This window comes from Bufo gargarizans, chromosome 3 (assembly GCF_014858855.1).
Source record: "Bufo gargarizans isolate SCDJY-AF-19 chromosome 3, ASM1485885v1, whole genome shotgun sequence".
Taxonomy (NCBI): domain Eukaryota; kingdom Metazoa; phylum Chordata; class Amphibia; order Anura; family Bufonidae; genus Bufo; species Bufo gargarizans.
The window spans coordinates 551,944,479-552,016,567 of record NC_058082.1 but is presented as its reverse complement, the minus strand read 5'-3'; the positions used below and the strand labels follow the sequence as shown (position 1 = coordinate 552,016,567).

At 49.3% G+C, this 72,089-nt stretch overlaps 2 protein-coding genes across 2 annotated transcripts; one reads left to right on the top strand and one right to left on the bottom strand.

Annotated features, from left to right (window-relative positions):
• Window positions 1–25,084: 25,084 nt before the first annotated feature.
• LOC122930630 (cystatin-B-like) lies at window positions 25,085–28,887 on the top strand. Its single transcript, XM_044284140.1, has 3 exons — window positions 25,085–25,239; window positions 28,408–28,509; window positions 28,677–28,887. Exons 1-3 carry the CDS (start codon window positions 25,123–25,125, stop codon window positions 28,803–28,805), a joined length of 348 nt encoding a protein of 115 aa, XP_044140075.1. The 5' UTR covers window positions 25,085–25,122; the 3' UTR covers window positions 28,806–28,887.
• Window positions 28,888–47,522: 18,635 nt separating this feature from the next.
• Window positions 47,523–53,834, bottom strand: RPL31 (ribosomal protein L31). The gene is made up of 5 exons (XM_044284138.1): window positions 53,799–53,834; window positions 53,512–53,620; window positions 49,052–49,177; window positions 48,243–48,355; window positions 47,523–47,597 (listed from the first exon to the last, which is right to left on the bottom strand). The coding sequence occupies exons 2-5, from the start codon at window positions 53,616–53,618 to the stop codon at window positions 47,566–47,568; spliced, it is 378 nt and encodes a 125-aa protein (XP_044140073.1). The 5' UTR covers window positions 53,619–53,620; window positions 53,799–53,834; the 3' UTR covers window positions 47,523–47,565.
• Window positions 53,835–72,089: the final 18,255 nt, after the last annotated feature.

Genomic DNA, 72,089 nt, shown 5'->3' with positions numbered 1-72,089 from the left:
TGGATGTTCGGTCGGAAGGAAAGAGCAGAATCTAAGGTCACTCCAAGGCAGCGGGCTTTGTTGACTGGGGAAAATGTGCAGCCATTGATCGTGATAGATAGGTCTGTTGGGGGGGTTGAACAAGATGGGGGAAAGATTATGAATTCTGTCTTATCCATGTTAAGTTTAAGAAAGCGAGAGGCGAAGAAGGATAATATAGAAGATAGACATTGTGGGATTCTTGAGAGTAAGGTGGTGATGTCTGGACCAGAGAGGTAGATTTGTGTGTCATCAGCATAGGAGTGATACTGAAAGCCATGGGACTCTATGAGCTGTCCCAGGCCAAAAGTGTAGATTGAGAAGAGCAGGGGTCCTAGGACAGAGCCTTGCGGGACACCAACAGAGAGAGCATGAGACGAGGAGGTGGTGCGGGAGTGGGAGACACTAAACATCTGGTCTGTGAGGTATGATGTGATCCAGGAGAGGGCCAGGTCAGTGATGCCAAGAGATGAGAGAGTTTGCAACAGAAGGGAGTGGTCAACAGTGTCGAAGGCAGAGGACAGGTCAAGGAGAAAGAGGACAGAGTATTGTTTCTTGGTTTTGGCTGTCAGTAGGTCATTGGTGACTTTGGTAAGGGCAGTCTCGGTCGAGTGGTGGGTTCGGAAGCCGGATTGTAGGCGGTCAAAGAGGGAGGAGAGGTGGGAGGACAGTTCTGAATGGACATGTTGTTCAAGTAGCTTTGAGGCATACGGAAGAAGTGATATGGGGCGATAACTGGACAAGGAAGATGGGTCAAGTGAAGGCTTTTTGAGGATGGGTGTAATGGTAGCATGTTTAAAAGCAGAGGGGAAGACACCAGAGTTTAGTGATAGATTGAAGAGATGAGTTAGGGCTGGGATAAACACTGCGGTGAGGTTAGGGATGAGGTGGGATGGGATCGGGTCAAGTGCACAGGTGGTGAGATGTGATCTGGAGAGTAGAGTGGAGAGTTTTTCTTCTGTAATGGTTGAGAAGCGGGTTTTGGGGGGAGAGGACCGAGCAGTTGTGTAGAGGGTCTGTGGGGACTGTGTAGTAAAGCTTTCTCTGATGTGGACTATCTTTTGTTTGAAATATTTGGCAAAGTCATCAGCTGAGAAGAGAGGAGATGGTGGGGGCGATGGGGGGCGGAGAAGGGAGTTAAAAGTGCTAAAAAGTTGTTTAGGGCAGTGTGACAGGGAAGATATGAGAGATGAGAAGTAGGCCTGTTTTGCATCAGCGAGTGAGGATTTGAATATGAGAAGGGATTGCTTGTATGCAGTGAGATGATCTATAGAAGGGGATTTTTTCCATCGTCGCTCAGCAGCCCTGGAAGCTTGTCTGAGTTTCTTGGTCAGGTTGGTGTGCCAGGGTTGTCTGTTGATTTTCCGGATTTTGTTATGTGTGAGGGGGGCAACAGTGTCGAGAGCTGTACTTATTGTGGTGTTATATAGGGTGGTAGCAGCTTCTGGGTCTTGGAGGCAACAGATGGTAGAGAGTGGGAGAAGAGAGTCAGAAAGCAAGCGAAGGTCGAGATGTTTAAGGTTCCTGCGGGGGTGTGCTGGTGTGTGGACCGGGGGGGCTACAGAAGAGACCAGTGAAGAGAAGGTGAGTAGGTTGTGGTCGAATAGGGGGAGAGGCGAATCAGAAAGGTTATATAGGGAGCGAAGGCGGGTAAAGATCAGATCCAGACTGTGACCATCTCTGTGGGTGGGAGCTGAAGACCACTGTGAGAGGCCGAAGGAGGAAGAGAGCGACAGGAGTTTAGAGGAGGCCGAGTGGCAGCTGTCAATAGGGATGTTGAAGTCACCCATGATGATAGTGGGGATGTCGGCAGAAAGTGTAGTAGCCAGGTGTTGAAGTGGTCAAGAAAGATGGTGGCTGGGCCTGGAGGGCGGTAAATGACAGCTACTTGAAGGTTGGAGGGAGAGTAGATGCGAACAGAGTGTACTTCAAATGAGGTGAGCGTAATGGAGGGTGGCAGTGGAGTTGGGCTGTAGGAGCAGGTGTCTGATAGGAGAAGACCAACTCCTCCACCATGTTTGCAGCCAGGGCGGGGGGTGTGAGTGAATTGAAGTCCACTATAAGAGAGTGCAGCAGGGGAGGAGGTGTCTGAGGGTGTCAGCCATGTTTCTGTGAGACCCAGAAAGTAAAGGTTTTGAGAGATAAACAGTTCATGAATGTAGGACAGTTTGTTACAGACAGAGCGCGCCTTCCATAATGCTCCTGCAAGAGGAACCAAAGGAGCAGGGGTCAGAAGAATGGTAATTAGGTTTAAGGGGTCGCAGAAATTTGTAGAAGGAGATTTGTAGTGGGACATGGAGGTGATAGTGGGGATTTGCTGAGGGGAGCCTGGATTTGGAGAGATATCACCAGCAGTAAGGAGAAGCAGAGAAAGTGTTAGCAGATGGGAATAAGAGAGGTCATGAGGTGTCTGTGTGTTTGGGAAGGAAGTGTTTTATGTAGGCAAACAGGTTTGTGCAAGCTGTCAGATGAGAAGGTAAGATGGAGGAAGAGATGGATAGTTCCTTGCTGGGTGAATGAAACCTGACTTGAAGCAGGGGGCAGCGGCTGAATAAAACATTGGTTTCTCCAGGAAGCTAGATGCGGCTAAACGAAGAAAGAGTGCATTAGGAAACTACTCTGCAGCACTAGAAGGGACTATTAACAGCTTAGTAAGCGAATTTTTGGTGACAGGTTCCCTTTAAAACACATGGTGGCGGCTATGGGAGAGAGTGATGTTACTTACATGAGACTGAATGTTGGAGGACGCTGGGGCACGGTGATGTTATTTACATGGGACTGTATGCTGAAGGCTGCTGTGGGAGAGTATTATGTTATTTACATGGGACTGTAAGTTGGAGGCGGCTGTGGGAGGGAGTGATGTTATTTACATTTATGGGACTATATGACTATATGGCGGAGGGAGGGAAATAGTGTTATTTACATGGGACTATATATTGGAGGGGGCTGGAAAGATGGTGGGATGTTATTTACATGGGACTATATGGCGGAGGGAGGAAAATAGTGTTATTTACATGGGACTATATATTGGAGGGTCTGAAGGGAGGGGAGTGATGCTATTTACATAGGACTGTATTCTAGAGGGGGCAGGATAGATGATGTGATGTTATTTACATGGGACTTTATGGTGGAGGGAGAAATATAACTACAGGGGGCACTGCAAATCCAGGGGACATTATAGACGTTCCTATTACTACTGGGGGCTCTATAGGAGGGACTTATAGATCTGCATTATTACTACTGAGAGCACTATGGGGGCCTTATTACTACTGAGGGGTCGTAGAGAGCTTTATTACCACGGGGGGAATAATAGGGGGGCCTTATTACTACTGAGGGGTCGGTAGAGAGCTTTATTACCACTGGGGGAATAATAGGGGGGCCTTATTACTACTGAGGGGTCGGTAGAGAGCTTTATTACCACGGGGGGAATAATAGGGGGGCCTTATTACTACTGAGGGGTCGTAGAGAGCTTTATTACCACTGGGGGAATAATAGGGGGGCCTTATTACTACTGAGGGGTCGTAGAGAGCTTTATTACCACTGGGGGAATAATGGGGGGGGGTCTTATTACTACTGAGGGCTCTGTGAGGATATTATTAATTCTAAAGGGCTCTTCTAATAATGGGGGCATTACAAATGGCGAACAAAGGAGGAGGCGAAGGACGTGGGAATTTGAGTAATGAAGAACACTTAGCCCTGAAACAATTCGAGCAGGATGCAGAAATTGTGATCAAGCCGTCCGTTAATGGAGGCAATATTGTTCTTCTGGGACATAGCCAATACGAGGAGATGTGCAGTAGGATTCTGACTGACCATCGGACATACAACAAACTTACACATGACCCCACGTTGAGGTTCAAGAAGGAATTGAATGACATTTTGCTTAAAGCTCAGAACCTCATAAGTAAGAACGAATTCACATTTTTGAACCCGGAAGATCCAGTATTGGCAAGAACATTTTACAGCCTGCCCAAACTACCTAAGGGGCCCGACACCGCTAAACGGGAGACCTATTGTGTCTGGGATAGGGAGCCTAACATCTAATATTAGCACACATGTCGACCCGATTCTACGACCATTTGTGGAAGGGCCCCCATCCTATGTGAGAGACACAATGGACGTTTTGAAACAACTAGATGGGATTGAGTGTGAGGAGGGAACTTGGTTGGCTAGCCTTGATGGAGAGGCTTTACACAGTTCCATCCCACACAATAAAGGATGCCAAGCCGTACAGTTTTTTCTTCAGCAAAGAGGTGAACATTGCCGACGTCACAATATCTTCCTCATGGAGTTAATCAACTGGATTTTGACTCACAATATCTTCTCATTTGTAGGCCAGATCTTCCACCAGCTCCGAGCTGTGGCAATGGGTGGTCCCTGTGCCCCGACTTATGCCAACCTGTTCCTGGGCTGGTGGGAGAGTGAGGTGGTCTTTTCGGATTGCATGGAATGATTCACGACATCGATAGTACTTTGGCTGCGATTTATTGATGACGTGCTGATTTTATGGAGAGGACAAGAGTCTGAATTCCATCAGTTTGTGTCACGACCCATGGTCATGGTCGTGACTCTGGATCCGCATGCGGTTGCCTGAGGTTCGGTTCTGTTGTCAACCACATGGTGAGGGCTGCTTGTAGGTTGTCTCACGTGTGGTTGCCGCTGGCAACTTGATTGGGTACTTGGCAGTATAGCAGCCTGAGCTGTTGCTAGGCAGCTTACTGTCAAGTGCATGCGGTTTCACCTGTTGTGTGTGTGTATGTATGCACTTGGGAGCCGCATGCAGTTGCCTGCGGTCTGGGTGTTGTGTCAACCCCAGCTGGGGGCACTTAGTTGTATGCCTCAAGTGCGGTTGCCGCGGACAACAGATGTGCATGCGGTTGTCTTTGGCAACGTGTAGTTTTATGTATGCACTTTGTCTGTTTGTTGTGCACGAGGTTATGTTTCTATGCACTTAGACACCCCCCTTCACTTGCGGTTGTCCGCGGCAACATCTGGTGTTGTGTGCATGTGGTGGAAGTGTCTCGGCCTGCTGGCTGTTCTTCAGGACATGGTTGCCACGCATGCCGTTGCCGGCGGTAACAGGCGAGTGTGTTGGTGTGCTTTTCCCTTTGTGTGGCTTCACTACCCTGCCTGGTGTAGAAAGGGTTAACTCCCTTCTTTCTGTGTGAACACTGGGTGTGTCTGACTGTGGGTGTGGCTACTCGGCCCTATATAGCCTCAGTGTAAGGCAGTAGTCAGAGAGGGTGCTTCAGCCATGCTTGCTGGAGACATCCTCCTGGTTACTTTACCATCTGCCAGTGGGGGCCACCCTTCTGGTCATAAAATTATGTTACACGGTGTTATGAAGGTGTGTGTGGGGTTTCCTTATTATTGCAGCTTATGGTCCTGGGTTCCTGTGTGATGTCTGGTGTGTGCTGTGTTCGTGGTGTTCTGAACAGCAGCACTTGCACATGGGTTCCAGGCTTTGTTGTCTGTGGCAGGTGAGTGTTGTGTTGGTTGCATTTGCCTGTCACTGCCATAAGTTGTTTCTGTTCCCCTTGTAGCTTGGCCACTTTTGACTCCTGTTTCTCCGTGTCCAGGAGGAACGGGCTGCCTACCCAGCTCCTAGTTCAGGGAACGACGGAGGGTCAGTAGGGATCCGAGGTTCCTGAGCATGGGCCCTCCTACCTTTAAGGGCGGCTCATGCAGCTAGGAGTCAGGGTCAGATTAGGGAAGCGCTAGGAGGTGACCTGCTCTCTAATTCTGTGGTTGTGGCCAAGTAGCAACCTTACCATCACCTGGCACCGCACGGCTGAGGGTGTTCCCCATCCTCAGCCGTGACAGTTTGTCTCAGAACTGAATAGGAACCAATTGGGGTTGTTTTTTACATCCAAAATAAAGAACATAAGCAAATATCGTTCTTGGATCTCTCCATAGCATTTGACACATCAGGAAGAATAGTAACAAATCTGTTTAGGAAATCAACTGCAACCAACAACCTCCTCGAATGGGACAGTGGCCATCCAATAGCCTTTAAGAAGGGTATTCCAAAAGAGCAGTACCTGAGAGCCCGGAGAAACTGCTCTGAGCTGGTGGCAGCCTGAGATCTTCAGATTCGGTTCAAGAACCGAGGCTACGCACAGGAAACTGTGAAAAATGCGTATCAGAATGCGTTGAGTAGCAATCGGCAAGAACTTTTATGAGAAATGAGGAAGATGTGACGTGTAGAATTATTGGCACCTATGATAAATCCCATTGGGAAATTAGGGAAATCATCTCGTCCTACTGGGGGATTTTAAAACTTGACCCTGACATTGGGCATTTGCTGACCAAACATCCCTTAATCACCTACCGGTGTAATCACCGAAAACGTGGCTAAGAAATAATGCCAAGGGTACATTCCCATGTGGCACATGTTACTTCTGTAAATATATTCAGAAGGGTAAATGCAGCCAGCCAGTAGCGCAGGGGCAACACGTGAGGTGCACGGTGGACCGATGAGGGGTCAAGTAATAACACGCAGTTCATCGGTTCACTCACGGTTAGCAGAAAGCCTCCCTGGGCCCGCAGCACAGTGTTGAGGTGGACAGCACGAAATCCTCCGGGGCACGCTCTGTGGTAGGGAAGCATCAGCCAAGATGGAGGTTGAGGTGCCCTTGATGTTAGGGGTGCTTAGGGGGCTTGTTGCGGCTGAGTCCCTTGATGGTTTTTGTCGTGACACCAGTACCGTTAATGGTGGTACAACCAATAGTAGTAATAATGAGGTAGACAGTGGTAAGATGCTACTCACAACTTTTACTGGTGTTGACTTTGGTTGCAGCAGTACAGAATACAGTCTCTGGATGGTATTAGAGTTAATCTGCAAGTCCACTGTTTCCGGGCTGGATTTGAGCTGTGGTTGGGGAGTACCTTATTCCTGTTGATGTGCTCAGCCCTATACCTTGTCCTTTCCCTCCAAGCTGAATATTGGGACAGGTAGCTACTGTGTTTCCCAGAGTTATGGTGGGTCGGCCAGAAGCTATAAGTCCTCCACCATGCGCAAAGGTGGCCCTCAATAATGGCTCTTATCACCGATGAATCGCTAGGAAGCTTGTTTCTATTCCAGGGAGGCAAACTCTCTCCTACTGGTCAGGGATGCAAGGGTGTAGTCCGGCCACAGAAGGAAAACGCTCTTCTGCGCCTCACACCTTGGTACTACCTCATAGCGAAGTTGGCTCCACTCACTAATCTGTGTTATGGAGTCTTCACTCTGCATTCTCTCCCACTAATCTCATCTGATCTACTCTACCTCACTAGGCCTGACCTAGGTATATATAGAACCTAAGTGTTATCCCCATCTAGTGGAGGGATGTATAAATTACACCTAATCTGCCTGGTAACAGGGATTTTGCAGATAAATTAGTACAAAGTTGCATGATACAATTTTTAGGGTAAAAAGTGTTTTTAAGCAGAGCCCACACACATGTAGTGGGACACTGCATAAATATGTCAACAGTACAACCACGGGGACGACTTATGGACTGAGGTCTTTGTGAATTGCAAAACGGTTGGAGTGATTAGGACTGGATCCACTGGTATGTATGTGAACCTCCCCTATAATATCTGTAATCCCATCCATATAACCGATGGACCATTGTGGGTGGTTTCCAATGTCTGTCCTCGGCACCTTACTATTCCATCTACATCCCGTTATGACATCACATGAAACTGATCGTTTCATGCTAAATAAAATCGCTTGTCCGGCTATACCTTTGTGTAAGATTCTCTTCGCTTAGTTGAACCCCATGCAGTGACGTCAGCAAGAGTGACAGATTTGGCCACCAATAGGTTCCCCCGTTTACATAGGCATTCCCGAGCATCGCTACATGAGCCGTGAGCGCCGAGCGGTGACTGTGGTTACACCCCCTCGCTCCTATTGGCTACTCCCCGAGACCGCGCCTGCTGGGGGGGTGGAGTCATGATTATATAAAGCCAGGCGTCTGAGCAGCCGGTGTTCCGGAATTTTCTGCTACCCGGAATTTTTTGCTACCTAATACATAATACTGTCCCTCACCTCGGCTCCTCATTGGCTCTGCCGCGGGTTTGTCGGCGCAGGCGCGGAGGATTCACCTGTAGCGTGAACGCGCCGAAGGTAGCAGAAAATTCCGGGCCGCTGCGCATGCGCGAAGAAGACGGCCAAAGGTAGCAGAAAATTCCGGGCCACTGCGCATGCGCGAAGAAGACGGCCAAAGGTAGCAGAAAATTCCGGCCCACTGCGCATGCGCGAACAAGACAACTGCAGGAAGCAGGCGCAGTGGGCCGGAATTTTCTGCTACCTTCGGCTCCTACTGCACCTGCGCTGAGCCGTCTTGTTTAGCGAGCAGAAGGTAGCAGAAAATTCCGTCCCACTGTGCATGCGCGAAAAAGACGACTTGGCGCAGGCGCAGTAGCGCCGAGTCGGTTAACAATAAAGGTTAACAAAATGCAAATATCTAGACCTCTTCAGCACCTCTGTGACGATGTGGGCCGGAATTTACGGGTGAATCCTCCGCGCCTGTGCCGACAAACCCCCGGCAGAGCCAATGAGGAGCCGAGGTGAGAGACACACCTCCCACGTCACTACTGGAAGTGACGTGGGTAGCAAAAAATTCCGGGTAGCAGAAAATTCTGGAACACTGGTATGCTGCCAAACTGCACGCCAGGATCCTGCACCTGCTGCTGATGAAATGCGGGTTCCCCACCGGATGGAAACGCGTTGAGCAGGAGAAATTAGACTGAGGGCTAGCTGGCAGGGACACTGCAACTGCCATGTGTGTATAGGGAGACAATACCTGCAGCTAGATAGAGTAGGCAGGTTTCTAGTAATTGCTCCGCACACTAGTGGGCAACTGCTGCTCATTAATGCCCTCGGGGACAACATAGCAATTGCCTCCGTACTGCAGCCACGCTGTCACTTTACTAATGCTTAATAGAGCGCTAGACAGCATCAACGGGTGTTGAGAGGTGCGCCCCTCTGTGTCAACGTATCCATTTTGAGATAGGAGGATACAATATAGACGATACAGAGTAGCCCTCCCCGCAGATGGGGTCACACCCCAGCCGGATTCACTTCTAGTAAAGGGTGAGTTTGTGATTCCAAGTTTTAGATAAATTTACCAATAAAGGGTTTATTATTTTGTTCTTAACGTTCTATCGGGGGCAAGGTTTGAGTTTCAAAAAAAGAAATCAACCTGAAGAATGACACCAGATGTGGAGAAAGACTGAATGTCCATCTGATCGGGGTCAAAACCAAGAAAGGGAACATCTTCCAAGTGCAAACATTTCTGAGCTGGAACGTTTCTTCTTCAGAGTTTCAGCTTGCACTTGAGTCACTTAAACACAGAAAGGACACACCCTCTGGGCTGTGATAGGGAGAGAGCTGCAGTAGGAAGGTCACACCCCTCTGAGTTATGATGGGGAGAGAGCTGCAGTAGGAAGGTCACACCCCCCTGAGCTGTGATGGGAGCTGTGATGGGGAGAGAGCTGCAGTAGGAAGGTCACGCCCCTATGGGCTGTGATAGGGAGAGAGCTGCAGTTAGGAAGGTCACGCCCCCCTGAGCTGTGATGGGGAGAGAGCTGCAGTAGGAAGGTCACGCCCCCTTGAACTGTGATGGGGAGAGAGCTGCAGTTAGGAAGGCCACGCCCCCCTGAGCTGTGATGGGGAGAGAGCTGCAGTAGGAAGGCCACGCCCCCCTGAGCTGTGATGGGGAGAGAGCTGCAGTAGGAAGGTCACGCCCCCCTGAGCTGTAATGGGGAGAGAGCTGCAGTAGGAAGGTCAAGCCCCACTGAGCTGTGATGGGGAGAGAGCTGCAGTAGGAAGGTCACGCCCCCCTGAGCTGTAATGGGGAGAGAGCTGCAGTAGGAAGGTCAAGCCCCCCTGAGCTGTGATGGGGAGAGAGCTGCAGTAGGAAGGTCACGCCCCCCTGAGCTGTAATGGGGAGAGAGCTGCAGTAGGAAGGTCAAGCCCCCCTGAGCTGTGATGGGGAGAGAGCTGCAGTAGGAAGGTCACGCCCCTATGGGCTGTGATAGGGAGAGAGCTGCAGTTAGGAAGGTCACGCCCCCCTGAGCTGTGATAGGGAGAGAGCTGCAGTTAGGAAGGTCACGCCCCCCTGAGCTGTGATGGGGAGAGAGCTGCAGCAGAATGGACATGTCTCTTGAGCTGTGACTGGAGGAGAGCTGTATCTTGAAGGATGTTCCCCTTAACATACTTTCACACTAGCAGCACAGACCTTCGGCAGACTGTTCCGTCGTGTGAACAGACTGTCGGATCCGTCCTGCCGCTAGTGACCGTGTGCCCCCGGACTGCCGCTCCGCCCCTATTGACTATAATGGGGGCGGGGGCGGAGGCACGGCGAGGCACAGCAGCGCACGGCGAGAGGCTGCCAGAATAAAACTACAACATGTCCGACATTTATTCCAGCAGCCTCTCACCGTGCGCTGCCGTAACTCGGCCCCCGCCCACATTATAGTCGATGGGGACAGAGCGGCAGTCCGGGGGCACACGGTCACTAGCGGCAGGACGGATCCGACCGGCTGTTCACCCGACGGGAGAGAGCTGCAGTAGAAAAGACGCGTCAGTCCAAATATTTTTATGTCCCCACACCGGAAACTTTTCTTCAGCTGCAGAACTTCACCACAATCTCAGCTACATCGTCCAAAGGAATCGCAGAGCGGCCGCACAACAACTGCAATAATCCATCGTGAGACATGAAGACTGAACACGGAGAAGGCGGCGCTCACCGATGTCTGTGAGCTGTGAATTATCTCTTATAATGGATTATTGCCGCTGGTGTATGGCTGCAATATGTTTGGACATTGCAGAAAAGAAATAACCCTGAGCTGTGATAGGTAGAGAGCTGCAGCAGAAAGGAAACACCCCTTTAGTTGTGATAGGGAGAGAGCTGCAGCAGAAAGGAAACACCCCTGAGCTGTGATAGGTAGAGAGCTGCAGCAGAAAGGAAACACCCCTTGAGTTGTGATAGGGAGAGAGCTGCAGCAGAAAGGAAACACCCCTGAGCTGTGATAGGTAGAGAGCTGAAGTAGAAAGGGGGGCACTACGGGTGGCACTAATGGGGGCATTAATGTTATTGGGGGCACTACGGGTAGCACTAATGAGGGCATTAATATTATTGGGGGGCACTAACGGAGTATTAATATTATTGGGGGTATAATGGGGGCATTACTAATACTGGTGGCACTAATGGGGGAAATATTAATTATTGGGGCATTAATGGGGGCATTATTAATTCTGGGAGCCATATTATGACATAGCAACTTAATACCCCGTGTTAAACCACGCCCCCCACAGCCACAGACGCTTTGGGGTGTGGCTTAACTTGGCCGGTATTGTTCATTGGTAAAGGTGGTAACCTAACCACAGATGGGGCGAAGAGCAGAACGCAGGAATTTACATAGGGGAGGGGGAGCATACAGTCAGGTCCATAAATATTGGGACATGGACACAATCCTAACATGTTTGGCTCTATACACCACCACAATGGATGTGACATGAAACAGACAAGATGTGCTTTAACTGCAGACTGTCGGCTTTACCTGCAGACTGTCAGCTGTACCTGCAGACTGTCAGCTTTCTCTGCAGACTGTCGGCTTTACCTGCAGACTGTCGGCTTTCCCTGCAGACTGTCGGCTTTACCCGCAGACTGTCGGCTTTACCCGCAGACTGTCTGCTTTACCCGCAGACTGTCGGCTTTCCCCGCAGACTGTCGGCTTTACCCGCAGACTGTCGGCTTTACCCGCAGACTGTCAGCTTTTCCTGCAGACTGTCAGCTTTTCCTGCAGACTGTCAGCTCTACCCGCAGACTGTCAGCTTTACCCGCAGACTGTCGGCTTTACCCGCAGACTGTCGGCTTTACCTGCAGACTGTCAGCTTTCCCTGCAGACTGTCGGCTTTACCCGCAGACTGTCGGCTTTACCTGCAGACTGTCGGCTTTACCCGCAGACTGTCGGCTTTACCCGCAGACTGTCAGCTTTACCCGCAGACTGTCATCTTTACCCGCAGACTGTCATCTTTACCCGCAGACTGTCGGCTGTACCTGCAGACTGTCAGCTTTACCTGCAGACTGTCAGCTGTAATCTGAGGGATTTACATCCAGATCAGGTGAACGGTGCAGGAATTACAGCAGTTGCATCTGTGCCTCCCACTTGTTAGGGAACCAAAAGTAATGGGACAGAATAATAATCATAAATCAAACTTTCCCTTTTTAATACTTGGTTGCGAATCCTTTGCCGTCAGTTACAGCCTGAAGTCTGGAACGCATAGACATCACCAGACGCTGGTCTCATCCCTGGTGATGCTCTGCCCGGCCTCTACTGCCACTGTCTTCAGTTCCTGCTTGTTCTTGGGGCATTTTCCCTTCAGTTTTGTCTTCAGCGAGTGAAATGCTCAATCGGATTCAGCTCCGGGGATTGACTCGGCCATTGCAGAACATTCCACTTCTTTCCCTTAAACTCTTTGGTTGCTTTTGCAGTATGCTTTGGGTCATTGTCCATCTGCTCTGTGAAGCGCCGTCCAATGAGTTCTGAAGCATTTGGCTGAATATGAGCAGATAATATTGCCCGAAACCCTTCAGAATTCATCCTGCTGCTTTTGTCAGCAGTCACATCATCAATAAATACAAGAGGAGCAGTTCCATTGGCCGCCATACATGCCCAGGCCATGACACTACCACCACCATGCTTCACTGATGAGGTGGTATGCTTAGGACCATGAGCAGCTCCTTTCCTTCTCCATACTCTTCTCTTCCCATCACTCTGGTACAAGTTGATCTTGGTCTCATCTGTCCATAGGATGTTGTCCCAGAACTGTGAAGGCTTTTTTAGATGTCGTTTGGCCAACTCTAATCTGGCCTTCCTGTTTGAGGCTGACCAATGGTTTCCATCTTGTGGTGAACCCTCTGTATTCACTCTGGTGAAGTCTTCTCCTGATGGTTGACTTTGACACACATACACCTACCTCCTGGACACACATACACCTACCTCCTGGAGAGTGTTCCTGATCTGGCCAACTGTTGTGAAGGGTGTTTTCTTCACCAGGGGAAGAATTCTTTGCTCATCCACCACAGTTGTTTTCCGTGGTCTTCCGGGTCTTTGGTGTTGCTGAGCTCACCGGTGCATTCCTTCTTTTTAAGAATGTTCCAAACAGTTGTTTTGGCCGCGCCTGATGTTTTTGCTATCTCTCTGATGGGTTTGTGGTGTTTTTCAGCCTAATGATGGCTTCACTGATAGTGACCGCTCTTTGGATCTCATCTTGAGAGTTGACCGCAACAGATTCCAAATGCAGATATCAGACTGGAAATGACCTCTGGACCTTGTATCTGCTCATTGTAATTGGGATAATGAGGGAATAACACACACCGCCCATGGGACAGCCGAGAAGACAATTGTCCCATTACTTCTGGTTCCCTAACAAGTGGGAGGCACAGATGCAAACTGCTGTAATTCCTGCACCGTTCACCTGATCTGGATGTAAATGCCCTCAGATTACAGCTGACAGTCTGCAGGTAAAGCTGACAGTCTGCGGGTAAAGCTGACAGTCTGCGGGTAAAGCTGACAGTCTGTAGGTACAGCTGACAGTCTGCGGGTAAAGCTGACAGTCTGCGGGTAAAGCTGACAGTCTGCGGGTACAGCTGACAGTCTGCGGGTACAGCTGACAGTCTGCGGGTACAGCTGACAGTCTGCAGGTAAAGCTGACAGTCTGCGGGTAAAGCTGACAGTCTGCGGGTAAAGCTGACAGTCTGCGGGTAAAGCTGACAGTCTGCGGGTAAAGCTGACAGTCTGCGGGTAAAGCTGACAGTCTGCGGGTAAAGCTGACAGTCTGCGGGTAAAGCTGACAGTCTGCGGGTACAGCTGACAGTCTGCGGGTACAGCTGACAGTCTGCGGGTAAAGCCGACAGTCTGCGGGTAAAGCCGACAGTCTGCGGGTAAAGCCGACAGTCTGCGGGTAAAGCTGACAGTCTGCAGGTAAAGCTGACAGTCTGCGGGTACAGCTGACAGTCTGCGGGTACAGCTGACAGTCTGCGGGTAAAGCTGACAGTCTGCGGGTAAAGCCGACAGTCTGCGGGTAAAGCCGACAGTCTGCGGGTAAAGCTGACAGTCTGCGGGTAAAGCTGACAGTCTGCGGGTAAAGCTGACAGTCTGCGGGTAAAGCTGACAGTCTGCGGGTAAAGCTGACAGTCTGCGGGTAAAGCTGACAGTCTGCGGGTAAAGCTGACAGTCTGCGGGTAAAGCTGACAGTCTGCGGGTAAAGCTGACAGTCTGCGGGTAAAGCTGACAGTCTGCGGGTAAAGCTGACAGTCTGCGGGTAAAGCTGACAGTCTGCGGGTACAGCTGACAGTCTGCGGGTACAGCAGACAGTCTGCGGGTAAAGCCGACAGTCTGCGGGTAAAGCCGACAGTCTGCGGGTAAAGCTGACAGTCTGCGGGTAAAGCTGACAGTCTGCAGGTAAAGCTGACAGTCTGCGGGTAAAGCCGACAGTCTGCGGGTAAAGCTGACAGTCTGCGGGTAAAGCTGACAGTCTGCAGGTAAAGCTGACAGTCTGCAGGTACAGCTGACAGTCTGCGGGTAAAGCACATCTTGTTTGTTTCATTTCAAATCCATTGTGGTGGTGTATAGAGCCAAAAATGTCAGAATTGTGTCCATGTCCCAATATTTATGGACCTGACTGTATATACACCACAGGGGTAGGGATGAGCGAACTCGAACTGTATAGTTCGCGTTCGTACCGAATTTTGGGGTGTCCGTGACACGGACCCGAACCCGGACATTTTCGTAAAAGTCCGGGTTCGGGTTCGGTGTTCGTCGCTTTCTTCGCGCTTTTGTGACGCTTTCTTGGCGCTTTTTGAAAGGCTGCAAAGCAGCCAATCAACAAGCGTCATACTACTTGCCCCAAGAGGCCATCACAGCCATGCCTACTATTGGCATGGCTGTGATTGGCCAGAGCACCATGTGACCCAGCCTCTATTTAAGCTGGAGTCACATAGCGCCGCCCGTCACTCTGCTCTGATTAGCGTAGGGAGAGGTTGCGGCTGCGACAGTAGGGCGAGATTAGGCAGATTAACTCCTCCAAAGGACTTCATTCAGAGATCGATCTGCAGCTGTGGATCATTGAGCTGCTGATCCTCAATTGCTCACTGTTTTTAGGCTGCCCAGACCGTTTGTCAGTCACATTTTTCTGGGGTGATCGGCGGCCATTTTGTGTCTTGTGGTGCGCCAGCACAAGCTGCGACCAAGTGCATTTAACCCTCAATGGTGTGGTTGTTTTTTGGCTAAAGCCTACATCAGGGTGAAGCTGTCACACCAAGTGCATTTAACCAGCAATAGTCTGTTTATTTTTTGGCCATATACTACATCAGGGGCAAGCTGCGCCTGTCACCAAGTGCATTTAACCCTCAATGGTGCGTTTGTTTTTTGGCTAAAGCCTACATCAGGGTGAAGCTGTCACACCAAGTGCATTTAACCAGCAATAGTCTGTTCATTTTTTGGCCATATACTAAATCAGGGGCAAGCTGCGCCCGTCACCAAGTGCATTTAACCAGCAATAGTCTGTTCATTTTTTGGCCATATACTACATCAGGGGCAAGCTGCGCCCGTCACCAAGTGCATTTAACCCTCAGTAGTGTGGTTGGTCAAGCTGTGACACCAAGTGCATTTAACCAGCAATAGTCTGTTCATTTTTTGGCCATATACTACATCAGGGGCAAGCTGCGCCCATCACCAAGTGCATTTAACCAGCAATAGTGTGGTTATTTTTTGGCCATATCCCAGTCTAATTCTGTCACTAAATCCATACCGGTCACCCAGCGCCTAAATACTAGGCCTCAAATTTATATCCCGCTAAATCTCTCGTTACCGCTGTCCTGTTGTGGCTGGGAAAGTTATTTAGTGTCCGTCAAAGCACATTTTTTGTTCTGGGTTGAAATACAATTCCCAATTTAGCAATTTAAAAATTTAGTGGTTCCTGCAATATCAGAGCTATTTGAAATCTATCCCTAAAAGGGTAGATCATATTGAAGGTGCACATAGGGACATTCAGAATAACTTCACACACCCGCTACTGTGCATTTCCAAGTCTAATTCTGTCACTAAACCCATACCTGTCACCCAGCGCCTAAATACTAGGCCTCAAATTTATATCCAGCTAAATCTGTCCTTAGTGCTGTAGCTGGGCGAGTTATTTAGTGTCCGTTCAAGCACATTTCTTGTTCTGGGTTGAAATACAATTCCCAATTTAGCAATTTCATAATTTAGTGGTTTCTGCTATATCAGAGCTATTTGAAATCTATCCCTAAAAGGGTATATAATATTCAAGGTGCACATTGGGACATTCAGAATAACTTCACACACACCCGCTACTGTGTATTTCTAAGTCTAATTCTGTCACTAAACCCATACCTGTCACCCAGCGCCTAAATACTAGGCCTCAAATTTATATCCAGCTAAATCTGTCCTTAGTGCTGTAGCTGGGCGAGTTATTTAGTGTCCGTTCAAGCACATTTCTTGTTCTGGGTTGAAATACAATTCCCAATTTAGCAATTTCATAATTTAGTGGTTTCTGCTATATCAGAGCTATTTGAAATCTATCCCTAAAAGGGTATATAATATTCAAGGTGCACATTGGGTCATTCAGAATAACTTCACACACACCCGCTACTGTGTATTTCCAAGTCTAATTCTGTCACTAAACCCATACCTGTCACCCAGCGCCTAAATACTAGGCCTCAAATTTATATCCCGCTGAATTTGAATACAATACATTGGGCCAAATAATATATTTGTTGTTGTGGTGAACCATAACAATGAGAAAAACATCTAGTAAGGGACGCGGACGTGGACATGGTCGTGGTGGTGTTAGTGGACCCTCTGGTGCTGGGAGAGGACGTGGCCGTTCTGCCACATCCACACGTCCTAGTGTACCAACTACCTCAGGTCCCAGTAGCCGCCAGAATTTACAGCGATATATGGTGGGGCCCAATGCCGTTCTAAGGATGGTAAGGCCTGAGCAGGTACAGGCATTAGTCAATTGGGTGGCCGACAGTGGATCCAGCACGTTCACATTATCTCCCACCCAGTCTTCTGCAGAAAGCGCACAGATGGCGCCTGAAAACCAACCCCATCAGTCTGTCACATCACCCCCATGCATACCAGGGAAACTGTCTCAGCCTCAAGTTATGCAGCAGTCTCTTATGCTGTTTGAAGTCTCCGCTGGCAGGGTTTCCCAAGGGCATCCACCTAGCCCTTCCCCAGCGGTGAAAGACATAGAATGCACTGACGCACAACCACTTATGTTTCCTGATGATGAGGACATGGGAATACCACCTCAGCATGTCTCTGATGATGACGAAACACAGGTGCCAACTGCTGCGTCTTTCTGCAGTGTGCAGACTGAACAGGAGGTCAGGGATCAAGACTGGGTGGAAGACGATGCAGGGGATGATGAGGTCCTAGACCCCACATGGAATGAAGGTCGTGCCACTGACTTTCACAGTTCGGAGGAAGAGGCAGTGGTGAGACCGAGCCAACAGCGTAGCAAAAGAGGGAGCAGTGGGCAAAAGCAGAACACCCGCCGCCAAGAGACTCCGCCTGCTACTGACCGCCGCCATCTGGGACCGAGCACCCCAAAGGCAGCTTCAAGGAGTTCCCTGGCATGGCACTTCTTCAAACAATGTGCTGACGACAAGACCCGAGTGGTTTGCACGCTGTGCCATCAGAGCCTGAAGCGAGGCATTAACGTTCTGAACCTGAGCACAACCTGCATGACCAGGCACCTGCATGCAAAGCATGAACTGCAGTGGAGTAAACACCTTAAAACCAAGGAAGTCACTCAGGCTCCCCCTGCTACCTCTTCTGCTGCTGCCGCCTCGGCCTATTCTGCTGCTGCCGCCTCGGCCTCTTCCTCCGCCTCTGGAGGAACGTTGGCACCTGCCGCCCAGCAAACAGGGGATGTACCACCAACACCACCACCACCACCTCCGTCACCAAGCGTCTCAACCATGTCACACGCCAGCGTTCAGCTCTCCATCTCACAAACATTTGATAGAAAGCGTAAATTCCCACCTAGCCACCCTCGATCCCTGGCCCTGAATGCCAGCATTTCTAAACTACTGGCCTATGAAATGCTGTCATTCAGGCTGGTGGACACAGACAGCTTCAAACAGCTCATGTCGCTTGCTGTCCCACAGTATGTTGTTCCCAGCCGGCACTACTTCTCCAAGAGAGCCGTGCCTTCCCTGCACAACCAAGTATCCGATAAAATCAAGTGTGCACTGCGCAACGCCATCTGTAGCAAGGTCCACCTAACCACAGATACGTGGACCAGTAAGCACGGCCAGGGACGCTATATCTCCCTAACTGCACACTGGGTAAATGTAGTGGCAGCTGGGCCCCAGGCGGAGAGCTGTTTGGCGCACGTCCTTCCGCCGCCAAGGATCGCAGGGCAACATTCTTTGCCTCCTGTTGCCACCTCCTCCTTCTCGGCTTCCTCCTCCTCTTCTTCCACCTGCTCATCCAGTCAGCCACACACCTTCACCACCAACTTCAGCACAGCCCGGGGTAAACGTCAGCAGGCCATTCTGAAACTCATATGTTTGGGGGACAGGCCCCACACCGCACAGGAGTTGTGGCGGGGTATTGAACAACAGACCGACGAGTGGTTGCTGCCGGTGAGCCTCAAGCCCGGCCTGGTGGTGTGTGATAATGGGCGAAATCTCGTTGCAGCTCTGGGACTAGCCAATTTGACGCACATCCCTTGCTTGGCGCATGTGCTGAATTTGGTGGTGCAGAAGTTCATTCACAACTACCCCGACATGTCAGAGCTGCTGCATAAAGTGCGGGCCGTCTGTTCGCGCTTCCGGCGTTCACATCCTGCTGCTGCTCGCCTGTCTGCGCTACAGCGTAACTTCGGCCTTCCCGCTCACCGCCTCATATGCGACGTGCCCACCAGGTGGAACTCCACCTTGCACATGCTGGACAGACTGTGCGAGCAGCAGCAGGCCATAGTGGAGTTTCAGCTGCAGCACGCACGGGTCAGTCGCACTACAGAACAGCACCACTTCACCACCAATGACTGGGCCTCCATGCGAGACCTGTGTGCCCTGTTGCGCTGTTTCGAGTACTCCACCAACATGGCCAGTGGCGATGACGCCGTTATCAGCGTTACAATACCACTTCTATGTCTCCTTGAGAAAACACTTAGGGCGATGATGCAAGAGGAGATGGCCCAGGAGGAGGAGGAGGAGGAAGAGGGGTCATTTTTAGCACTTTCAGGCCAGTCTCTTCGAAGTGACTCAGAGGGAGGTTTTTGGCAACAGCAGAGGCCAGGTACAAATGTGGCCAACCAGGGCCCACTACTGGAGGACGAGGATGAGGAGGAGGTGGAGGAGGATGAGGATGATGCATGGTCACAGCGGGGTGGCACCCAACGCAGCTCGGGTCCAACACTGGTGCGTGGCTGGGGGGAAAGGCAGGACGATGACGATACGCCTCCCACAGAGGACAGCTTGTCCTTACCCCTGGGCAGCCTGGCACACATGAGCGACTACATGCTGCAGTGCCTGCGCAACGACAGCAGAGTTGCCCACATTTTAACCTGTGCGGACTACTGGGTTGCCACCCTGCTGGATCCACGCTACAAAGACAATGTGCCCACCTTACTTCCTGCACTGGAGCGTGATAGGAAGATGCGCGAGTACAAGCGCACGTTGGTAGACGCGCTACTGAGAGCATTCCCAAATGTCACAGGGGAACAAGTGGAAGCCCAAGGCCAAGGCAGAGGAGGAGCAAGAGGTCGCCAAGGCAGCTGTGTCACGGCCAGCTCCTCTGAGGGCAGGGTTAGCATGGCAGAGATGTGGAAAAGTTTTGTCAACACGCCACAGCTAACTGCACCACCACCTGATACGCAACGTGTTAGCAGGAGGCAACATTTCACTAACATGGTGGAACAGTACGTGTGCACACCCCTCCACGTACTGACTGATGGTTCGGCCCCATTCAACTTCTGGGTCTCTAAATTGTCCACGTGGCCAGAGCTAGCCTTTTATGCCTTGGAGGTGCTGGCCTGCCCGGCAGCCAGCGTTTTGTCTGAACGTGTATTCAGCACGGCAGGGGGCGTCATTACAGACAAACGCAGCCGCCTGTCTACAGCCAATGTGGACAAGCTGACGTTCATAAAAATGAACCAGGCATGGATCCCACAGGACCTGTCCATCCCTTGTGCAGATTAGACATTAACTACCTCCCCTTAACCATATATTATTGGACTCCAGGGCACTTCCTCATTCAATCCTATTTTTATTTTCATTTTACCATTATATTGCGAGGCTACCCAAAGTTGAATGAACCTCTCCTCTGTCTGGGTGCCGGGGCCTAAATATATGACAATGGACTGTTCCAATGTTGGGTGACGTGAAGCCTGATTCTCTGCTATGACATGCAGACTGATTCTCTGCTGACATGAAGACAGATCCTCTGTTACGGGACCTCTCTCCTCTGCCTGTGTGCTAGGCCTAAATATATGCCAATGGACTGTTGCAGTGGTGGCTGACATGAAGCCTGATTCTCTGCTATGACATGCAGACTAATTCTCTGCTGACATGAAGCCAGATTGTCTGTTACGGGACCTCTCTCCTCTGCCTGGGTGCTGGGCCTAAATTTATGACAATGGACTGTTGCAGTGGTGGCTGACGTGAAGCCTCATTCTCTGCTATGACATGCAGACTGATTCTCTGCTGACATGAAGCCAGATCCTCTGTTACGGGACCTCTCTCTTCTGCCTGGGTGCTGGGCCTAAATTTATGACAATGGACTGTTGCAGTGGTGGCTGACGTGAAGCCTCATTCTCTGCTATGACATGCAGACTGATTCTCTGCTGACATGAAGCCAGATTGTCTGTTACGGGACCTCTCTCCTCTGCCTGGGTGCTGGGCCTAAATATATGCCAATGGACTGTTGCAGTGGTGGCTGACGTGAAGCCTCATTCTCTGCTATGACATGCAGACTGATTCTCTGCTGACATGAAGCCAGATTGTCTGTTACGGGACCTCCCTCCTCTGCCTGGGTGCTGGGCCTAAATTTATGACAATGGACTGTTGCAGTGGTGGCTGACGTGAAGCCTGATTCTCTGCTATGACATGCAGACTAATTCTCTGCTGACATGAAGACAGATTCTCTGTTACGGGACCTCTCTCCTCTGCCTGGGTGCTGGGCCTAAATTTATGACAATGGACTGTTGCAGTGGTGGCTGACGTGAAGCCTGATTCTCTGCTATGACATGCAGACTAATTCTCTGCTGACATGAAGACAGATTCTCTGTTACGGGACCTCCCTCCTCTGCCTGGGTGCTGGGCCTAAATATATGACAATGGACTGTTGCAGTGGTGGCTGACGTGAAGCCTCATTCTCTGCTATGACATGCAGACTAATTCTCTGCTGACATGAAGACAGATTCTCTGTTACGGGACCTCTCTCCTCTGCCTGGGTGCCGGGGCCTAAATATCTGAGAATGGACTGTTCCAGTGGTGGGTGACGGGAAGCCAGATTCTCTGCTATGGGACCTCTCTCCAATTGATTTTGGTTAATTTTTATTTATTTAATTTTTATTTTAATTCATTTCCCTATCCACATTTGTTTGCAGGGGATTTACCTACATGTTGCTGCCTTTTGCAGCCCTCTAGCTCTTTCCTGGGCTGTTTTACAGCCTTTTTAGTGCCGAAAAGTTCGGGTCCCCATTGACTTCAATGGGGTTCGGGTTCGGGACGAAGTTCGGATCGGGTTCGGATCCCGAACCCGAACATTTCCGGGATGTTCGGCCGAACTTCTCGAACCCGAACATCCAGGTGTTCGCTCAACTCTACACAGGGGCCCATTATTTATACTACAAAAAGGTCCATTATGTATACTACAGGGGGACAACTATATATACTACCAATACAGAGGGGGAAGGATGATGGAAATGTGAAGAATCTAAGATGTCTGTTTGTCAAACTCTGCAGAGACGAGAAGCAGTGAAAGAAGTCATCATGGTGGTCTGCTCTCAGAAAGGAGAAGATGAGGAAAGAGAACATCTACATCAGAGGAGACATCACTGGATGTGAGAGGTTTGTGGGGCTGTATTCTCCTGTATGTGGGGTAGAGCTGAATGTAATGTCCATCCACATGTGTCTGTAACAGTAGGGCTGGGGGGAGAGCTTGGATTGAAAATTTGTCAGGGGAGATTCGCCATTTCAATTTTAGCAGAAAGGTTACAACTGGCTCTGGACAGGACGATACCTGCAGCAGAAAGGACACCTCCCCAGACATGCAGTTGCAAGAAAAAATATATGAACCCTTTGGAATTATATGGATTTCTGCACAAATTTGTCATAAAATGTGATCTGATCTTCATCTAAGTCACAACAATAGACAATCACAGTCGGCTTAAACTAATAACACACAAAGAGTTAAATGTTACCATGTTTTTATTGAACACACCATGTAAACATGCACAGTGCAGGTGGAAAAGGTATGTGAACCCCTAGACTAATGACATCTCCAAGAGCTAATTGGAGTGAGGTGTCAGACAACTGGAGTCCAATCAATGAGATGAGATTGGAGGTGTTGGTTACAGCTGCCCTATAAAAAACACACCAGTTCTGGGTTTGCTTTTCACTAGAAGCATTGCCTGATGTGAATGATGCCTCGCACAAAAGAGCTCTCAGAAGACCTACGATTAAGAATTGTTGACTTGCATAAAGCTGGAAAGGGTTATAAAAGTATCTCCAAAAGCCTTGCTGTTCATCAGTCCACGGTAAGACAAATTGTCTATAAATGGAGGACGTTCAGCACTGCTGCTACTCTCCCTAGGAGTGGCCGTCCTGTAAAGATGACTGCAAGAGCACAGCGCAGACTGCTCAATGAGGGGAAGAAGAATCCTAGAGTGTCAGCTAAAGACTTACAAAAGTCTCTGGCATATGCTAACATCCCTGTTAGCGAATCTACGATACGTAAAACACTAAACAAGAATGGATTTCATGGGAGGATACCACAGAGGAAGCCACTGCTGTCCAAAAAAACATTGCTGCACGTTTACAGTCTGCACAAGAGCACCTGGATGTTCCACAGCAGCACTGGCAAAATATTCTGTGGACAGGTGAAACCAAAGTGGAGTTGTTTGGAAGAAACACACAACACTATGTGTGGAGAAAAAGAGGCACAGCACACCAACATCAAAACCTCATCCCAACTGTGAAGTATGGTGGTGGGGCATCATGGTTTGGGGCTGCTCTGCTGCGTCAGGGCCTGGACGGATTGCTATCATCGAAGGAAAAATGAATTCCCAAGTTTATCAAGACATTTTGCAGGAGAACTTGAGGCCATCTGTCCACCAGCTGAGGCTCGACAGAAGATGGATGTTGCAACAGGACAACAACCCAAAGCATATAAGTAAATCAACAACAATGGCTTAAACAGAAGAAAATACGCCTTCTGGAGCGGCCCAGTCAGAGTCCTGACCTCAACCCGATGGAGATGCTGTGACATGACCTCAAGAAAGCGATTCACACCAGACATCCCAAGAATATTGCTGAACTGAAACAGTTCTGTAAAGAGGAATGGTCAAGAATTACTCCTGACCGTTGTGCGCGTCTGATCTGCAACTACAGGAAACGTTTGGTGGAAGTTATTGCTGCCAAAGGAGGTTCAACCAGTTATTAAATCCAAGGGTTCACATACTTTTCCACCTGCACTGTGGATGTTTACATGGTGTGTTCAATACAAACATGGTAACATTTAACTCTTTGTGTGTTATTAGGTTAAGCAAACTGTGATTGTCTATTGTTGTGACTTAGATGAAGATCAGATCACATTTTATGACCAATTTGTGCAGAAATCCAGATCATTCCAAAGGGTTCACATACTTTGTCTTGCAACAGTGCCCAGGAGGCAATCCATCTGATCACAAGATTATAACCTATATATCCTGCGGAGCAATAAATCAGAAGATGTGCTAAAAAATATTGCAAGCAGAAGCAATAATGGAGGGAGCGGCAGGGGCGGCAGGACGAGACTATTATGGGGCGGCAGGGTTATTGCATCCAGAGCTCTGTTAAATTGTTTCAGTGAATTCACCGTCCAAACTTTATAAAACAAAAATTTCCATAGATTGCTAGGGGACTGGTCAGTGAACCCTGCAGAGATGAGCAATGGTTTATATGAATTGTCATGGTGATCTGGGTCAGATGGAGAAGAAAAGGGAAAGTGAACACCAACAGTCAGAGAAGACGTCACCTGTGAGTCACTGTGTGACACTTCTGGTCTGCAGAATGCCTGTAAAACTGGTATCCAACACTATATGGTCACTATAAGTTGGCAATATTGGTCTATGTATAGCAGTTTATATACAGTAATAGTACGGAGGTATTATTCAGTCACTATGTGGTGGTTATATGTAGTGACATTGTGGCAGTATTATCCAGTACTAGTATGGTGGTATTATATAGTCATTATGCATTGGTAATTTATGGCCATGTTGTGAAGGTTTGGATACATTATGGTGGTATCGTGTGGTCACTAGGCAGTGGTAATATGTGGGCATGGTGTGGAGGTGATATTTAGTCACTATATGGTGGTATGTATGTATGGTGTGACGGTATAATTTAGCCCTTCTATCGCATGGTAACTGTATGACTGCATTAAAGTAAAGTTAGGTTTCCAAGTTATATTTTCTCAATATTTTCAGTTTTGGAGATGGGTGTGAAGCGTCTCTCATATCTCTTTGCATCAACTGAATGTAAAAGGTCTCATCGTCATTAGTTTTCCAGATACATCACGGATAATGAGGTGCTAATATTCATTATAATTATAGTGTACCATTAATAAGCAGCATGTACATTTTTAGATATCATTTCCAAGAAATTCACGAGCCCCAAACATGTCGGCCGCACCCTGAGAGGCACAGGTATACATGGATCAAACCAATGTTCTTGGGGGTGCGGTGGGGGTTGTTCTTGGGCTGAATAATATATTAGGCAATGACAGAAGAACATAAAGAAATCTGTGTTCTCAGAGTCTAAAACCCCTCCCCTCGGTAAGTGGTGTGTGCCATGGATATATAACCTGATGTGCCAGTTTCTGCCTGCAGAGCTAACACTTATAATGGATAATAAAGGACAACGTGTTGGCGGAGTGGGTAAAGAAAAGCCCGCTACCCCAGAAATACAGGAGCTGTGTGACTCGGTGAGTAACATCATGGGGTATATTACTGTGTCTACACATCTACAATGTTACATTGTATCTAATATAGACGTCTAGAATGTTACATTGTATCTTACATAGACATCTAGAATGTTACATCGTATCTAATAGAGACGTCTAGAATGTTACATTGTATCTTACATAGACATCTAGAATGTTACATGATATGTTATATAAACATCTAGAATGGTACATTGTATATTGTATCAACATCTGGAATGTTACATTGTGTTCCATGTGTTTACAGTGTAGTGCCAGGTATGTATGTACCTATAGGGGCATATCATTGACAAATAGTCTTGGTTCTTCCGTCTCATATGGCCGTATTCACCCACTGGGAGACCGAGCGTCCTCCTTATCCCGTCCCCCTCCCTCCAGGCATTGGTCCCTGTAATATCTGGTGCCTTCAGATGTGTAATATCACTTTATACCTGTGAGGACGGACTTCTCTTTTGGACGTTCATTAACTATTGTGAAGCTTTTTCTCCTTATTTTTTCATCTTTTAGGCTATTTGCTTGTATTTCATTCATCTCTCCCATGATTTTATTTTAAGAGGCTCTGTATCCAGGAACAACCCTATTGAACCAGGCATACTGACTGGTAGGGCTCATCATGCTGATTAAAATGATGCCTTTCTTTGTCTGTATGCTAAACAGCAGCAGAGAAATCAGTGTTTGTATTCAGTCATATGCACGTTGGAGCACCAGGGGACGGGCTGAATGCTTGGAGCACTGCTTTTGTAACACTCCCTGTGCTTGTCACGGTAGGTAAGATAAGGGAAGGAAACAGTACACCGCAAAGCAAACAAAACAACTGACTAGGCCCCAAATGCTAGGGACATCACCTCCTAGCAATCCCTAAAACACTTTCCCTAAGCTGCTATGCCCATGTGCATATCTCGATGGTAGATATGCACATGCCCACGTACCTAAGACTATAACACACTGAACCAAACCCTCAGCTGTAGGGAAGAGGGAAAGAGACACCCAGCTCCTTCAACAACCAAAGGAGCTAGCGTCACCCTAGAGGCTTAGACAAAACAGACACGGAAGAAAAAAGGGAAAAGGACTTATCTAGAGATGTGTTGATGCTGACGATCCACCAAACTTCCAAAGCTCACACAAGGCAGAACTATAACCCGCAAAGGCTATAGCGAGAGGGAGTAATAAATAGCCTCACCAATTACCTAAAGAACAACACCTGGGAGGAGGTGGGATTCTGCTCAAACCCACAACAAAACAAACTGTCAGAACGAGTCACGTGCAGCAACTCTGACAGATCTCCTCAGAACACCCACAGGGCAGGGCGTGACAGTGCTCTGCTCACTCCCTTCACTTGACTGACAGGGCTAGCCATCAGCATGCTGAGGGCAGAGCTGTGAGTCGTGTCCAAGCATGTATGTACATATATATACTACTTACCGTAGCCTTACCACATTGAGAACAGTGGATTTCTGTATTTAGAAAGCTAATTTACATACTACTGCTTGATTCACAGTCACAATGCATGATTATAGACACCAGTAATATGTATTAGCTTTCTAAGTATAGAAAAACCATCCTTCTCTATGTGGTAATGCTATAGCTTGGAGGTAAGGGGTCTGCTTTGCATGCAGAGATCCTAAGTTCATGCCTCAGGAGAGACTTATATATGTTTTTTCTGTTATTTTTTTTCTCTCTCATTTAACCCATAATAGATGGTTATAGCTATAACTATACTGAGAATAGTGTTTTTTATGCTTAGTAACAGAACACATAATATTGGAACAGTATATGATTATAAAATCAGTAATATGTATTAGCTGTCTAAGCATAAAAAACATTATTCTCAATATGATAAGTCTATAGAGTTTTATTATGTGTTAAATGAGAGAGAGAGAAAAAAAATCTGAAAGTCTCTCCCAAGATTCATACCTTGCTCTACATGCAAAGCTGACCACTTACCTCCAGGCTACAGTCTTATCATATTGAGGACAGTTTTTCTTTCTTTACTTAGAAACCTAACATATTTTACTGATTTCTTTATAATTATATAATGTGCCTATGAATAAGTTATATGTATATTAGAATTGTAAACACAGAAATACACTCTTCTGAATGTGATAAAGCTACAGAATATAGAATATGGCTACTTTCACACTAGCGTTAATATTTTCCGGTATTGAGACCGTCATAGGTCTCAATACCGCATTCATTGTCAATGGGGACAAAAAGTAACTGAATAGAACTGAATGCTCCAAAATGCATTCCTTTTCGCTTAGTTGCGTTCTCATACCCGAGAGAAAACCGCAGCATTCTACAGTTTTCTTTCTGTCATGGGATGCGGAGCAAGATGAATCCACCATGACCCACAATGCAAGTCAATGGGGACAATGGATTTCTCTGACACAATCTGACACAATAGAAAACGGATCCGTCCTCCATTGACTTTCAATGGTGTTCATGATGGATCCATCTTGGCTATGTTAAAGATAATGCAACCGGATCCGTTCTGAACGGATGCAGATGGTTGTGTTATCAGTAACGGAAGCGTTTTTGCTGAGCCCTGCCGGATCCAGCAAAAACTCTAGTGTGAAAGTAGCCTATATGATATGTAGATGCTAGGACGCAGCTCTGTCGTCAGCATGCTGATGTCTAGCTCTGTCAATCAAGGGGAGTGGGAAATTGCAGAGCACAGGGGTGTTACAAAAGCCGGGCATGCTCAACCTGCGGCCCTCCAGCTATCCGCCTACAGAAGCGCATGGTGGGAGTTGTAGTTTAACAACAGCTGGAGGGCTGCAGGTTGAGCACCTCTGGTCTAGGCGAAGCAATGTGAAAATAATGGGCCTGCCAGAAGGCATGGAAGGGGTTAATCCTACTGATGAATGAATACATAGATATCTCTGCAGCTATTTAACATACAGACAATAAAAAGGTAACATTGTAATCAACATGATCATCCCGAGCGGACAGGATTCCCCGTTTAATAGGGTTGATCATGCTGACAGAGGCTCTTTAACCCTTGGCTTTCCACTACTTTTGGTTTTTCGTCCCCCCTCCCTTACTCTTTTCTGTTGTCTTGTTAATATTTATTCAAAAAATTGTATAAAAACTCTTTTTTTTCTTTTTGGATTCAAACCATATTTACAGTATCGTTTTTCATATCATCAGGTAAAACACCAATTTGAGGTAAAATCCGGGGTTAATGCTGTAATATTTAAGGCCATCAGCTTCAAAACTCAAATTGTTGCTGGAATGATGTACTATGTGAAGGTAAGTGATCTGCAGAGCTGCACCGCGGTGGAGAACACATGACATTAGTCTGATCCTGGGGGGCAGAGGGGACATGATGATAAACGTCCACCAGAGGGCGCTGTGGAATAACCCTATATCACACAGACGCTTTCCTGCCGTGTAACGTGTCCTCTGTCTCTCCTCAGGTGGATGTTGGAGGAGGTCAGTTCTGTCATCTGAAAATATTTAAACCTCTGCCTCATACTGAAGAGAAAGCGAGTCTGAGCGGCTACCAGTGTGGGAAGAAGAAGGAAGACCCCATCAGTTATTTCTAGAAAATGTGGGGGGGGATTCAGCTCTGCAGAAATTCCGGAATTACAAGAAATTTCTTTGCAAATAAAGTAGAAATCTAAAATATCAGATACTGGACATCAGCTCTGTATGGATAATGGGTGACACTGCTGGACCAGCTGTGTATGGATGATGGGTGATGTGTGACCAGGGGCGTTGCTAGGGTCTCAAAAGATCCGGGGCACAAGCCCCAATAAATATCCCCCCCCCCCCCCCCCCCCGCACTATGCTGTACTTGCTATACAGCAGCACTTACCTGTCACATCCAGGGCCTTCAGGGGACGTCTCCTCTCTGTCATCATCTTCTCCATTCGGTCTGGACAACTTCTCTCAGCCGCCTCGTCTCTGCAGAGTGTGACACACAGACATCTTAGCTTCCTCACTTTCTATCATTATCCCCCAACTGGAGTCCCCACAGTGTTATCCTGCTGCTTGCTATGCCAAAACCTCAACCCCCCCCCATACCCCCAAATACTATCCTAAAGAAACATTACTGCCCCCATAGTAATAGTGCTCCTCACAGTCCCACCAATAGTAATTCCCTTCTAGAATGCCCTTATTAGTAACACTGCCCCAACCGTGATAATGCTCCTCAACAATGCCCTCCCATATTAATAATACCCTCACAGAGCCCCCAGTAGAAATAAGGCCCCCTGTTGTTCCCCCAGTGGTAATAAAGCTCCCTACAGACCCCTCAGTAGTAATAAGGCCCCCATAGTGCGCTTAGTAGAAATAATGCAGATCTACAAGACCCTCCTATAGAGCCCCCAGTAGTAATAAGAACGCCTATAATGTCCCCTGGATCTGCAGTGCCCCCTGCAGTTATGCTCCACTCTCCACCATACAGTCCCATGTAAATAACATCACCTCCTCCCCAGCCGCCTCCAACGCACAATCCCATGTAAACATCACCCCCTAAGGCTACTTTCACACTTGCGTTCGTGCGGATCTGTCATGTACTTGTACAGGACGGATCCGCACCGATATAATACAAACGAATGCATCCGTTCAGGACCAATTCGTTTGTATTAGATTTTAATTTCTAAGTCCCAATACGGATCCGTCCTGACTTACATTAAAAGTCAATGGGGGACGGATCAGTTTACAATTGCACCATTTTGTGTCAATGCAAAGGGATCCATCCCCTTTGACTTACATTGTTAGGCTACTTTCACACTAGCGTTCGGGGCTCCGCTTGTGAGCTCCGTTTGAAGGCTCTCACAAGCGGCCCCGAACGGATCCGTACTGCCCTAATGCATTCTGAGTGGACGCGGATCCGCTCAGAATGCATTAGTCTGGCAGCGTTTGTCCTCCGCTCCGCTCAGCAGGCGGACACCTGAACGCTGCTTGCAGCATTCGGGTGTCCGCCTGGCCGTGCGGATCCGTCCAGACTTACAATGTAAGTCAATGGGGACGGATCCGTTTGAAGATGACACACTATGGCTCAATCTTCAAACGGATCCGTCCCCCATTGACTTTCAATGTAAAAGTCTGGACGGATCTGTTCAGGCTACTTTCACACTTAGAATTTTTTTTACAATATAATGCAGACGGATCCGCTCTGAACGCAAGTGTGAAAGTAGCCTAAGTTAGGACGGATGCGTTTGGCTCTGCAAGGCCATGCGGACACAAAAAACGCTGCTTGCAGCATTTTGGGGTCCGCCTCCAAAATGGAACGGGGGACCGCACGGAGCCGAACGAATGCATTCTGAATGGATCCGCATCCATTCAGAACGCATTGGGGTTAAACTGATGCATTTGGGGCTGCTTGTGAGAGACCTGAAACGGATCTCACAAGCGGAACCCCAAACGCAAGTGTGAACGTAGCCTGTCACCCTAAACATTAAGTCCCATGTACATAAACATCATTCCCCCCCCACCATCCACTTTCAACATACAGTCCCATGTAAATAACACCCCTCCCTCCCCCAGCCACCTCAAGCACACAGTTCCATGTCAATAACATCCCTCCCTTCAGCCCTAAAATACATCCCAGTTAAATAACTACAACTCCCAGCATTTCTCTGCCTCTCCCTTCACTTACCTCTCCTGTACAGACATCACCATTAGGCTCCTTCTCCTCTTGACTCCGGTCCAATCCTGAACTGGGAAGAGGCGAAGGACCTTTGGTGACATCACAGGTCATGTGAACAGCAAAACAGGCTGTGATAGGATGACCTGGATGGTGACATCATCCTGGTCATCCTATCACAGCCTGTTTTGCTGATCACATGACCTGTGATGTCACCATAGGTCCTTCGCCTCGTCCCAATATTAGATTCAATTGTATTTGCCGTTCTGTGTACGGCAATACAGTTGTATCTAGCCGGCAGGCAGGACATTCGGGGCATGGGACAAAACATCCGGGGCCCAGGCCCCGAATGTTTTAACCTAGCGACGCCCCTGTGTGTGACACTGCTGGACCAGCTGTGTATGGATTATTATTATTATTATTATTATTAAAGCGCCATTCATTCCATAGCGCTGTACATATGATAAGCGGTGCACATACATAACACGGACAATTGCACTAATCATAAACAAGACGAGTTACAGACTGGTACAGAAGGAGAGAGGGCCCTGCCCGCGAGGCTTACAATCTACAGCTACAATCTAAAAGTGTAGATAGAGAAGAGCAGGGGTCCTAGGACAGAGCCTTGCGGGACACCAACAGAGAGGGAATGAGACTAGGAGGTGGTGCGGGAGTGGGAGGCGTTAAACGTCCGGTCTGTGAGGTATGATGTGATCCAGGAGAAGGCCAGGTCAGTGATGCCAAGAAATGAGAGAGTTTGCAACAGAAGGGAGTGGTCAACAGTGTCCAAGGCAGAGGACAGGTCAAGGAGAAGGAGGACAGAGTAATGGAAAAGGCAGAGGACAGGTCAAGGAGAAGGAGGACAGAGTAATGGAAAAGGCAGAGGACAGGTCAAGGAGAAGGAGGACAGAGTAATGGAAAAGGCAGAGGACAGGTCAAGGAGAAGGAGGACAGAGTAATGGAAAAGGCAGAGGACAGGTCAAGGAGAAGGAGGTCAGAGTAATGGAGATGGCAGAGGACAGGTCAAGAAGAAGGAGGACAGAGTAATGGAAAAGGCAGAGGACAGGTCAAGGAGAAGGAGGTCCGAGTAATGGAGATGGCAGAGGACAGGTCAAGAAGAAGGAGGACAGAGTAATGGAGATGGCAGAGGACAGGTCAAGGAGAAGGAGTATTGTTTCTTGGTTTTGGCTGTTATTAAGTCATTGGTGACTTTGGTAAGGGCAGTCTCGGTCGAGTGGTGGGTTCGGAAGCCGGATTGTAGGCACTCGAAGAAGGAGCAGGAGGAGAGGTGAGAGGACAGTTCTGAATGGACATGTTGTTCAAGTAGCTTTGAGGCACACGGAAGAAGTGATATGGGGCGATAACTGGACAAGGAAGATAGGTCAAGTGAAGGCTTTTTGAGGATGGGTGTAATGGTAGCATGTTTAAAAGCAGAGGGGAAGACACCAGAGGTTACTGATAGGTTGAAGAGATGTGTTAGGGCTGGGATAAACACTGCGGTGAGGTTAGGGATGAGGTGGGATGGTGGTTGATGTGTGACATTGCTGGACCGGTTCTGTATGGATGATGGGGGACATTGCTGGACCGGTTCTGTATGGATGATGGGTGATGTGTAACACTGCTGATGCAGCCCTGTATGGATGATGGGTGATCTGTGACACTGCTGGACCGGTTCTGTGGGGATGATGGGTGTTGTGTGACACTAATGATCCAGCCCTGTATGGATGATGGGTGATGGACAGGTTCTTTATGGATGATAGGCAGGAATACTTTTTAGAGGTCAGCGAGGGGCGTCACTGCCGGAGGCTATGTCATTGGGGGGGCATGTGAGCACTTCTCATACACTCTGCCCAATCATGCAGTGAACCGTGCCGCGGTTTCATTGCAGGAGCTCAGCGTTCTATACCCCAGACTGGCGCACACAGATCTTATTTTGGAAAACCTTTTTTGGATGCAGTTTTACAGCTAAATCCAGAAGTAAATGCAAAATACATTGGAGATATAAAGGTAGGGCTGGTACTTCTGGGCGACTCACCCTCCGGACGCGAGATTACAGCTCAGGTAGGTACATACAGTGCACACCTATTCCCTGGGATCAGTCCGGAGTCACTAGAACATGGGGAGATCTCCTGCAGTGTTAACACAATGCTCCACTAGAGGGCGCTGCCTACATTCAGGAAGTCTCCAGGACTTTGTTACATTGTTGCCTCGGTCTATAGAGGACAATCTGCACACAATCCTCCATAAAGACAAAGAAAACCCGGTTTGTAGACATTTCTGCAAATCTATTAAAGATACAAAGGCACTTCTTGTCCCCACTTTCTCCACAGCAGAACTCCACATGGTTCATAGTTATCGTCATCTCCCTGATTTCTTATTCTGAGCAGATCCAGCAAAGGTCCTGGTGGTTTTGATCTTCTTCGAACCTTAAAGAGCACCTGTCATCAGGATCAGCCCTATAACACCAGACATACTACCGGGTAGGATTGATCCTGCTGATTAAAATGATACCTATTTTGCTGCAATCGGTTGTGACGTAAATGAGTCTTAAAGGGAACCTGTCACCGGGATTTTATGTATAGAGCTGAGAACATGGGCTGCTAGATGGCCGCTAGCACATCCGCAATACCCAGTCCCCATAGCTCTGTGTGCTTTTATTGTGTAAAAAACCTGATTTGATACATATGCAAATTAACCTGAGATGAGTCCTGTCCCTGACTCATCTCACGTACAGGACTCATCTCAGGTTAATTTGCATATGTATCAAATCAGGTTTTTTCTCCACAATAAAAGCACACAGAGCTATGAGGACTGGATATTGCAGATGTGCTAGCGGCCATCTAGCAGCCCATGTTCTCAGCTCTATACATAAAATCCCGGTGACAGGTTCCCTTTAAGTGCACTAAGGGGCATCGCCCAGCCCTTCAGTGCACCGAAGCCCTAATTTGCAGAAACACTGCAAACGATTTTCATAATGCAATAATTATTTTAATCAGAGTAATCCCCCTGATAGACTGGTTTAATAGGGTTGATCCTGCTGACAGCTTCCCTTTAATGGGAATCTGTCCGCATACCTAACCGCTAGAAACTGCTGCATTATTATAGTGTAAGACAAGGATTTCAAATATATTTTCTTTATCCATAGACCCATAGGCATTCACCCTCAAAAATGTTAATGAGCCAATAAACCCCGCCCACTCCACCACCATTAAATGCCCCACTTTCTAAAGATTCATGAATTCAATATGTTAGCCGCCATGCTCATCTATCAAGGCTGCATCAGAATCCCGCTCCTCCTTTCATCTACTACCGTCTTCCGCTCATCGATGTCCTGCTCCCTACAGAGACTCAGCGCGTGCCACATGTCTATTATCTGCTGCACTTTCTGCTGGAAGTCTTGTCGGACCCTCATCAGCGTAGACTATAAGGGAATGTATTTGCCACACGACCGCCCTGTGGATCCCTTCCTCTATATACTACATGCACAGATCAATATCTACCCGTCTATTCATTTATTTAAAGTATTAACATTTTGAACAATACTGGTATATTTAAAAATTGTGACGCAGGGGACCGCCATGGGGACTACATTCACCCCTAGACTTTTAAATCTCCACAGTTGTAAGATTGATACCATCTTTATAGACTGTGAAGGTTGAGTCTCTCATTATTTGGACTTCACTGAGTCTGATAAAATTATTCTAACTTATGTATGAATCAGGGGCATTGCTAGGGTCTCAAAAGATCCGGGGCCCAAGCCCCAGTTAATATGGCCCAGTTCTCTAAGTCGCCCCTCCCTCCCCCCACACACCGCATTTTGCTGTAATTGCTATACGGCAGCACTTACCTCTCACATCCGGTGCCTCCAGGTGATGTCTCCTCTGATGTAGATCTTCTCTGTCATCATCTTCTCCATTCAGTCCGGACAACTACTCTCAGCCGCACCTCGTCTCTGCAGAGTGTGACACACGGACATCTTAGCTTCCTCACGTTTCTATCATCCCCCAACCTGGAGCCCCCACAGTGTTATCCTGCTGCTCGCTGTGCCCCCCCCCCAATACCCCCAGATATTATCCTGAAGAAAAATTAGTTCCCCCACAGTAATAGTGCTCCTCATAGTGCCACCAATAGTAATTCTCTTCTAGAATACCCCCATGAGTAATACTGCCCCCTACAGTGCCCCCAACAGTGATAACGCTCCCCAAGAGTGCCGCCATTAGTAGAAGAGCCCTCCAGTATTAATAATGCCCTCACAGAGCCTCAGTAGAAGTAAGGCACCCCTATTGTTCCCCCAGTGGTATTAAAGCTCTCTACAGACCCCTCAGTAGTAATAAGAACCCCTATAATGTCCCCTGGATTTGCAGTGCCCCCTGTAGTTATATTCCTCCCTCCAACATACAGTCTAATGTAAATAACATCATATCATCTTTCCTGCCCCCTCAAAAATACAGTCCTATGTAAATAACATCACTCTCCTCCCTTCAGACCCTCCAATATACAGTCCCATGTAAATAACACTATTTCCCTCCCTCCACCATAGAGTCCCATGTAAATAACATCCCTCTCTATCTACAGCCCTCTCCAAAATACAATCCCATGTAAATAACATCACCTCCTTCCCAGCCGCCTTCAACATGCAATCTCATGTAAACATCACCCCCTCAACATTCAGTCCCATGTAAATAACATTATTCCCCCCACCAGCCACCTTCAACATACAGTCCCGTGTAAATAACATTGCCCCCACAACAGTCAATCCCATGTAAATATTATCACGCTTCCCTCAGACCCCTGTAACATTCAGTCCCATGTAGATAACATCGCCCGCTCAACATTCAGTCCCATGTAAATAACATCATTCCCTCCCACAGCCACCATGAACATACAGCCCCATGTAATTAACATCACTCCCTCCCACAACCGCCTTCAACATACAGTCCCATGTAAATAACTTCACCCTGTCCCAGCCCCTTCCAACATTCAGTCCCATGTAAGTAACATCACTCCCTCCCAACGCCGCCATCAACATACAGTCCCATGTAAATAACATCACTCCCTTCCCCAGCTGCCTTCAACATACAGTCCCATGTAAATAACATTACTCCCTCCTACAGCCACCATCAAAATACAGTCCCATGTATATCACATGACCCCCTCCCCAACCACCTCCAACACGCAGTTCCATGTAAATAACACCCCTCCCTTCAGCCCTAACATACAGTCCCAGTTGAATAACCACAACTCCCAGCATTGCTCTGCCTCTCCCTTCACCTCTCTTCATGTACAGACATCACCACAGCTTCTACCCCAGGACTTCTCCTCTTCACTGCCCTTCCTCTCCTGCACTGGTCACATGATGGTGACATCTTCACAGGTCCTTCTCCCATCACTGCCTGTTTTGCTGGTCACATGACCTGTGATGTCACCACAGGTCCTTCAGCTTTTTCGGTGCATTAGATTACAGTTGTATCTAGCAGGCAGGCCTGGGACAAAACATCTTCATACTTCTTGTTATATAGAATAAAATCATATTATTAACGATAATTTGAAGTTGCAGTTAAGAGTCTCCCTTTAAATAGTTTCCAAACCTGAAGTCTTGCGTTGCACCCCTAATATCATCTTGTACAAAAAATAAAAATTTATCTGGGGATTTTTTGGGTCAAATTTTTATCACTTCTCACAGCAATACTTGGCTGCACCAATTTTCAAGCTACTCAATACACAGTTTCTGACCTTGACTACGGAGAGCGATGTCACACTATAAATCAGTGTAGCTCTAGCCTTGATGTCAAAGTCTTCTCTGCAGCTGAACCTAAATCCATTTATTATTTGGAGATGACCACGTGGCGGACTGGCCATAGACCCTACAGGAAAATGTCCCGGTGGGCCGGCATCCAGTGGGCCGTCCGAGCCCTCCTAGTGGCCGCTGGGCAGGTATATAATGATCTGAGGCTCTCAACATTATCTAATGTAGGATCATCGGGAACTTGACCAACACCCTACATTCATTCAGCTTCCTTTGGGTTCAATGAGACCTGTATTATGCACAGGGAGCCCCCCCTAGTGGCAGCTGCTATTATTTCACATTGGATAAAATTCATCGGTGAAGAATTTTAAATCCATTTAACCTGTTATAGACGGCGCCCTTTACTCTTCCTGATCAGACACATTTCAGTTTTTTTTTTTTTTCAGAACATGTGGCTTCGAAAGCCGTGACTTTTCTTCCCATTTGAACATTTCATTCATTTTTGTGTACTTTTCAATGGGGCTTTATTTGTCTGTTATTTTTATTAAAGTACGGTATTTTGGGTTTTTTATTTTTAATGCCCAGAAAAATTTAAAGAAAAATAAGTTTTTATAGTTACAGCCACTTGGCTACAGGGTGTATATAGTTTATGGTGGATGGGGGCCGGGCTACAAGCTGTTGGGTCGGCTAGTGGTGGTATGCTTTTTTGACTTTTTTTTGTTTAGTTCATATATTTTTTTATTTTAAACTTTTTGCCCTCCTTTAGTTCATAGAAGATCTCTGTGGACATTTTACAATTACATTTCTTTTTATAAATGGCCGGGAGCTGCGGAGCCCAGTAAACAATAAAGAGGCTGGAGCTCCCTCATCTGACCCGTCATGGACTCCACTCCCTCATCTGACCCGTCATGGACTCCACTCCCTCATCTGACCCGTCATGGACTCCACTCCCTCATCTGACCCGTCATGGACTCCACTCCCTCATCTGACCCGTCATGGACTCCACTCCCTCATCTGACCCGCCATGGACTCCACTCCCACATCTGACCCGCCATGGACTCCACTCCCTCATCTGACCCGCCATGGACTCCACTCCCTCATCTGACCCGTCATGGACTCCACTCCCTCATCTGACCCGTCATGGACTCCACTCCCTCATCTGACCCGTCATGGACTCCACTCCCTCATCTGACCCGTCATGGACTCCACTCCCTCATCTGACCCGTCATGGACTCCACTCCCTCATCTGACCCGTCATGGACTCCACTCCCTCATCTGACCCGTCATGGACTCCACTCCCTCATCTGACCCGTCATGGACTCCACTCCCTCATCTGACCCGTCATGGACTCCACTCCCTCATCTGACCCGTCATGGACTCCACTCCCTCATCTGACCCGTCATGGACTCCACTCCCTCATCTGACCCGTCATGGACTCCACTCCCTCATCTGACCCGTCATGGACTCCACTCCCTCATCTGACCCGTCATGGACTCCACTCCCTCATCTGACCAGTCATGGACTCCACTCCCTCATCTGACCCGTCATGGACTCCACGTGACCTCTGAGGAGTCCTGAGGTATCTGATCCTGTTCACTGCTCGCTGCAGCCTCCATGGACAGGAATTTGATGAGAAGTCTTCACCTTCCTCTCATTGTCATGCTCGTCATTCCTGGACACTTTCTGTGTATTATCCAGGAATTCTCTTCAATTTCACTGTGATTTCATCAATCATATTTTACTGTAAATAATGGGACCTGATCAGGTACAAGTCATGTATCCGGAGCTGTAAGGAACCACTGAACGCCTCAGAGCGGACGCTTCCTCAGAGGATAGTCTCTCATGGAAGACACATAAACATAGAGCAATGAAAACCTAAATGATACGAGACATATATAATATCTGCACAAAAGGATCAAATACAAAGGACAAAAGAAAAAGGAAGAAATATGATCTCAGCATTACACAGAAATACTTCATACAGGAATCGGAATAAAATCTCCCCTGAGGTCGTGTACAGTGATACATACCGTCCTCTATCAGCTACGGTGTTTCCCGGAGACTCCTACAGATCGCCCTCGGCTTGTGTGAAAGCTCAGGAAGAGTGTTGAGCGAATTGAAGTATCTGAAGTGGACTTCGAGCCGAATTTCCTCATGCTTCATGGTAACGAACCAATTTGGTGGTAAAAAAAAAAATCATACTCACCTCATCCATTTGCACACGAAGAGTCCACTGAGGCCATCTTGATTGAAGATCCCGCGTGAAATCTCGTGCGCGTGACGTATAACATCACCTTGCCATCCATCGTGATGACATCATCACGCACCATGTTTGATTTCGCGTTGGATCTTCAAACAAGATGGCCGCGGCAGACTCTTTGCGAGTAAATGGATAAGGTGAGTATTAAAAAAAAATAAAACTTAAATGTTAACAGATTAACCCCTGACACGCCTTCAATGGTCATTTCAGATGCAGGGATCAGTGTTGAACATGGCATCTGAGAGGTTCAATGATGGGGGGCGGTACATCGCCGCTCCCCATCATTGTGCCCGCTACTCACAAAAAAATGCGCTTCGTAACAAAGTAATTAATCACAAGGCGAATTTCTTAGTAAAATTTGGCGAAGCAGCTGAATCGAATTTTTGAGAACTTCACTCATCTCTACTCAGGAACATGGCAGCCTCTGGCCATAACTGGTGTATGAGCTGATAATTTTAGGGACCTGTGGCTGTACTGTATGGCGATGTTATCCAATCACTGTATGGCGGTATTATCCGGTCACTGTATGGCAGTATTATCCGGTCACTGTATGGCGGTGTTATCCAGTCACTGTACGGCGGTGTTATCCAGTCACTGTACGGCGGTGTTATCCAGTCACTGTATGGCAGTGTTATCCGATCACTGTACGGCGGTGTTATCCAGTCACTGTATGGCGGTATTATCCGGTCACTGTATGGCGGTGTTATCCGATCACTGTACGGCGGTGTTATCCAGTCACTGTACGGCGGTGTTATCCAGTCACTGTACGGCGGTGTTATCCAGTCACTGTACGGCGGTGTTATCCAGTCACTGTACGGCGGTGTTATCCAGTCACTGTACGGCGGTGTTATCCGATCACTGTACAGCGGTGTTATCCAGTCACTGTACGGCGGTGTTATCCAATCACTGTATGTCGGTGTCATTCAGTCACTGTATAGCGGTGTTATCTGATCACTGTATGGCGGTGTCATTCAGTCACTGTATAGCGGTGTTATCTGATCACTGTATGGCGGTGTCATCCAGTCACTGTATAGCGGTGTTATCTAATCACTGTATGGCGGTGTCATCCAGTCACTGTATAGCGGTGTTATCTGATCACTGTATGGCGGTGTCATTCAGTCACTGTATAGCGGTGTTATCTGATCACTGTATGGCGGTGTCATCCAGTCACTGTATAGCGGTGTTATCTAATCACTGTATGGCAGTCTCATCCAGTCACTGTATAGCGGTTTTATCTGATTAGTGTATGGCGGTGTTATCCATACATGTCTGAGCAGTAATACTAGTAATGTAGGTGTAACACTCAGCCTCCCCCGCTCTTCCCCGGGGTCACCACAATTCTTTCAGTCTCTCTCATTCCTGGAGGCAATGACAGGTATGAATCAGAATCTTGTCCTCCTGCCTCCGCAGCACAAATTATAGACTGACTTTCTAATGACTTCAGAAACCGGTTTATCGTACGTCTGATACCGTCCATGAACGTTTGCTAACCCCTTAGTGACCACCCATATGCCTTTTTACCGAGGTCACTTGGCCTTGGATTGGGCGCTGTTGTTTTACGGCGGTGCGTCAGCCCACAACATTACTCTAAAAGAAAGCGCTAAAGCTCTGTTCTCACAGCTGGCGTAACGAGCAATCTCAGATCACGAGATCTCTGAGATAGAGAAAAAGCTTCCATCGGCCCAATCAAGTCACTCAGTATCCTGATCGGGGAAGGCTGGGTCTCCCCCCACACACAAAATCTAAAAAATCACTTAACAACTGTCCGTCAGTAACTGTCAGTAATTTTTGTCAGGTGTTCATTACCAACCATAAGTTACTAACCTTCATTAATTGTACACCAATAATTGTCCATCACTGGGTGACCATTACTGTCCATAACTGGGCAACCATTACTGTCCATCAATGGGATTCCATTACTGTCTCAGGAACTTGTCCTGTGACCTTGAGCATCAATTCCAGCCTGACAACGACGTCTCCTCCTGTTCACAAGTCGACTTATTGTCTGCTGAGGCATGGCATCCCACTCTTCTTGAAGGGCGACCCTCAGGTCATTGAGGTTCTGGGGTACAGAGTTACGAGCCTCTACATGGCGACTCAGCTTATCCCATAGGTTTTCAATGGGATTCAGGTCTGGAGAAAGTGCAGGACACTCCATGTGAGGTCCTCCAGTCTCCATTAGCCGTTCTTTAATGATGCGACCTTGATGAGCTGGTGCATTGTCCTCCATGAAGATGAAATTAGGCCTGTGTTGTTCCTGCAGACACACAATGACTGGAATAATTATGTTCTTCAATTAGTCTGGGCTGTCACTGGACCATTCATAAAGTGTAGGGCAGTTCTGTATGGACTAGACACACCGGCCCACACTGTGACACCACCACAGGCTCGTCTGGTGACCACAGTGGCTGATGCAGAGCGCTCTCCTTGACGTCTCCAACATCATTGGCAGCAATCAATTCTCCTCAGCATTAATCAACTTTCATCAGTGAACATCACTGAGGCCCACCGATCCTTCGTCAGTGTAGATGCTCCCTGGCCCATGCAAGACGATGATGCCTGTGCCTGGTGGTGCGGCCAGGTACCTTTGCAGGTCGTCTAGCACGCAGACCACGCTGATGTAAACTATTTCTAATGGTCTGACGTGACACTTTGGTGCCTCTCACCTCCCTCAAATGTTCCTGGATTTGTGTGGCATTCATCATCTGGTTCTGCACGGCATTGTACACAGTGAAGTGATCATCAGTGTGGGATGTGGCCAAAGGACGTCCACATCTCTGCCTTTCTGTGACTCTTCCAGTCTCTCTATCTTCTGATGACACCCTGTGACGCTCTAAGCTCAGGGGCAACTTCCATCTGAGAACATCCTGCTTGAAGCCTCACAATGGCGAGGTCCTGTTCATCAATTGTTAGGGGTCGTCTTGGTCTCATGATGTCACAATGTGAACAGCATGATGAGGAGGACTGTTTAATACCAATTCTAATTGAACCAGGTAATGTATTGGGCGATTCATGGATCAAACACCTGTAAAGGTTACGGGGCGTTTTAGGTTCATCCTGAAATTTCACCTGACTAATCGTTATGCTGCACAGATTCCTTTCCAAAAACTACATCTATACTATTTGTACTTAAAAAGCTGGACCCTCATAAATGTGGCTACTTTCACATTAGCGTTTTTTTGCGGATCCGTCATGGCTCTGCAAAAATTCTTGCGTCAGTTCAGTTTTGTCCCCATTGACAATGAATGTTGACAAAACTGAAGACCAAACCCAGACCCCTAGCTTCCACCAAGTCACTACACAACCTGAAGGGGCTACATGACCTACTGACCATATGGATTGTTGTGTTAGGGCGCCTTCACATGCAGCAGATTTTGTGGCAGAAAATTCAGTAACTGAAAATCAGTTCCATTTTTTGCATCGGGCGGCAAGCACACGGATTTCTGCAACAAAATCTGCCGCGTGTGAAGGCTTCCTTATGGGGCAATCCGTCAGTCTATAGAGAGTCTTCTGCTTCTCACTTAATCTTTTGTACGGCTTTGTACTGAATACTCTTTATTTATTAGATTTTTTTATTTATTTTCAATTGCCCTCTAGATTTCTAAGGAAAAAAAAAAGACTTATTTTGTATAGAAATAAGAGCTTTAATCCCCCGAGGGGATGGGGCTAGCCCTAGATAGCTGAGGAGTTGAGGGCTATGCTTTGCCCCTCGTGGACTGAGTTGTCTCCAGGACTTAGAGTTTGTGACAAAACAAAATGTTACATAATATAATTCAGCAGTCATTTTGGCTCCCCCTGGTGGTTAATCTGTATAGTAATTTGGACTGAAGTGGCTGCACAAACTCAAAAGTCTTCTGAGCTGTGATAAGGGGATCAGGAAAGGGCACCCCGCCTGAGCTGAAGAAGAAAATAAACCCCCCGAGCCCCTGTCATTCACCCTCAGGCTATTAGGTCTGAAGCTGGTGAGGCAGTAGTACTGATGACATCACCACAACCTCCAATGCAGGCATTCATGATCACGTCACTGCGCGAGACCTGGCATTGTACAAGGAGTGGTTATTATATATACATATACACACACATATACAGAAGGGGCCAATATATATAGTACGGGGGGGGGGGGCAAGAGATAGATATATATATATATATATATATATATATATACACACACACACACACACACACACACACACACACACACACACACACACACACTAGAGGAAGGGCATTATATATACTACAGAAGGGGCCAATATACAGTCAGGTCCATAAATATTGGGACATTGACACATTTCTGACATTTTTGGCTCTATCCACCACCACAATGGGTTTGAAATGAAACAGACAAGATGTGCTTTACCTGCAGACTGTCAGCTTTACCCGCAGACTGTCAGCTTTACCCGCAGACTGTCAGCTTTACCCGCAGACTGTCAGCTGTACCTGCAGACTGTCAGCTTTACCCGCAGACTGTCCGCTGTAATCTGAGGGGATTTACATCCAGATCAGGTGAACGGTGCAGGAATTACAGCAGTTGCATCTGTGCCTCCCACTTGTTAAGGGACCAGAAGTAATGGGACAATTGGCTTCTCGGCTGTCCCATGGCCGGTGTGTGTTATTCCCTCATTATCCCAATTACAATGAGCAGATAGAAGGTCCAGAGGTCATTTCCAGTCTGATATCTGCATTTGGAATCTGTTGCTGTCAACTCTCAAGATGAGATGCAAAGAGCGGTCACTATCAGTGAAGCCATCATTAGGCTGAAAAACACCACAAACCCATCAGAGAGATAGCAAAAACATCAGGCGCGGCCAAAACAACTGTTTGGAACATTCTTAAAGAGAAGGAACGCACCGGTGAGCTCAGCAACACCAAAAGACCTGGAAGACCACGGAAAACAACTGTGGTGGATGAGCGAAGAATTCTTTCCCTGGTGAAGAAAACCCCCTTCACAACAGTTGGCCAGATCAGGAACACTCTCCAGGAGGTAGGTGTATGTGTGTCAAAGTCAACAATCAGGAGAAGACTTCACCAGAGTGAATACAGAGGGTTCACCACAAGATGGAAACCATTGGTGAGCCTCAAAAACAGGAAGGTCAGATTAGAGTTTGCCAAACGACATCTAGAAAAGCCTTCACAGTTCTGGAACATCCTATGGACGGATGAGACCAAGATCAACTTGTACCAGAGTGATGGGAAGAGAAGAGTATGGAGAAGGAGAGGAACTGCTCATGATCCTAAGCTACCACCTCATCAGTGAAGCATGGTGGTGGTAGTGTCATGGCGTGGGCATGTATGGCGGCCAATGGAACTGCTTCTCTTGTATTTATTGATGATGTGACTGCTGACAAAAGCAGCAGGATGAATTCTGAAGTGTTTCGGAGAATATTATCTGCTCATATTCAGCCCAATGCTTCAGAACTCATTGGACGGCGCTTCACAGAGCAGATGGACAATGACCCAAAGCATACTGCAAAAGCAACCAAAGAGTTTAAGGGAAAGAAGTGGAATGTTCTGCAATGGCCGAGTCAATCCCCGGACCTGAATCCGATTGAGCATTTCACTTGCTGAAGACAAAACTGAAGGGAAAATGCCCCAAGAACAAGCAGGAACTGAAGACAGTTGCAGTAGAGGCCGGGCAGAGCGTCACCAGGGATGAGACCAGCGTCTGGGGATGTCTATGCGTTGCAGACTTCAGGCTGTAACTGACTGCAAAGGGTTTGTAACCAAGTATTAAACAGTGAGAGTTTGATTTATGATTATTATTCTGTCCCATTACTTCTGGTCCCTTAACAAGTGGGAGGCACAGATGCAAACTGCTGTAATTCCTGCACCGTTCACCTGATCTGGATGTAAATCCCCTCAGATTACAGCCGACAGTCTGCGGGTGAGGCCGACAGTCTGCGGGTGAGGCCGACAGTCTGCGGGTGAGGCCGACAGTCTGCGGGTGAGGCCGACAGTCTGCGGGTAAAGCACAACTTGTTTGTTTCATTTCAAATCCATTGTGGTGGTGTATAGAGCCCAAAATGTTAGAATTGTGTCGATGTCCCAATATTTATGGGCCTGACTGTATATAGTACAGGGGGGGGCAATATATATATATACACTACAGAGGGAAGGCATTATCTATACTAAAGAAGGAATCCATTATATGTACTACACAGGGGCGTCTATACACTATAGAGGGGGCCATTATATGTATGTATACGAGCCCAGTACCATTGTAGAAATGGGTTTTTAGTATAAACAGGAATGGATTCATAGAATTACTGCAGTGTCAGCATAAGGCCCCCTGCACACGGCCGTGTTTCACAGCCGTGTGCGGGCCGTGGAACCGCGGCCTGGATCCCTCCTGAGAGCAGGAGCGCACGGCGTCACTGGTTGCTATGACGCCGTGCGCTCCCTGCTGCCGGCACAGTACAGTAATACACTGGTATAGATCATACCAGTGTATTACTGTATTGCAGCGGCAGCAGGGAGCGCACAGCGTCATAGCAACCAGTGACGCCGTGCGCTCCTGCTCTCAGGAGGGATCCGCGGCCCGCACACGGCTGTGAAACACAGCCGTGTGCAGGGGGCCTAAGACAGCGCATGTGCAGAAATGGTGTGGGCAATTCCCTGAATGCTAATCGCTACTGAACGACCAACTGCGCAGGCACATTGTTTCTATAACGACGCGGTGTTATGTATACACATGCGCCTGGATCTGAAGGCACGCTGAAGGAAGCGCGCTCACTGCGGAGCGCAGGGGAGATCGGAAACCACAGCTATGAAAGCTATGCCCACCAGCTTTCCATATTAATGTAAGCACAAACATGAGGCGATTGTGTAGGATAGTCACATACAAGATTTCATCAGTAGGAGCGTTTACAGCACGAGCTGTGATGATATTTAGTGATGTTGGGGGAGGGGCTCATTAGTAATGGAGGGTATAAACGTTGTACCTCATTCACTATGTACACGGCTGGAAAAAGACCACACCGGTCGGAACGTCGCTGTGATTAAATGTTGGCGAGATAGACATGAGAGCGCCGCGGTATATCCTTTCTGTAATCCTAACAAAAGCATCAGAAATTGTGTTAATGAAGCAGATACGAGTAGTTGTCTGAGGGCCGCTACCCCAAATTATCAAACCCCTAACTGTCCAACATTAACTACTTCCTGGCACAGTAATTTCTCCGTCCCAACATCGGACATGCGTTACGTCAAGTGGTAATAACTTCGGAACGCTTTACTTATCCAATGGATTCTGAGATTTCCTTCCAACACATTATACTTCATGTTAGTGGTAAATTGGGGTCAATGATTTACCTTTATTAAAATAAAAATCAAAAATTTTATGAAAATTTGGCATTTTCTTAATTTGAATTTAGCTTTTAAGTTCACATTCACCATGTCTATTTTATGGGGGGTTTTTATGCATTATTTTGGAAATGTCATTTGATTTAGAATGTTTTTAGGAATGTAAGAAATTTCAAAACCAACTTTAAAAGGCAGGGCTCCAGATGGCGACCAAAATGGTCGCCAATGCACCTTAAAATTTGCAGATGGCGACAAGACTTTGTAGTCTTGTCGCCATTTGCGACTGTACCGCCGCGCTCCTGCGCAGCCTACGCTCTCTTCAGTAGCACAGTGGAGTAGGAAGGAGTCCCTCCCTCCCCACTGTGACGCGGCCGCCACTGCCACCAATGGGAAGATAGCAGGGAGGAGCTGTCGCCACTGCACCACCAATAAATGTAAAACATAAGTATAGGCAGCGGTATCACAGACCCAGCCTCAATAACAGGGCATGCGATACGCGGCCATTAACCCCTCAGTGCCACATCTGAGAGGTTAATTGCTACGGATCGCATGCCCCGTTATTGAGGACGGGTGCTGGGTCTGTGATACCGCTGCAGACAATTGTATAAAAGGAGTTAAAGAGGACCTTTCATGGGTCCAAAGAATATGACCTAAGTAGCAGGCAGCATAGAGCGGCGCCCAGGGATCTGAGTGCACTTACTATTATTCCTGGGCGCCGCTCCGTTCACCCGCTGTGGCCCCTGGTATTTTCAACATTCAGAGCAAGGAGGAGCCAGTGTCTCTCCTCCCTGGCAGCAGCGCTGTCCGATCACAGGGCAGAGCCAGGGAGGTCTTTTTTACTCCCTGGCTCTGTGCTCTGCCCTGTGATTGGACAGCGCTGCTGCCAGGGAGGAGAGACACTGGCTTCTCCTCCTTGCTCTGAATATTGAAAATACCATTTTGGAAACTACACCACTCAAGGAATTTATACTGAGCACTTTGACCCCACAGGCGTTTCATACAATTTAGAAATAGATTGGCTGTGAAAATAAATAAAAATTAAATTTTTTCCCAAAAAAAGAAAGTTTTAGCCCCAGATTTTTCATTTTCACAAGGGGTAACACCAGAAAAAGCCCCCCTGAATTTGTCACCCATTTCCTCCTGAACACAGCAACACCCCATATGTTGTCCCACTGAGATGAATTACAGCTGCCCCCCGCTGTGGATGCGACAGTGAACAGGCACTGCGCCTCTGCAGACCGCTGCCGGACGCCCACTGATCCCGAGGAGAGGTCATCAATAAAAATAACTTTGACAACCCCTTTAGGGGAAACGCCATGAAGTACACATCAAGTAGCAGAACAAGAAGACACAAGCTGCTGACGGACGGTTTTAGTTGTTTTTTTATTTCAACAATGAAGAGACGGCTTAGTTTTCATCCACGTTGACCGTCTGGAGACCTGGAAACAAATAGACGAGGGATTATCCACAGGGGCAATAAGGCTATAAACAATTGTAGGTTACGATGCAAACTACTAGATAAACCTAATCCACGATTCTTGTACGGCACACGCCGACCTCCACGTGGACACTGGACAGACGTGGACTTGCTTTGTCATCTGGTGAGGCCACATCTAGACCACCATACAAATCTCTGCACAATCCCCTGTGTAACAACTCCATGGATGCTGCGATTTCTAAGACTTTCAAAAAGTACTTGCTACCTTCTCCTCTAGAGCATAACAAAAAGTTACATCATGAATGACCCTGTAGTAGAGGGTCTTTACTTGTATTCGGCTAGTGTTACCGTATCCTACTCACTACTGTCCAAGATAAACCTACAAATAAACCATTTCATCTATGTAAGGCAAACGCATGCAGCAGGGCAAAAATGCCTCCCCCTATGGCTGTGCACACAGATGTCTGTCAGTCACCGATAGGACCTTACCGGCTCAGCTCCTCCTGCTCTATAGCATGCTGCCAGCAGATACAAGACTGTATTATGCTCCTGGTCTACAGATTAAATCTGCCAGGTGCTAAAACATGCTGCGTGGGTGCAACGAGAGAGCGAATACGGTGTCAGACAGCTTCCAATGGTTTAGTACCTTTGTATGTTGTGACTGGCACATATGTGACCAGTGTGTACAGTTTGTTGGGAGAATCTTCATCCTCGTTACGCTTCCTGGACAAACGCACGCGAATACGGTAAGGTACATTCCTATAAAAAAAATAAAAAAGCAAAAATGTATAATGAATAATTCTACATTTCTTTTTCCAGGATAACCACTGAAACTTGGGAAAACCAAGAGCTTCTTCAGGGCAAAAAGCACAATGACATTTTTAAAAACTGTAAAAATGTACAGGTTGTCACAAGTTGATATCAATACAGTCCGCGCAGCACAGGACGTACAGTACCGGAGAACGGGAGGGGGACTACGGACAGTGACGCACAGACTGATGGTGTCTTCCAGACAACTGTATGCAAACGCGTGTGTGTGTGTATATATGTGCATGTGCATCTCTCTATATATCCACAACTGGACAGTAAAAACTAGTTAAAGGGTCTGAACAGTTGAACCATATATAGGGACATGCATGTTGCATATGGCACCCAGTGCAGTATTATTTATGGAGATATAGGGACACGTTTAGCTGATACCCCAATGGGGTATCTGGACCGAGGCGGTCTTCTTGAAACCCACCTTTAACTCCTTAAAGGGGTCGTCTCACCTTGCAGTATGAGCACGGCCTGGATCTTTAGCGGTGCACGCTCAGCACTGACGGGGTCCCATAGCATTATATTGATTTATGATGCCATGTAACCCTTACAGTTCTGGAATGTATTAGATGACACTGACATAAGGCTGCCATGTACTGTTGTAGGAGCCATACTGTGCTTCACATAAAGCCTCACCTTACGCCTTTGGCCCACACGGCTTTGTTCAGTCTTGTGTCGATACGTACGTCAGGAGTACGCATTTCTTTTATTGCAAATTTACGGATTTCCTTAAGAGCACGGGGAGCGCGCTTTTTGAAGCCACTAAAAAGAAAAAGGAACTGCATGAGTCATGGAGAACGGCGCCCAAATCAATGTGCTTGATAGAGACGATAAAGAAATGGAAGTTCAAATGGTATTTACTAGGATGGATGGAAAAGTGCCCCGCCAGCTAGGGGGGCGCACACAGACCGCCCCGCCAGCTAGGGGGGCGCACACAGACCGCCCCGCCAGCTAGGGGGGCGCACACAGACCGCCCCGCCAGCTAGGGGGGGCGCACACAGACCGCCCCGCCAGCTAGGGGGGGCGCACACAGACCGCCCCGCCAGCTAGGGGGGGCGCACACAGACCGCCCCGCCAGCTAGGGGGGGCGCACACAGACCGCCCCGCCAGCTAGGGGGGGCGCACACAGACCGCCCCGCCAGCTAGGGGGGGCGCACACAGACCGCCCCGCCAGCTAGGGGGGGCGCACACAGACCGCCCCGCCAGCTAGGGGGGGCGCACACAGACCGCCCCGCCAGCTAGGGGGGGCGCACACAGACCGCCCCGCCAGCTAGGGGGGGCGCACACAGACCGCCCCGCCAGCTAGGGGGGGCGCACACAGACCGCCCCGCCAGCTAGGGGGGGCACACACAGACCGCCCCGCCAGCTAGGGGGGGCACACACAGACCGCCCCGCCAGCTAGGGGGGGCACACACAGACCGCCCCGCCAGCTCGGGGGGGCACACACAGACCGCCCCGCCAGCTAGGGGGGGCACACACACAGACCGCCCCGCCAGCTAGGGGGGCGCACACACAGACCGCCCCGCCAGCTAGGGGGGCACACATACACAGACCGCCCCGCCAGCTAGGGGGGGCACACACAGACCGCCCCGCCAGCTAGGGGGGGCACACACAGACCGCCCCGCCAGCTAGGGGGGGCGCACACACAGACCGCCCCGCCAGCTAGGGGGGCACACATACACAGACCGCCCCGCCAGCTAGGGGGGGCACACATACACAGACCGCCCCGCCAGCTAGGGGGGGCACACATACACAGACCGCCCCGCCAGCTAGGGGGGGCACACATACACAGACCGCCCCGCCAGCTAGGGGGGGCACACATACACAGACCGCCCCGCCAGCTAGGGGGGGCACACATACACAGACCGCCCCGCCAGCTAGGGGGGGCACACATACACAGACCGCCCCGCCAGCTAGGGGGGGCACACATACACAGACCGCCCCGCCAGCTAGGGGGGCGCACACACAGACCGCACCCCCAGCTAGGGGGGGCACACACACAGACCGCACCCCCAATTATACTGACTTCTATATGGACGCCACCAATATACCAGCACAAAAGAGGATCTGCAGCCAAAATGTACAACTGATCATACACCAGTAAGGCTTTGTTCACATCGTATATGCCAAGACTGGTACATTAAACAGGTGCCATACAGAAGCATAAGTCACGCACGGGTCTCGCTGTAAAAAGAGGGTGTGCGTTTATTATCCGGCACTGACAATACCGTTGAGACCGAGGCTACAAGTAACCGGCTGCAATCCCTACGGACACATCCAGCACGTGTGCCAGGAGCTTTCCCGGGATACACACTAACCGATAACAGACCATTACCCTGTTCTCTATCACTACTATGTGGCCGCACAGGACGTTCAGCCATATTTGTGTTGTTACTTTTTAATTAATAGAAATGGATGGAAAATACAGGGGAGACGTATTAAGCTTCTATACCATTTGTCTGAAGTAGGAAAGAGACACATTTTGGTGCAAGTCCCAGTTTGTGACAGTTTGTTACATTCCCCCCTTTCCACCAGTCTTACAACTTTTGCAAAAAATAAATGGGTGAAGCATGGGAGGGACACTGACCAACATGGCGCACATACACCTGTAGTCTACCCCTGCTTCTGGCACCGCTACCATTGTATCAGTAACCACATTACAACATTTCACCATTCGCTTCTCCAGTAAGAACTAACATGGCCGCACGTCCTGATGTCAGACCTTACAGCACAGGCCACGTACAACAGCACAGGCGTCTTTCATGGATGGTCCGACACACCTTCGATGAACACTCACCACCCAGAGAGCTACTCGTTCATCAAACAGCATTGATGAGGCTCAAAATGTTCAAGTTTCAATTCCCATGAGATCAGGATTCGGTCAATGAGTTGAGATCTAGGATGGTGTCGGCTCAATCACACTGACGTGTATGGACCTTTCATGGGTTTGTATTATGTGAGGTAAATACCTGCACCTGTGGGGTATCCCTCGCGGATGCTGCCACCCTGCCTGTTTTTTTTTTTTTTTAATATCGCTCCTGCGCCCCCCGCAGATTTCACGCTGAGTATGTAAATACTGAGCATCGGTACAGGGAGGAGGAGATACCAGGGTTTCCCAATGGGCGTCTCCTCCCTGGCTGTGCCGCGATCCAATCACAGCCAGGGAGAAGGAGACACCCACTGAGAAACCCTGGGATCTCCCCCTCCCTGTACCGATGCTCAGTATTAGGGCACTTTCACACTTGCGTTTTTTCTTTTCCGGCATCGAGTTCCGTCCTAGGGGCTCAATACCGGAAAAGAACTGATCAGTTTTATCCTAATGCATTCTGACTGGAGAGCGATCTGTTCAGGACGCATCAGTTCAGTCCCTCTTACGTTTTTTGGACGGAGAAAATACCGCAGCGTGCTGCAGTTCACTCTCCGGCCAAAAATACTGAACACTTGCCGGAATGCCAGATATTTCCATTGAAATTCATTAATGCCGGAAACGGCATTAAGTGTTTTGGCAAAACAGATCCGGCTTTTCAGTCTGCGCATGAGCAGACCTTTAAAAAAATAAATAATAAATTAATACCGGATCCGTTTTTTCCGGATGACATCGGAGAAATGGATCTGGTATTTCAATGCATTTGTCAGACGGATCCGTCTGACAAATACCATCAGTTTGCGTCCGGTTTGCATAAATCCTCTGCCCCAAGTGTGAAAGTACTCTTAGCATACTGAGCGCGAAATCTGCAGGGGGCACAGGAGCGCTATTTTAAAAAAACAGGCAGGGTGGCAGCATCAGCGAGGGGATACCCCACAGGTACAGGTATTTATTTCAATTAATACAAACCCATGAAAGGTCCTCGTTAGGGCCCCTTTATAGTATTCTGTTCCCGGCGAGCACCTGCTCATCAGTAACGGAGAACGCTACGTTTACATGCAGCAATCTCCTCCGCAGTAAGGGAAGGAGTGATCGCTATGCCATCGCTCGTCCTCACTGATTTGTTGCCTACACAAACAAGCATTTCACCAGATAATCGCCAACGTGGTTCCTATGAATGCCCGTTAGCGATTATCTGGCGGATTGTCGGCTCCTGAAAAGCGCCCTCTACTGTATAGGCCAGGCAACATCTGGCACTCCAGCTGTTGTGAAACTACAACTCCCAGCATGATTCATTCACTTCCATGGGAGTTCCAAGAACAGCCAAGCAAGTGTGTATGCTGGGAGTTGTAGTGTTACCAGAGCCATAGAGCAGAAGGCTGCTGATCCCTGGTATAGACAATGCTCCCTTACAAGTTACTGTACTCTGGTCCTAGATATATAATGGGCGTCCGAACATCCGGCCTCTACACGCAGAGACCCCCCCCCCCCCTCTACAGGGAGAGACCCCACATCTACAGGGAGAACCCCTGATGCCAACCTGCCATCCCAAAGTCTCAGCTTTTCTCCCCAGCCCGGGCAGCTCTGCTACATCGCTCCCCAGCCCGGGCAGCTCTGCTACATCGCTCCCCAGCCCGGGCAGCTCTGCTACATCGCTCCCCAGCCCGGGCAGCTCTGCTACATCGCTCCCCAGCCCGGGCAGCTCTGCTACATCGCTCCCCAGCCCGGGCAGCTCTGCTACATCGCTCCCCAGCCCGGGCAGCTCTGCTACATCACTCCCCAGCCCGGGCAGCTCTGCTACATCGCTCCCCAGCCCGGGCAGCTCTGCTACATCGCTCCCCAGCCCGGGCAGCTCTGCTACATCACTCCCCAGCCCGGGCAGCTCTGCTACATCACTCCCCAGCCCGGGCAGCTCTGCTACATCACTCTATAACCCGGGCAGCTCTGCTACACCACTCTATAACCCGGGCAGCTCTGCTCCATCAGTCCCCAGCCCGGGCAGCTCTGCTACATCACTCTATAACCCGGGCAGCTCTGCTACACCACTCTATAACCCGGGCAGCTCTGCTCCATCACTCTCCAGCCCGGGCAGCTCTGCTACATCACTCTATAACCCGGGCAGCTCTGCTACATCACTCTCCAGCCCGGGCAGCTCTGCTACATCACTCTCCAGCCCGGGCAGCTCTGCTACATCAGTCCCCAGCCCGGGCAGCTCTGCTACATCACTCACATGCCGTGGATCCGCTTGTGGATGTTGATGGTGTACTCCCTGGTCACCACCTCGTTGATGGCGGAGCGCCCCTTCTTCTTCTCGCCGCCCTTCTTTGCAGGAGCCATCCCTGTGGACACAAGCAGAGCGGGTTAGGGCCGCGGTTATGGGGCCATCTCGCGCCCTGGGGCCCCGGCACATCAGGGGACACCCCCCGGACAGACTGCCGGGGCGCCGAGGCTGGGGGCCGCTCAGGGGGCGCGGATGGCGGCAGATAGCAGTGAGGAGACCCCCGGGCCCATACTCACTCGTCTAGGGACAATGTCGGAAAGGAAGGAGAAAGGGATTGTGGGAGAAATGACTAAAGGGGGGGCGGGGTTTAGAGGTCGGTTTCCGGTAGTCGGGCTGTCAGCTACACAGGGGCGCGGGCGCTGCAGGCGGCGGTCACAAGTCAGAGGCAGCGCGTCCCCTCACTGCCATTCACTGGATCATGTACTGATTCTGCAAGGAAAGAAGGAAGGAAGGCGAGCTGCTGATCTCTTAGGCGAAAGGACCTTTGATGACGTCATCACCGTGTGACCAGTAACATATCGATATTACTGGTCACATGGCCATGAGGTAATGAAAGGTCCTTCCGCTCTACAGGGAGACGTCTGCCTGAGGTAAAGGCTGAATACTATACTCTGTAAGGACCTCCTGACGTCACAATATCACGTGGCATCCCTAGGTCACGTGGGTCGGCGGCCGGTGCGCTCTGCTGTCACAGACACCGGTCCGTCCGCAGTTTGTAGAGTAGGAAGGTTCAGGGATGGCGGCTCCGCTGAGAGAGGGGGAGGGGGAGTCTGTGTGGGATTATATACTGGGGGGGCTGCTGTGTGGGATTATATACTGGGGGGGGGGGTTTGTGTGAGATTATATACTGGGGGGGCTGCTGTGTGAGATTATATACCGGGGGGGCTGCTGTGTGAGATTATATACCGGGGGGGCTGCTGTGTGAGATTATATACCGGGGGGGCTGCTGTGTGAGATTATATACCGGGGGGGCTGCTGTGTGAGATTATATACCGGGGGGGGCTGCTGTGTGAGATTATATACCGGGGGGGGCTGCTGTGTGGGATTATATACTGGGGGGGGGGGGGTTTGTGTGAGATTATATACTGGGGGGCTGCTGTGTAAAGGTACCCTTACCCATAGTAAACTACACAGAAATCCAGTATTTTATTAAGGCTACTTTCACACCTGCGTTCGGTGCGGGTCCGTCTTGTATCTGCACAGACGGATCCGCACTGATAACGCAAACACTTGTATCCATTAATAACGGATCCGTTTGCATTATTCATTAAAAAAACAAACGCACCCAAATCGCAAAGCGAATGAACGCCCGGTATTGTTGCTGTCCTAGACCAACTACACGTATAAACCCAAAACTAGACTCAGAACAGCATAAATTATAGAAATACAAAATCTTCGATTGGACACACACTTGTATAAAACATAGAAATCCGTCTACATAAGCAGCATTACATCCCGCAGGATGATCTCCACAGGTCTGTCACAGTGTGATACATATACAGACGTGGACAAAATTGTTGGTACCCTTTGGTCAATGAAAGAAAAAGTCACAATGGTCACAGAAATAACTTTAATCTGACAAAAGTAATAATAAATTAAAATTCTATAAATGTTAACCAATGAAAGTCAGACATTGTTTTTCAACCATGCTTCAACAGAATTATGTAAAAAAATAAACTCATGAAACAGGCATGGACAAAAATGATGGTACCCCTAGAAAACACAGAACATAATGTGACCAAAGGGACATGTTAATTCAAGGTGTGTCCACTAATTAGCATCACAGGTGTCTACAACCTTGTAATCAGCCATTGGGCCTATATATATGGCTCCAGGTAATCACTGTGTTGTTTGGTGATATGGTGTGTACCACACTCGACATGGACCAGAGGAAGCAAAGGAAAGAGCTGTCTCAAGAGATCAGAAAGAAAATTATAGACAAGCATGTTAAAGGTAAAGGCTATAAGACCATCTCCAAGCAACTAGATGTTCCTGTGAGTACAGTTGCACATATTATTCATAAGTTTAAGATCCATGGGACTGTAGCCAACCTCCCTGGACGTGGCCGCAGGAGGAAAATTGATGACAAATCTAAGAGACGGATAATCCGAATGGTAACAAAAGAGCCTAGAAAGACTTCTAAAGAGATTCAAGGTGAACTTCATGCTCAAGGAACATCAGTGTCAGATCGCACCATCCGTCGTTGTTTGAGCCAAAGTGGACTACATGGGAGACGACCAAGGAGGACACCATTGTTGAAAACGAATCATAAAAAAGCAAGACTGGAATATGCCAAACTACATGTTGACAAGCCACAAAGCTTCTGGGAGAATGTCCTGTGGACAGATGAGACAAAAATCGAAGTTTTTGCCAAGGCACATCAGCTGTATGTTCACAGACGAAAAAATGAAGCATATCAAGAAAAGAACACTGTCCCTACTGTGAAACATGGAGGAGGCTCTGTTATGTTCTGGGGCTGCTTTGCTGCGTCTGGCACAGGGTGTCTTGAATCTGTGCAGGGTACAATGAAATCTCAAGACTATCAAGGAATTCTAGAGAGAAATGTACTAGCCAGTGTCAGAAAGCTTGGTCTCAGTCGCAGGTCATGGGTCTTGCAACAGGACAATGACCCAAAACACACCGCTAAAAACACCCAAGAATGGCTAAGAGGAAAAAATTGGACTATTCTAAAGTGGCCTTCTATGAGCCCTGACCTCAATCCTATTGAGCATCTTTGGAAGGAGCTGAAACATGCAGTCTGGAAAAGGCACCCTTCAAACCGGACACAACTGGAGCAGTTTGCTCATGAGGAGTGGGCCAAAATACCTGCTGAGAGGTGCAGATGTCTCATTGACAGTTACAGGAAGCGTTTGATTGCAGTGATTGCCTCAAAAGGTTGCGCAACAAAATATTAAGTTAGGGGTACCATCATTTTTGTCCATGCCTGTTTCATGAGTTTATTTTTTTACATAATTCTGTTGAAGCATGGTTGAAAAACAATGTCTGACTTTCATTGGTTAACATTTATAGAATTTTAATTTATTATTACTTTTGTCAGATTAAAGTTATTTCTGTGACCATTGTGACTTTTTCTTTCATTGACCAAAGGGTACCAACAATTTTATCCACGTCTGTAGCTTTGCAATAAGAAGGGACCCAGGACCGCTTGGTCTGTACTTACCTGTGTCATGTTTTAGCCGAGGCACTATGCACCTTATGTTTTGCACAGTTTGGGATTTTTTATTGCAAAGCTTTTTTGTATTACAATGTAACAGACCTGTGGAGATCACCCTGTGGGATGTAATGCTGCTTATGTAGATGGATTTCTGTTTTATACAAGTGTATGTCCAATAAAAGACTTTGCATTTCTATAATTTATGCTGTTCTGAGTCTAGTTTTGGGTTAAAAAAAAAAAAAGTCTAAGTCAGAACGGATCCATCCCCATTGACTTACATTGTACAGCAGCTCCATACAATCCCACGCAGCAGCCCCCCTCCATACAATCCCACACAGCAGCCCCCCCTCCATACAATCCCATGCAGCAGCCCCCCCTCCATACAATCCCACGCAGCAGCCCCCCCTCCATACAATCCCACGCAGCAGCCCCCCCTCCATACAATCCCACGCAGCAGCCCCCCCTCCATACAATCCCACGCAGCAGCCCCCCCTCCATACAATCCCACGCAGCAGCCCCCCCTCCATACAATCCCACGCAGCAGCCCCCCCTCCATACAATCCCACGCAGCAGCCCCCCCTCCATACAATCCCACGCAGCAGCCCCCCCTCCATACAATCCCACGCAGCAGCCCCCCCTCCATACAATCCCACGCAGCAGCCCCCCCTCCATACAATCCCACGCAGCAGCCCCCCCTCCATACAATCCCACGCAGCAGCCCCCCTCCATACAATCCCACGCAGCAGCCCCCCTCCATACAATCCCACGCAGCAGCCCCCCTCCATACAATCCCACGCAGCAGCCCCTCCCGACAATACAATCCCACGCAGCAGCCCCTCCCGACAATACAATCCCACGCAGCAGCCCCCCTACATACAATCCCACGCAGCAGCCCCCCTCCATACAATCCCACGCAGCAGCCCCCCTCCATACAATCCCACGCAGCAGCCCCCCCTCCATACAATCCCACGCAGCAGCCCCCCTCCATACAATCCCACGCAGCAGCCCCCCTCCATACAATCCCACGCAGCAGCCCCCTCCATACAATCCCACGCAGCAGCCCCCCTCCATACAATCCCACGCAGCAGCCCCCCTCCATACAATCCCACGCAGCAGCCCCCCCTCCATACAATCCCACGCAGCAGCCCCCCCTCCATACAATCCCACGCAGCAGCCCCCCTCCATACAATCCCACCATACAATCCCACACAGCAGCCCCCCCTCCATACAATCCCACGCAGCAGCCCCCCTCCATACAATCCCACGCAGCAGCCCCCCCTCCATACAATCCCACGCAGCAGCCCCCCCTCCATACAATCCCACGCAGCAGCCCCCCCTCCATACAATCCCACGCAGCAGCCCCCCCTCCATACAATCCCACGCAGCAGCCCCCCTCCATACAATCCCACGCAGCAGCCCCCCATCATACAATCCCACACAGCAGCCCCCCCTCCATACAATCCCACACAGCAGCCCCCCTCCATACAATCCCACCATACAATCCCACACAGCAGCCCCCCCTCCATACAATCCCACACAGCAGCCCCCCCTCCATACAATCCCACACAGCAGCCCCCCCTCCATACAATCCCACGCAGCAGCCCCCCTCCATACAATCCCACACAGCAGGCCCCCTCCATACAATCCCACACAGCAGCCCCCCCTCCATACAATCCCACGCAGCAGCCCCCCTCCATACAATCCCACACAGCAGCCCCCCTCCATACAATCCCACACAGCAGCCCCCCCTCCATACAATCCCACGCAGCAGCCCCCCTCCATACAATCCCACCATACAATCCCACACAGCAGCCCCCCCTCCATACAATCCCACGCAGCAGCCCCCCTCCATACAATCCCACACAGCAGCCCCCCTCCATACAATCCCACACAGCAGCCCCCCTCCATACAATCCCACACAGCAGCCCCCCCTCCATACAATCCCACACAGCAGCCCCCCCTCCATACAATCCCACGCAGCAGCCCCTACCCCCACCCCGACAATACAATCCCACACAGTAGCCTCCCCGGACTGCATGAGAGACCAGAAGAAGACGCTGACACAGGGATACTTTGCCACAGATCCTGGATCACCAGCCTTTGGCCAGGGTACCAGCCTTCTGAAGAGAGAGACAGCTAGCTCAGGCCTTCCTCAGCATCAAACCCTTCCTCTGCCAGGGAGGAGACTGGAGAAGACAGCCCTATGCCTCGCCTGTATTGTTTTGCACTTGAATCCCTCCAGTAAAGAAGCTCACTGGTTACTTCAGACCCTGACTCTCTGGACTTATTTCCCATTGGGGTGCACCACGCCTTACCATCCCTTCTGGAGAGCAGCAACACATGGTGACATCTCAACGGTGTCCAGGGGACTCAGCATAGCATTGGGGCCACCCCAAACCTAGCCACTACAGGCCACGCCCCTTCTTACTATGATCCCGCCTTCTCCATAGAAATGGTTTACAGTTGTCTTGAATATGAGGGAATGTCGTGATGTCACATGCTTCCATTTGAATAAACAACGGTCATTTTTAGGTTTTACACCCGGAGCACTACCAATCACTGTTAGTTATCAACTGTATCAATAACCAGACGATTTATGGGCCATAAAGGCAAGATGGCAGACAATAGCGCTCTGGAGTAGTCCTCCTCTCTCCTGATTTCCATTCGCTAACAGCAATAAGCTGGCACTGGTGGCTATAGGTGTGCAATTGTGAAATGCAAGCTCTTGAGTGTGCCTGTCCTGAGATGTGGTGATGGTGTCTCAACTTGTCATCCCCTCACCTTGCAGCAGAGTCTGTTTAACTGTATCGCTGATCCCTCTGCTGTCTCCCTGGAGTAGTAGCCCCCACAGACAAGCTGTTTTTGTTGTCCCAGGGCCCTTGGAGCGGGAACAGATGTGTGTGCTCCCTTGCTGCAGGCTTGTTCAGGTAACTCTAGAACTCCCCCTGCTGGCAGAAAGTAGGACCAGCCCACTGCTAGTGATGGACGGGCATCGGCCGGGACGTTTCGCGAATGCGCGTTCACAATCAAATGTTCATGAACCGCAAGTTTGCTGCGGGCCCCATTCACTTTAATTTGCAGCAACCAAATACTTACTAGAAGTGCACAAATCGTTCCACAACATGGACAGTGATATACCGGAGGGGGATCAATAGCAAAAATTCCCACATTTTTATGCGTCTTAAAGGGAAACTCTCAAAAATGTGCCCTGCTGGAGCATAGAAAATTTGTATTTTAGACCAGTGGAGTACAGGCCCCACCATTTTGTGTTTGTACCGGGGGTCTAAGCACGTTGTCACCCATTACTGGTCCTTCACCTTTATGCTTTTTATACGGGGGCCCCTCTTCAAACACTGGATTATGAAGGCCCCCATTTGCACTAAATTGGAAGCGGTGGAGCGCCCTGACTCCTGCTCATCATCCAGGAGAATGTTGTCCTCGGCCTCCTCCCCCCCAGCCATGGACAACACCAGGGATCTCCGAAAAGTCCCCCTTAAAGCCTGCTCTTCTTGCTCCCCCCCCCCCCCCTCGGCCTCCGAAAAGTCCCCCTCAAAGCCTGCTCTTCTTGCTCCTCCTCCTCCGCCTCGGCACCATCCTCCTCTGACTCCTCTTCAGACTCCTGCTGACTTGTCTCGGATGGAGTAGCCCCCCTGGGAATTCATCCAGCATTGCGACTTCCTCATCTTCCTGCTCCTCGACGGCTTGATCAATGACACAATGCAATGCACGCTCCAGAAAGAAGGCGTAAGGTACGATGTCACTGATGGCACCCTGGCTGCGACTGACCAGTTTGGTGATCTCATCAAATGGCCGCAGAAGTCTGCATGCGTCGCGCATGAGCAGCCACTGGCGCGGTGAAAAAAAAGCTCCCCAGACCCTGTCCTGCCGCAGAGTTCGTACAGGTAGACGTTAACGGCACGTTTCTGCTGGAGCAGCCTATCAAGCATATACAAGGCGGAGTTCCATCACGTCGGGCAGTCACAAATCAGACGTCTGACGGGCAGGTGGTGTCGCCGCTGAATGTCGGCAAGGCGAGCCATGGTTGTGTAGGATCTTCTAAAATGGCCAGAGATTTTCCTGTCCTGCCGCAAGTCATCCTGGACCCGGGGTATTTGGCAACGAATCGCTGCAGGACTAAGTCCAGGACGTGTGCCATGCACGGCACGTGAGTCATTTTGCCCTGTTTCAGCGCGCTCAGCAGATTGGCACCGTTGTCACACACCACTTTACCAACTGTCAAATTGAGCGGGGTTAGCCACTGATCGGCCTGTGACCACAGAGCTGAAAGCAGTGCAGGACCGGTGTGGCTCTTGGCTTCCAGGCACAACAGCCGCAGCACAGCATGGCAACGTCTCACCTGGCACGTCTAATAGGTTCTGGGAGCTTGGGGGGTGCAGCGGAAGGGGCAATAGCAGTGGAAAAGGAGGAGTTAGCCAAGGAGGAGACGGAGGATGGAGTAGGAGGAGGAGATGAAGAGGCAGGCCTGCATGCAATCCTTGGCGGTAACACCAAATCCACACGGGTGCCACGGGTTACATGCTTGACGGCCATCAGAAGGTTCACGCAGTGGGCAGTAATAGTTATGTACCTTCCCTGCCCGTGTTTTCTAGACCACATGTCTGTGGTCAGATGTATCTTGGCACCGACACTGTGTGCCAGAGATACATTCACTTGCCACTGAACGTGGCCATATAGCTCTGGGATGCCCTTCTGGGAGAAATATTTCCTTCCGGGGACCTTCCATTGCGGTGTGCCAATGGCCACAAATTTTCGAAAGGCCTCCGAGTCCACCAGTTTTAATGGCAGTAGTTGGCGGGCTAGCAGTTCCGACAAGCCGGCGGTCAGCCATGGGGCAAGAGCGTTATCCGGCGTCATCATCTTTTTACGCTCGAACATTTGGGCCACGGAAGCCTGCCTTCTGCCAGATGAACGCGACGACGGCACGGTGGAAGGTGGAGAACAAATGGAAGGAGAAGAGGCAGGACGTGGAGCGCCGGGAGTGTGGCTTTGTGGGTTCTGATGGTGTTGCTCCCACTGGGCTAGGTGATGGGATGCCTTCTTAAGGCGGTCGTCCCTAGGTTAGTGTTGGGCTTACTGCGACTTATGTGTTGACAGCACAGGCTGCAGATGGCAAGTCTATTGTCAGCAGCAGACACCTTAAAAAAGGCCACACTGCGGAGCCATGTGCCGGCGTCCTGGGAGCGCCAGATGTGACCGTGCATGGTGGATGGCTCGCTCCTGATACATTTGCAGTCTGCTTTTTGCCTCCTGTGCCCTGAGAGTTCTGCCTGCTTATCCTCCATATCTGCTGGCAAAAGACTGAATGTAAAATGGCGGCCAGATTGGGTTTATTTATAAGGTAGGGGGCATGTCCATGTGCTGAAACGTCTCCATTGGCGGTCCTGTACCACCTGATGGATGTGTCATGGGTCAAAGTTCTGCACATTGCAAAAAATATGGCGCCGGCGGACATCGACATATGTTCTCCTGTTCAGCGAATTAGCAAAGTTCCCCGCAAAACGACCGCAAGGTCATCTCTTGGTCGGAAGCTGAATAACCTCAAGCCTGGGGAGTTCTCGTCCAGTACTTGGTCCAGGATTCGGAAGGGTGTTGGCCCAAGAGTGTGAGGCAACTAGAAAGGAGGGTGGAAACAAGAGGGAGGGGCAGACAACACAAGACGAGACAAAACTAAAAAACGTATAGCTAGCAATGAGTGGCGATTCCCAGAGACGTGTATCGCTGCTAGAGGCAGCAACCTGAGCCTCTTCCGGGGTCACAGTGTCAGAGGTCAACTGACAGAAGCTCCGGAGTAAGTACCAACTGACAAGGCTTCATAAGGTCAACCAGTGCTCAGGTAGGCCCGCACCATAAAAGCAAAAACAAAACCTGGGGCGACCCAGTGCTGGAGGTGCTGTGAGTGGGGACACATTGCTGCCTATTGCCCTCTGACCTCAGAGTCCATGGAGTGTGCCGGGAGCCGGAGACAGTCGCTGTATGCGGTGCCAGTGTGTGCGGCCTCCCCAGGACTAGAGACTGAGCCGCAGTACCCTGGTGATAAATGACTGCTCCGTCAGGGCTCTGTTGGACTCCGGTAGTCTGGTCACCTTAGTGCTTCGTGGCTGGTAATGATGTGCCGGACAAAAGAGTAAGTGTGCTGTGCATCCATGGGGGTGCAAAATCCTACCCGGTGGCTTGCGTTAAGCTGGAGACTCCGGCTGGGACTGTATCCTATGAAGTCGGGGTCGTAAAAAGACTTCTGCATTATATGATATTGGGCCGGGACTTCCCCTTGTTTTGGAAGTTGTGGGAGAAGAGAAACATTCCTGCAGAACAGAGGCGTAACTAGAACTCACTGGGCCCCATAGCAAATTTTTGTACGGGGCCCCCCACACACACTTCTTCACAAAGACTTTTTATTTACTGTATTTACTGTCATTTTTAGCGCGACTGTTTTTTGACATTTCCAGTTCCTGACGGAGTTTATATTCAACTCAACCCCTTTAAAACCTGCGCTGCAATTGTAATAGACCCGTCTGATTTACCTCTACATATCCACAAGTATTTTAGCCTCTGTACTTTTCATACTGCAGCCATGGACGCAGTCATACACGCACTCTCCACATACACGGATGCAGTCATACACGCACTCTCCACATACATGGACGCACTCATACACGCACTCTCCACATACACGGACGCAGTCATACACGCACTCTCCACATACACGGACGCAGTCATACACGCACTCTCCACATACACGGACGCAGTCATACACGCACTCTCCACATACACGGACGCACTCATACACGCACTCTCCACATACACGGACGCAGTCATACACGCACTCTCCACATACACGGACGCACTCATACACGCACTCTCCACATACACGGACGCAGTCATACACGCACTCTCCACATACATGGACGCACTCATACACGCACTCTCCACATACATGGACACAGTCATACACGCACTCTCCACATACACGGACGCAGTCATACACGCACTCTCCACATACACGGACGCAGTCATACACGCACTCTCCACATACATGGACGCGGTCATACACGCACTCTCCACATACATGGACGCACTCATACACGCACTCTCCACATACATGGACGCACTCATACACGCACTCTCCACACACATGGACGCAGTCATACACGCACTCTCCACATACATGGACGCACTCATACACGCACTCTCCACATACATGGACGCACTCATACACGCACTCTCCACATACATGGACGCACTCATACACGCACTCTCCACATACACGGACGCAGTCATACACGCACTCTCCACATACACGGATGCAGTCATACACGCACTCTCCACATACACGGACGCAGTCATACACGCACTCTCCACATACACGGACGCAGTCATACACGCACTCTCCACATACACGGACGCAGTCATACACGCACTCTCCACATACACGGACGCAGTCATACACACACTCTCCACATACACGGATGCAGTCATACACGCACTCTCCACATACACGGACGCAGTCATACACGCACTCTCCACATACACGGACGCAGTCATACACGCACTCTCCACATACACGGACGCAGTCATACACGCACTCTCCACATACACGGACGCAGTCATACACGCACTCTCCACATACACGGACGCACTCATACACGCACTCTCCACATACACGGACGCAGTCATACACGCACTCTCCACATACACGGACGCACTCATACACGCACTCTCCACATACACGGACGCAGTCATACACGCACTCTCCACATACATGGACGCACTCATACACGCACTCTCCACATACATGGACACAGTCATACACGCACTCTCCACATACACGGACGCAGTCATACACGCACTCTCCACATACACGGACGCAGTCATACACGCACTCTCCACATACATGGACGCGGTCATACACGCACTCTCCACATACATGGACGCACTCATACACGCACTCTCCACATACATGGACGCACTCATACACGCACTCTCCACACACATGGACGCAGTCATACACGCACTCTCCACATACATGGACGCACTCATACACGCACTCTCCACATACATGGACGCACTCATACACGCACTCTCCACATACATGGACGCACTCATACACGCACTCTCCACATACACGGACGCAGTCATACACGCACTCTCCACATACATGGACGCAGTCATACACGCACTCTCCACATACACGGACGCAGTCATACACGCACTCTCCACATACACGGACGCAGTCATACACGCACTCTCCACATACACGGACGCAGTCATACACGCACTCTCCACACACATGGACGCAGTCATACACGCACTCTCCACATACACGGACGCAGTCATACACGCACTCTCCACATACATGGACACAGTCATACACGTACTCTCCACATACACGGACGCACTCATACACGCACTCTCCACATACACGGACGCAGTCATACACGCACTCTCCACATACATGGACGCAGTCATACACGCACTCTCCACATACATGGACGCAGTCATACACGCACTCTCCACATACACGGACGCAGTCATACACGTACTCTCCACATACACGGACGCAGTCATACACGCACTCTCCACATACACGGACGCAGTCATACACGCACTCTCCACATACATGGACACAGTCATACACGCACTCTCCACATACACGGACGCACTCATACACGCACTCTCCACATACATGGACGCAGTCATACACACACTCTCCACATACATGGACGCAGTCATACACGCACTCTCCACATACACGGACGCACTCATACACGCACTCTCCACATACATGGACGCAGTCATACACGCACTCTCCACATACATGGACGCAGTCATACACGCACTCTCCACATACATGGACGCAGTCATACACGCACTCTCCACATACATGGACGCAGTCATACACGCACTCTCCACATACACGGACGCAGTCATACACGCACTCTCCACATACACGGACGCAGTCAGACACGCACTCTCCACATACATGGACACAGTCATACACGCACTCTCCACATACATGGACGCACTCATACACGCACTCTCCACATACATGGACGCACTCATACACGCACTCTCCACATACATGGACGCACTCATACACGCACTCTCCACATACACGGACGCAGTCATACACGCACTCTCCACATACATGGACGCACACATACACGCACTCTCCACATACACGGACGCAGTCATACACGCACTCTCCACATACATGGACGCAGTCATACACGCACTCTCCACATACATGGACGCAGTCATACACGCACTCTCCACATACACGGACGCAGTCATACACGCACTCTCCACATACACGGACGCAGTCATACACGCACTCTCCACATACACGGACGCAGTCATACACGCACTCTCCACATACACGGACGCAGTCATACACGCACTCTCCACATACATGGACGCAGTCATACACGCACTCTCCACATGCATGGACGCAGTCATACACGCACTCTCCACATACATGGACGCAGTCATACACGCACTCTCCACATACATGGACGCAGTCATACACGCACTCTTCACATACACGGACGCAGTCATACACGCACTCTCCACATACACGGATGCAGTCATACACGCACTCTCCACATACACGGACGCAGTCATACACGCACTCTCCACATACACGGACGCAGTCATACACGCACTCTCCACATACACGGACGTTGTCATACACACACTCTCCACATACACGGATGCAGTCATACACGCACTCTCCACATACACGGACGCAGTCATACACGCACTCTACACATACACGGACGCAGTCATACACGCACTCTCCACATACATGGACGCAGTCATACACGCACTCTCCACATACATGGACGCAGTCATACACGCACTCTCCACATACATGGACGCAGTCATACACGCACTCTCCACATACACGGACGTTGTCATACACACACTCTCCACATACATGGACGCAGTCATACACGCACTCTCCACATACATGGACGCAGTCATACACGCACTCTCCACATACACGGACGTTGTCATACACACACTCTCCACATACACGGACACAGTCATACACGCACTCTCCACATACACGGACGCAGTCATACACGCACTCTCCACATACACGGACGTTGTCATACACACACTCTCCACATACACGGACGCAGTCATACACACACTCTCCACATACATGGACGCAGTCATACACGCACTCTCCACATACATGGACGCAGTCATACACACACTCTCCACATACACGGACGCAGTCATACACGCACTCTCCACATACACGTACGCAGTCATACACGCACTCTCCACATACATGGACGCACTCTCCACATACATGGACGCAGTCATACACGCACTCTCCACATACACGGACGCAGTCATACACGCACTCTCCACATACATGGACGCAGTCATACACGCACTCTCCACATACATGGACGCACTCTCCACATACATGGACGCACTCTCCACATACATGGACGCACTCATACACACACTCTCCACATACAGGGGCGCACTTATACACGCACTCTCCACATACACGGACGCAGTCATACACGCACTCTCCGCATACATGGACGCAGTCATACACGCACTCTCCACATACATGGACGCACTCTCCACATACATGGACGCAGTCATACACGCACTCTCCACATACACGGACGCAGTCATACACGCACTCTCCACATACATGGACGCACTCTCCACATACATGGACGCACTCATACACACACTCTCCACATACATGGACGCACTCATACACACACTCTCCACATACAGGGGCGCACTTATACACGCACTCTCCACATACAGGGGCGCACTTATACACGCACTCTCCACATACAGGGGCGCACTTATACACGCACTCTCCACATATACGGACGCAGTCATACACGCACTCTCCACATACATGGACGCAGTCATACACGCACTCTCCACATACATGGACGCACTCTCCACATACATGGACGCACTCATACACACACTCTCCACATACAGGGGCGCACTTATACACGCACTCTCCACATACACGGACGCAGTCATACACGCACTCTCCACATACATGGACGCAGTCATACACGCACTCTCCACATACATGGACGCACTCTCCACATACATGGACGCACTCATACACACACTCTCCACATACATGGACGCACTCTCCACATACATGGACGCAGTCATACACGCACTCTCCACATACATGGACGCAGTCATACACGCACTCTCCACATACATGGACGCACTCTCCACATACATTGACGCACTCATACACACACTCTCCACATACATGGACGCAGTCATACACGCACTCTCCACATACACGGACGCAGTCATACACGCACTCTCCACATACACGGACGCAGTCATACACGCACTCTCCACACACACGGACGCAGTCATACACGCACTCTCCACATACATGGACGCAGTCATACACGCACTCTCCACATACATGGACGCACTCTCCACATACATGGACGCAGTCATACACACACTCTTCACATACATGGACGCAGTCATACACACACTCTTCACATACATGGACGCAGTCATACACACACTCTCCACATACAGGGGCGCACACATATACCATACACATATATAGACACCCAGCTTTCCTGCTGTGCCTCTATTATAGCCCCGCCCACATCGGGCCGTCCTGTTGCTGGTCACTGTCATGCTGATGTCACTGATGTCAGGTCAGTGACAGAGCAACTCAGATAGAGATAGCGCTAATCTGACTGGCGCCAGTGCAGCAGCACTCCCTCTCCCTCCCTAGTCCCTCCACAACAGGTAACCCCCCCCCCCCTACACGGCCTGGCTCGGCCCCGCCCCCTCCACAGTTCAGCCCCGCCCCCTTCACCGCCTGAGTCCTCCTCCCTCTAGTTACCTACCTCTTCTCCAGTCCTGACCTGACTACTCCTCCTTGCCTTCCCCCCAGCCAGGCCCGAGCCGCGGACCGCCCACGCCCGCCCACTACACTGGGCGGGCGGTCGGGCCTGGCTGCCTGTGTGTTTTTACTGTGCACTGTGACTTAATAAAAAAAAATAAAAAAAATATGAATGCGGTCCGGACGGGCCCCCAGTGGCGTAGGGCCCCATAGCCACTGCTATGGTTGCTATGGCGATCCCTACGCCACTGCTGCAGAATCTGTGCCGTCTCCTTTAAATAATCATTGCTATGAGGGGCCCATTGAATCCAATGGTTTAAAGGAAAAGACCTTTGAAAACAATGGTGCCGATAAGGTGCAAAATGAAGATGTCATGGTAACTGAAATGTCTGATGAAAATGCGGGGTTATGTGACGTACCTGATAATGACACTTTTCCATTGCAGGTGTTAGCTGGTGAAGATGAAGCTTCCCCAGCTGGGGAAAATGTGTTGGATTTAGGGGTGTCTCGAGGTAACTTTGGTACAGAGCAGTTGAGAGACCCCACTCTCATGAGTGCTCACGGAAATGTTACCGTGATAGATGGTGTACCACAGGTACCAGAAGCTGACCAAAAATTTCCGCATCGAGTTAATAAATGCAACAATGAAATTGTGGAGCAGCTACTGGTGCCAAAACCCTATAGACGTATGGTACTAGATCTCGCACATAACCACGTACTTGGGGGACATTTGGGTGTTAGCAAAACACAGGAGAGGGTACTACAAAGATTTTTCTGGCCTAGAGTATACAAGGAAGTAGAAATATACTGCGGGTCCTGCCCAACCTTCCAGATAAGTGCCCCGACCTCACATTTCCGGAGTCCCTTTGGTGCCTCTTCCCATCATTGAGGTACCTTTTGAAAGAATTGCCATGGACTTGGTGTGTCCCATTGTTAAGTCAGCTAGGGGGCACCAGTATATCTTGGTTGTGTTGGACTATGTCACACGATACCCGGAAGCGGTACCCTTGCGAAACATGGCATCCAAAAATATTGCCCGGGAATTATTTTTCATGTTCTCCCACACGGGGATCCCTAAAGAAATTCTCACGGACCAGGGTACCCCCATTATGTCGAAGGTCATGAAAGAGTTGTGCAAGTTGTTCAAAATCACCCAGATACGTACCTCGGTGTACCACCCACAGACAGATTGGTTGGTCGAGAGGTTTAACAAGATGCTGAAACAGATGTTAAAAAAAGTAGTAGAAAAGGATGGTCGGGACTGGGACTGCCTCCTGCCATACCTTATGTTCTCTGTTAGGGAGGTGCCTCAGGCTTCTACAGGGTTCTCACCATTTGAGTTGCTATATGGCCGTCACCCGAGGGGTTTACTCAATGTAGCTAAAGAAACCTGGGAGGCTGAGGCTGCTCCCTATAAGAGCGTCATTGAACATGTGGCTGACATGCAAGACAGAATAGCGACAGTAATGCCCATTGTGAAAGAACATCTGCAAAGAGCCCAGGAGGCTCAAAGCAGAATCTATAACAGGTCTGCCAAGGTAAGAGACTTTAATCCCGGGGACAGGGTCCTGATTCTAGTTCCCACTGTAGAAAGTAAGTTTTTGGCAAAGTGGCAGGGTCCCTACGAGGTTGTGGAAAAAGTGGGCGAGGTGAACTATAAGGTGCACCAACCAGGAAGGAGAAAACCCTACCAGATTTACCACATAAATCTGATTAAGCCATGGAAAGATCGGGAGTCATTGATGCCCGCACAGACCATGAGTAAGGAGGTGTCACCACCAATTCCTCCGGTAAAAATTAGTGAGGCACTGTTAGTACCCCAGAAACAAGAAGTAAAGGAGTTTCTACAGAAAAATAGAGGAAGGTTTTCTGACCTACCAGGCCATACCCACCTGATAGAGCATTCCGTGAGAACTGAGCCCCACAGTAAGGTGAATCTAAAGCCCTACAGGATACCAGAAGCACGCAGAAAAGCGGCATCCTCTGAGGTCAGGCGCATGCTTGAGTTAGGGGTCATTGAGGAATCTACCAGTGAGTGGTCAAGCCCTATTGTCTTAATCCCGAAGCCTAATGGGACTTGGAGATTTTGTAAGGATTTCCGGAAGCTAAATGAGGTATCAAAATTCGATGCGTACCCCATGCCCAGAGTAGACGAACTAATTGAGAGGCTTGGGAAAGCAAGGTACATCACGACACTTGACCTTAGAAAAGGGTATTGGCAGATACCATTATCAGATGATGCAAAAGAAAAGACGGCATTCTCCACTCCAGAGGGGCTGTTCCAGTACACAGTGATGCCGTTCGGGTTATATGGAGCCCCTGCTACATTTCAGAGGTTGATGGACCTGATCTTAAAGCCACATTGTGACTATGCTGCCGCTTACCTTGATGATGTGGTCATTTTTTCATCTGATTGGAGAAGTCACCTCTGGAAGGTACAGGCCGTTATAGACTCCATTAATGATGCTGGCCTAACGATAAACCCTGAGAAGTGTGCAGTGGGTCTAGAAGAAGCAAAATATCTGGGCTACATTATTGGTAAAGGGCTGGTTAAACCCCAGATCAATAAAGTAGAGGCGATACAAGACTGGCCTAGGCCCTTAATGAAGAAACAAGTCAGGGCCTTCCTTGGCATGACGGGGTACTACCGCCAGTTCGTACCGAGTTTTGCCTCGATGGCAGCACGATTGACTGACTTAACGAAAGGCCCTAAGTCAGCAATGGTGAAGTGGACCCCAGAGGCAGAAAAGGCCTTTCAAAGCCTAAAGTCCGCTCTCTGTCAACAGCTGGTGCTCATTTCCCCGGATTTCAAAAAAGAGTTTCTGGTCCAGACTGATGCGTCCGAGACAGGCTTGGGAGCGGTCCTGTCACAGGTGATAAATGGGGAGGAGCACCCAGTGATGACCCCCAGCAGAGAAAAATTATGCCATAATGGAGTGAGAGTGTCTAGCCATTAAATGGGCTCTGGAGTCACCTAAATATTACCTGCTGGGTAGTAAATTTCAGTTGGTAACAGATCACGCTCCTTTAACCAGGTGGTTTCTCTCCCTGCAAAAATTTAATTTCAAGGTTGAACATAGGCCGGGGAAATTACAGGGGAACGCAGATGCTTTGTCCAGGATACCCTGCTTGTTGGCTAAAAATATCCAGACCCCTGGTCTGGAGAAGAGGGGGGGGGGAGAATATGTGGTAAGGTGAACAGAAAAGTGTATGGTAAAGTCCTGGAAGGGGTGTATATCCCACCCAGCTTCCTCAACTGGGTGAGGTAAATAAAATCCAGAAGGTTAAAATGGTCTCAGCAATGTGTAGGTTGCGGAGACGGTTTTGTTAAGTTTATGGGCTGGATTTTATTGGACTGGGAGAAGGTAGGCTTGATAGAGGCACCTTCCCAGTCCACCCCATTCCGGGACAGGTTTTCCCCTAGCCTGAGGGATCCCAGCTGAAGCC

What these genes read in the sequence shown, in the direction of transcription:
- LOC122930630 (XM_044284140.1), top strand. Translation starts at nt 25,123, where the DNA reads ATGTGCCAGTTTCTGCCTGCAGAGCTAACACTTATAATGGATAATAAA. An exon ending in TACAGGAGCTGTGTGACTCG is followed by an intron (nt 25,240 to 28,407) that starts GTGAGTAACATC and finishes TCATATCATCAG; the next exon opens with GTAAAACACCAATTTGAGGT. An exon ending in GAATGATGTACTATGTGAAG is followed by an intron (nt 28,510 to 28,676) that starts GTAAGTGATCTG and finishes GTCTCTCCTCAG; the next exon opens with GTGGATGTTGGAGGAGGTCA.
- RPL31 (XM_044284138.1), bottom strand. Translation starts at nt 53,618, where the DNA reads ATGGCTCCTGCAAAGAAGGGCGGCGAGAAGAAGAAGGGGCGCTCCGCC. An exon ending in CACAAGCGGATCCACGGCAT is followed by an intron (nt 49,178 to 53,511) that starts GTGAGTGATGTA and finishes TTTTCTTTTTAG; the next exon opens with TGGCTTCAAAAAGCGCGCTC. An exon ending in GCCAGTCACAACATACAAAG is followed by an intron (nt 47,598 to 48,242) that starts GTACTAAACCAT and finishes ATTTGTTTCCAG; the next exon opens with GTCTCCAGACGGTCAACGTG.